The sequence below is a fragment of the Melopsittacus undulatus genome, chromosome 4 (genome assembly GCF_012275295.1).
Source record: "Melopsittacus undulatus isolate bMelUnd1 chromosome 4, bMelUnd1.mat.Z, whole genome shotgun sequence".
Classification (NCBI taxonomy): Eukaryota; Metazoa; Chordata; class Aves; order Psittaciformes; family Psittaculidae; genus Melopsittacus; species Melopsittacus undulatus.
This window is the reverse complement of record NC_047530.1, coordinates 88,160,352-88,213,674: the sequence shown is the minus strand read 5'-3', so window position 1 is coordinate 88,213,674 and position 53,323 is coordinate 88,160,352. Positions and strand designations below refer to the sequence as shown.

The following is a 53,323-nucleotide window of genomic DNA, read 5'->3' as shown; positions in this document are numbered from 1 at the left end:
AATGCTCACAACAGGATTAACAACCCCTTAAGAAATGTAATCTGGTCAGCCAAGTGCTTTTTAATGCATAGAGCTGGCTGCAGCTCATCCTCTCCTTAGGAGGGAGCCAGGACTGCCCAGGTGCTTTTCCTCTCATAGCAGCCCCAGCTGCCTCAACCCACAACAGCCTCCTCTTCATTTGCATCCTATGTAATTAATGGGAAATTAACACACAGAGCACACACCACCACTATGTTAGCCTTTCCCTGGCTGAGGTCTGTACTTCAAGATGCTCAAGGACAGACACCACGGCTGCTTTTGCTCTGGAGATTTGAACTCACAACATTTTTAGCTCCCTCTGTTGCACCAGGCTCTCTATTTCCTACTCATCCCTGCAAGCTTTCCTCCTGTCTGAGCAGGAGTTCCTCCTGGGAGCTGATGGGCCAGAGCCCTATTCAATGTGAGGGCTCAGCAGAGCTTTAAACAATGGTATTTATCTCTCCCTCTGTTGAGTCAAACTCTTGATTTGATATATCCTAGGAATATATTTACCCTTTTCAGATTCTTATTATGATGATCACAGGGTACATTTTTGATACCAATGTATTTAAAAAAAAATAAAAAGTTCCTTTTGATGTTTTGGGACTATTTGGTAAAAAGAAAAAACAAACACAACCAAACAACTGTCAGCCAACACACCCAGGACAGAGGATCTGCTGCTGGTCTGTACCTACAGAGTTAAAATATCACTGTGACAATACAGCATGTGGTCATATCCTTCAGGTGCCAGCATTACAGGCAGCTCTGCCAACGACTGAACCCACCCCCTCAGATGACTGCCATTCCCAGCACTGCCAAAATAAACATACATTTCCAAGTGACTGGGAAGATGGATAGATGCAGATAGGCTGGCACTGCTCCAAAAGCTTTGCATCAATAGTCCACCACCCTGAATTCTTCTGCTTGCAGCAGGCTGGCTAGCTTCATGTGCTGAGGATGTAGTTCAAACTGCTCTAGTGTTCAGGTTGTTTTTCCCTACTGTTCCTGGTTTGGGATCCTTCCTGGAAACATACTTTTCTTTAACATGGGTGAGAGCACAGACACAGATGTACAAGCAGGCATTGTCACAATTACATGCTTCAAGTTCCAGTAACATGGATCCTTCCCTCTACTGGGCTTTAAATAATGCCAAAATGTTACACCTACACCATCACCTGATGGGCAAATGTCAGGGTGCCCAAGAGCACTGCATTGTTCCTCAGCCTGGCTGTGGGTCTCACTGGCAACCTGCACACTACCTTGTACAAATCCCCATAATCAAGGCTTAGAGACCCTCTCTGAGCCTGCTGGAAGCTTTCCAGACACCTCCTCATCATATTCATGACAGACTAATGGTGTAATTAGGTTAAGGCCTGCACAGTCTTTCCAACCCCTTGAGATATAATGACTAAAAGCACTTTCCTGCAAGGTTCTTCTCCCCTCCATCTAAGTAAGGATAAAGTGAGTCTCAAGTGTATTTGAAGAGCCTTTGCAGCTCTGCAGCAAACCAGCTGAGATTCTATGGGTCCTGACACAGAAAGAGTACACCTAGCATGCTCCAACAGGGCTGGGATTTATCAGTACATGGATAAAATGAGTTTATGAGAAGCAGAATTTACCAAGGGTACTTCCAGCAGATTTCAGAAGAATACTGTTGTGAAGTAGCTGTAGCTTTACCAGTAGTATGAAAATTACTCCCACAGGAGATGACAATATGGATATACAAATAATGTATTCCGGTTTTTTTTGTTTAGTTGACAGACAGCAGCATTTCTCATCTCTTACTCAGAGCAGCCTTCTCTTCAGGTTGAAAGATCACATGTCCTAGAAGCAGATTAAATACTCTGTGTTCAAGAACAAAAACATTTAAAAATGTTGAAAGTTATCTCCTGGCCAGCTGTTGCAGCAAGAGGAATTATGTATAACTTTCAGTCTAAAATCCAAAGATAAAACGTTTCCTCCAGTTGGCCAGCCACATGATCCTCAGTCCTACTCTGCTTGCACATACAACAAACCTCCTTCTGCAGTCAAGAATGAAAAGCAAGTCCCTCCTCAGCACAACTGCATGCACAGTCTGTAGGGCATTTCCATGATGACACTTGCTGACAGTGGGATCATCAAACCCTTCAGTGAAGGAAAAAATATCATTATTTATCAGATGATCTTGTAGCACAAACTTTTCCTCCTCAACCGTGGAAGAGACATCTTTTTGTCAGTGTCTGGTATCTGCACAAAGCCAGCATGCTGCCTGCTTAACACATTGGCTCCTGGCCTCAAAACGCTAAATGTAAGCCTTTAGTTTGCTTTTCTCCACCCCTCACTAGAGCTTACAGTAAAACATAGCTAACTAGTACCTCCATGTAATTCTGTCTTCTTACTTCCTAGTTACATTTGCTTTACACTAGCTCATTTCCCTGTATCTTTGAGTATGAAGACTAGAAGCATGAAAGACATTAACTTGGGATCACACTATACTGGCAATAATGCACACAGAGAAAATTGAATATGAGCATGCAGATGTGCCTGAGAAAACCAGTTGTGATAAACAGAGCCATCCACCTTTACATCAAGCCCATATCAAAAGTGGCCTCTAGAGCTTTTGAAGAGGCATCACTGCTGTGAACAGGAATCAGGGCATGCCTAAGAAACAACTGTATCACAGCCTCCTGAAAAGAGCCAAAGAGCAGGTTTGCTCAGCAGCACCGATGGTGGGAGTCAGTTCATAGGGCTGAGGGCATGTTGGAGACTATCAGAAATCCCAAAGCAATCACAACAGGAATTTTTAATCACTGCACCACGCAAGTTGCGCAGTGATTAAAAAGGCACCACAGTGCTCCTTTTGGCATTCTGTATAACCTGCACAGAACTGTAATGGGAGCAAATAACACATTCTAGGGTACCAACCTAAAAGTCTTATTGAAGTTGCTGTTGATTCATCTATAAGCGTTTGCCGAGGTGAGCAGCTCCAGAGCCTTCAGCCCCGGAGCGAGGGGAAGCCCCGCATCCAGGAGCCTCGGGTCTGAGCGGGAAAAGCCACAGAGAACCTCGAGCCCTCGCCAGGACCCACCCAGCAGCCGGCAGCTCCGGTGAGCAGAGCAGGGACTCACGGAGAGCGGTGCCAGGAGGGACGGCCCCGCCCTGAGCGGGGAAAACCCACCCCGAGGAGGGAGTGCTTGGTTCAGGGCCAGGCCCCGCTCTGGGCGCTCTCCTCTGGCTGCCCCGGCGGTGACAGCATCGGCACCGGACAGAGCCGATGAGAGGGGAGGCTGCAGCGCAGAGCTCGGGGGGAGAAAGTGCCTGCACTGATCTCGTGAGGTGAGGGTGCGCAATGGGCAGGGCTGCGCTCGGTGCGCCCTGGTGCAGGTCCTGCTGCAGCAGGGGTCGAGCTGCGAGGCACTGTCAGTAGCTGAAAGGTGGCAGGGAGCTGGCAGGGAGCTGGACTGCTTGCTCCTGGCCCAAACCGTGCAGGGGCCACCATAGCACAGACAGAAAAGGAGGAGTGCAGTAACCCAGGGGGCTGGGAGCTAGCAACAAAAAATCCAACCAAAAAAGGAGGAAGAGGTGACTGTCCTGCTGTAATCGGCACTGGTGCAGGCTCACCTGCAGTACTGGATGCAGTTGTAGGCCCCACCGTTTAAGAACATGAAGGTCCTTGAATGCATCCAGGAGGGCAACAAAGCCGGTGGAGGGCTGGAAGGCATGTCCTGTGAGAGCGGCTGAGGACACTGGATTGACCCCACTGCTCTCTACAGCTCTTCCCAAGGAGGGGAAATGAAGAGGGAGGTGCTGATCTCACTGGGATCCTTTGCTAGGACATGTGGGAACAATTCAGAGCTGCACCTGGGGAGGTTTAGAGTAGACATGAGGAAGCATTTCTTTACCCAGAGGGTGGTCAAAACCAGGAACAGGCTTCCCAGAGAGGTGACCAATCAGTGTTTCAGAGGCATTCGGACAACACCCTTAACACATGTTTTAACTTTTGGCCAGCCCCAACATGGTCGAGCAGTTGGACTTTTGGATCATTGTAGGTTTCTTCCAACTTCCATTTTTTTCTCCCTACTTCCTCCTTTCCCTAACAGTACATGCTGAGGAGATACTGGATGACATTTCTTCCCAGCCCTGCACTAGCAGAAGGGATTGAATGGATATCATGTCCCATCATAGGCAGTGTCTCCGTCACTGTGGGAAGGAGGTTGTGCCTTCTGATGGGGGTGAAAGGTGTCAATTGTATCTGGATAGTTTGACCATCTGAACAGATTTGTGAAAAACATGTGAACTGGGTTTGGAAACTCTTCTGTGTGCATCTGGTTAATTTGGGTTTCCACAGGATAGGAAAAGACCACATCTCTGGCATCAGTGAGGCTTCAAGCCCTCAGCCTGAAGCAGGATGTGCTCCTGAACTAATTGGTTGCAAATCTTGTTTATGTGGGCAGTACCTGCTTATTTCCTTGTGATTTCCCTTTGTTCCCAGCCCCACCCCTCCCCAAATGCTGGTTTTTAAAATGCCTGAGGTGTTGCTTTTGGAGAAACAGAACAAAACACAAGAGCCTGAGAGCAACACCACTCCATCAGGAGTCCCTCTGGCACAATACTCTCTCTCCAGTGGCACCCCATATGTGTGTAAAGGAGACAATATGAAGAGTGCAGGTCTGCTTCTGTCAGGGTCCAGAGGGTATTCATAGGCCTCAGTGTCTAGGACCAGCCTCCCTCGGGACCTGCACTGCAAATGGTCCCTCAGACCTATGCTAGAGCTTGTCATGCAGAGGTTTATGCATAGCATATCATAGCTGTTCTGTTCTATTATGTTCTGTTCCATTCCATTCTCTTCTGTTCTATTTTGTTCCATTCCTTGTACTGACAGTGAGGTGTATAATGATGAGACCATTATTTACCTGAAATGCCAAGGAGTTTTCAGCACCAAAAACACTTTCAAAGACACAAATCAGAAAGGTTACAGGTGGAAAAATTATTTTATTTATAAATAAAGTTCTTTTATTTACTTTAGTTTAGCTTAGTTTAGTTAATTTTAGTCTAATTTACTTTAGTTTAGTTTATATTTTCTTTTTCTAAATCTCTCAGAGCTGATGCTCACAAGTGTTAACACGACATGCCTGTGTAGCCAGTAGCAGGCTGACACATCCTTCAGTTTAGCTTAAAAAATCATCCCTTGTGTCCTGACAAAGGAAAGCCAGGGCAGGAACTGTGCTGTGGTGGTGCAAGAGCAGTGCAAGAAGAACCCAGCAAGAATGGGCTGGGGAAGACCTGACAAGGGGTGTGCTCAATGCTACAGAAGACAGCCTGGCAAGTCCCGGGGCCACCCTGGGAGTGCAGAAGGCTGCCTCCCCCCGGGTGCGGGGCACGAGGGCCAGCAGCGTGGAGCATGAGCCGCTGCCTTTGGGCTACAATAACCCAAAGGAGCCCCATGAAAGGGCTGTGCTCGGCTGCAGAGGAGGCAAAAAACCCCGGGGACACTTGCTAGTCCACCTGGGGAGAAAAAAGCCATCCCCCCTCCCAGCTGCAGGACACGAGGGCCACCTTCATGGTGGTGCATGAGCACCAGGCAATAATCCAGAGCACCAGGACCAGAGGAGCCCTGACAAGTGGTCATGCTCAGTGCTCAGAGGAAGGCAAAAAAACCCTGGGACTGGTGCCAATGTGCCCCGGGGGAAAATTCCTTCCTGACCCCAGCGCTGGCAATCAGCTACTCCCTGAGCACATGAGCAAGACTTGCTCCTGGTCCACGGGCTGGTTATGCCTCTAAGGGGATGAGGGGACACTGGCACTGGCTTTTCTGCCTCCACCTGGAGCCATCTCAGGGGCTTCCAAGAATTGCAAAATGCTGCTGGCCTGATCAACCCTGGGGGCAAGAACTTTTCCTGTGCTTGGCCAGTGGGAGTTTCAAAGCTGGGCCATCTGTAGATCCTATTTCTTATGGCTACTGTCACGATCACCCCAGAAGATGAGGCCGGTGAGCTCCCTGAAGACTGATGATGAGCTGTGAGTGTGGCTCCTCCAGGAGCTGGAATTAAAGCAGAGAGCCTCCAGCAGCTTCGGGCAGTCTTCCCTGCTCTGCCCCTCCAAGTAATTCCACTGGTGCATCAAGGAATTCCTCTCAGGTCCCTTCAGGCTGCCATCTCTGTCCTGGTGGCAAAGCCTGGCAATCTGGCAGTGGAACATGGGAGGATGCTGCCTTATACTGCCGCAGAGTATTGTGATGCTGCCTTGGGAGGTGGTGGCACTATGACACAGGGATGAAGGGGCCCCTGCAGCCCTACAGCTGCCCCTTCACCCAGCATGCCTTGGAGAAAGGCCTTTGGAGTGCTGGCCCTTGAGGCAGTGCCTGTGCCCAGGAAGCCGTGGGGGATGTCCCTGCCCATGGTGGCCACACACTTGGCACCACTGCGTGGGGTCCCTGTAAACTAATCTGTATGTTCAGACTGTGTCAATAAAGGTATTTATACCACATGCAGTCATTTTACTGTGGTGACCCCAGAGGTGAAAGTGGTTTTGGTTCCCTCTGCATGAACTTTGCAGAAACGTAGAGAGCATACAGGATTTCCTCACCATTCCTTATCAATATACCAACTGGCATTTGCTACAGTGCTGCTTATGGTGAGGTCTTCTTCTGGGAAAGAAGAATTTATGAAATCTCTTCTGTTTGTTACACAGGGTGTTGTAGATATTTGCTTGTGTTAATGCTAGCATTCATGTGTCTAGCTTGGGGATTCACCTCAAACAGAGAATGAATATCTTAGGCCCACTGTAGGAGAAGATCATCTTAAGAACCTGAATGTGCTCAAGTCCATGGGACCTGATGAAATCTATCCGTGGGTCCTGAGGGAGCCGGCAAATGAAGTTGCAAAGCCACTGTCCATCATATTTGAAAAATCATGGCAGTCAGGTGAAGTTCCTAACTACTGGAAAAAGGGAAATATAGCCCCCGTTTTCAAGAAGGGGAAAATGCATGACCCAGGGAATTACAGACCAGTCAGTCTCACCTCTGTGCCTGGCAAAATCTTGGAGCAGATTCTCCTGGAAGGCATGCTGAGGAACATGAAAAACAACGAAGTGCTTGGTGACAGCCAGCATGGCTTCACTAAGGGGAAATCCTGTCTGACCAATTTGGTGGCCTTCTATGATGGGGCTATGGAACTGATGGATAGGGGCAAAGTATTTGATGTTGTCTGCCTGGACTTGTGCAAAGCATTTGACATTGTCCCACATGACATCCTGGTCTCTAAATTGGAGAGACATCAATTTGGTGTACGTACCATGCAGTGGATAAAGAACTGGCTGGATAGCTGCATGCAGAGTTGTGGTCAATAGCTCAGTGTCCAGTTGGAGATCTGTAATGAAGGACTTGGGGATGTTGGTTGATGAGAAACTTAACATGAGCCAGCAGTGTGCACTCACAGCCCAGAAAGCCAACCATATCCTGGCCTGCATCAAAAGGAATGTGACCAGCAGGTCAAAGGAGATGAGCCTGCCCCTCTACTCTGCTCTGGTGAGACCTCACTTGGAGTATTGTGTACAGTTCTGGTGTCCTCAACATAAAAAGGACATAGAACCGTTGGACCAAGTCCAGAGGAGGGCCACGAGAACGATCAGGGGACTGGAGCACCTTCCATATGAAGACAGGCTGAGAAAGGTGGGTCTGTTCAGCCTGGAGAAGGGAAGGCTGCGTGGAGACCTCATATCAACCCCCCAGTGTCTGAAGAGGGCCTACAATGATGTTGGAGAGGGGCTCTTCATTAGGAACTGTAGTGACAGGAGAAGGGGCAATGGGTTTAAACTTACAACAGGGGAAGTGTAGGTTAGATATATGGAAGAAATTCTTTACTGTTAGGGTGGTGAGGTACTGGAATGGGTTGCCCAGGGAAGCTGTGAATGCTCCATCCCTGGCAGTGTTCAAGACCAGGTTGGATGAAGCCTTGGGTGACATGTTCTAGTGTGAGGTGCTCCTGCCTATAGCAGGGGGGTTGGAACTAGATGATCATAAGGTCCTTTCCAATTCTAACTGTTCTATGAATCTAAGAAAAGTATCATGGAAGTTTCCCTTTTGAAAGCTGATGCATTCTAGAAAGCACAAAAGAAGTGCTCCCCAGGGGACCTGTCTTTTGCAGGCATTGTGAATATTTAAATAGAAAAAATAAAAAAACCCCCACACCCTAGTTTTTCCACTGCATCACATATTTCTCAAGCTTAAGTTCTAAATGAGAGATGAAATTCTAAAATAGAAAAATTACTAAAAGTTTAGGAACCATGACTTAAAACAACTCTTTATTCAAACAGTTCAGTCCAGAATTAGCTTTTTACAAAGCAAGAGCAAAAGTTTACACATACTCTCCCGGTCTCCTCACTCATCTGTGGAAGTCAGCCTTGAGTCTTTCCCCTTTCTGAGCAGCCAGGCTTAATCCCTGACAGTCAGCACAAAATTCACCCTCTGCTGACACAAGAAGCACGTGCTGTGGAGGAGGTCCTAAGATTTAGCAGATGAGGCCAGTCATGAGGGTGATCAAGCAGACATGTACCTAACAGACAATATACACTTGCTGGCAGACAACTGTACTACTTGGTTTCAAAATCCTGACTGCTCTGCACAGAAATAGCTGGGTCTCTCTTCTTCCTAAACAAAATCTTCCTAAACAAAACAGAACATCAGTATCTTTCTGGATCTTTTTCTTCACTGCCAAACTGAATACCAGAGAGCCAGTTTGTGAGTGACGCAAGGCACAAATTTTTCAGTGAACTGCCTCCTATAAATGCAGACTAAAATTCTTGGAGATGGAAGACTGTTATAAGCAATCTGCAGCTGCTGAGCAGTTAGTTTTCACAATTCTACCTTGTAGCCTGACAACCATTAAATGCTTCTTAAATGAAACAGCACATTACTTGTCCATAGCCCTTCAGTCATCAGCAAAACCAGGACCACAAAACATGCAGGCTGCCAGGTATGTGCTGCTCATCTGTCACACTGTCAGACTGCCTTCTCATCTTTCAAGATAAAACGCACTAGAGATACAGAAAACACAGTCTTTTATTTTTGAAAACTCATAATACTCGATTGCTTTTGTCTTTTTTTAATAAAAAAAAAAGATCTTAGCTGCAGTCTCTTTTGCTGTCACCATTACACTTAAAAAAACTCCTCAATACGCCGCTTTCTGGGGGGGCTCACTGAACACATTTCTCCTGTATCTTGCAAGGCACTGCCAGAGTCAAACTTGCAGCAAGCATCAGCTGCCTCCAAAAGCAAAGCTTCATCAGTGTCATCCTGGCTCTCAGAGAAAGTCCTCTGAAAGAGGTCATAGATGGTCTTCTGCTTTGGATCTGCCTGAGAAAGAAGAACAGACAGAATATGCATACACATTGTCATATAAAAACAAAGTAAGCAACAATCAGAGGGCACTACCCGCACATGTGCGTACATATCATATGATACATATACATACGCACACACATAAATCTCAGACACATATACATGCTATGGAGGCTATCATGTCTCCTTGAATGCAGCATGCTGGTTTGGGAACTCTGTGGAGTGTCCAAGTCTAGGCATGGATTCTGGGAGGAATTGAAGAATCTGGTCTGTGACATTAAAGGCACAACAGGTGTTAAGGTCAGCCTGCCAATCACCTGCCTATCTAGATGTACACAAGCTGAAGCCCATCCAGTCTCTCCTAGGGACAATCAATATTCTTTCAGCTCAATTACCTTAGGGAAGTAATTAGTGGATTCAGCTGTTCTGGAGAAATCAGTTTCTGAAAGACCAGCTTCCCCCAGCACTTTAATTTTCTCTTCAATCATTGGCCTAGGAAAGACAAACAGGTATTACTGAAAGGAAGAAAATATCATGCAAGGATATTATGTCATTTACTGTCGGTAGATGAAAAAGATAACAGGGGTATAAAGATGGCTTTTCTACCAAAGCTTGTTAGTTCCTTAACCTATCCTGCTATTGTTTATGATGTCTTGGGGTATCAAGTCAATCCTATCTAAGTAAGTGTCAATCCTATCTAAACAAGTATCAATCCAATTGAAATAAACAGGAAGAAGAAGCTATAAATATTTGGAGAACACACGTCTGATGGGAAAACCAGTTGACTGAGGAAACACCAATGGTGTAAAGTCAGAACATGAATATGCACCTAACCAATAGCCTGCATATTCAGTCTCCAAGGTAGGCAATGATAAATCTCCATCAGCATATTCATCAGCACTTCTAGAGTATCTCCCAATGTACTGCAGGAGGAAGAATCCGTCACTGCCCTAAAAAGTCCCAACCACACCACCTGTGGACTGCACACTTCAAAAGAAGCAAAGACTACAGCACACAATTAATGCATTTACCAAACAGCCTCATCATCTTGTTCTTTTTCTTGCCTTTAAAAAGGACACCACTGTCCTCCTTTGAGGAGCCACATTTCCTTCCCATTTAGCATTACTGACTGCACAGACAGCATTTCACAAATAAAGGCAGAATTACTGTCATTAACTTTCAATGAAACATGGGTGATGCATCAGTTTCCAGATCCCTGCATTGTAGAGTTATAATTATTTGCCATCATGATATTCTGGGAACTGCACAAGTTCACTAAGTTCATTCATTCCTTTAAATAAGGTAATAAAGATGTAATTTTGCATTTCAAATGAACCAGCTGGTGGACAATTTATTTTCATCATTTGCAGGTCACTTCCCTTGCAGCATTAAGGATTTCTCAGATTCTCCCATCCCCCAGGATGTCAGATTCCCCAGCCTTAAGGACCAGTGTCCACTGATAGCTCTCAATGCAGCCAAAAAGGCTCAAGATCATAACCTTCCAGAGGCAGGTCAGCAGCAGTTTTTTAGTTCATCCAAAGGGCTCACTAAAAAGCAAGAGAAAAGCTATTGTGCAGTCCTCCTTCACAGTTCACTTTCCAAGTACTCAGCAGCCAGACTGCTCCTCAGACCTGACCTACAACACGCAACCACCTCCAGTACATTGACTTTGCTTGAAAGTACTTGGCACTTTACAGTACCCCACCACAAATGTTCCAAGCTGTGCCTAAGACAACTCCTTCTCCTTATACAGAGGTTGTGAAGGTTTTTAGATACACCAGCTCTCCCAGAATTTCTCCCAAAAGCTCCTTCTTTGTCAGGTAACTACTTCTATTCCTCCTGCTTGTCATACCCACTTAGCTATGTCCACTGTGGTCACTACCTCACAGCAGCCCTGACTGGCAGTTTTGCTCCTCCCCACACAGGCTGTGGAAATCAGAACTAACATTAACATTTGATGGATGGACCACTCGGTGGATAAAGAACTGGCTGGATGGCTGCAGGCAGAGTTGTGGTCAATGGCTCAATATCCAACTGGAGACCAGTAATGAGTGGTGCCCTTCAGGGGTCAGTGCTGGGACCGATCTTGTTCAACATCTGTTGGTGACATGAACAATGGAATTGAGTGTGCCCTCAGCAAGTTTGCTAATGACACCAAGCTGTGTGGTTTGGTTGATACGCTGGAGGGAAGGAATGCCATCCAGAGGGACAGGAGGGACCTTGACGTGCTTGAGAGGTGGCCAATGCCAACCTCATGAAGTTCAACCAAGCCAAGTGTAAGGTCCTACACCTGGGTTGGGGCAATCCCAGGCACAGCTGCAGGTTGGGCAGAGAAAAGATTCAGAGCAGTACTGTGGAGAAGGACTTGGAGGTGCTGGTTGATGAGAAAATGAACACAAGCTGGCTTCAGTGTGCACTCATAGCCCAGAAAGCCAACCATATCCTGGGCTGCATCAAAAGGAGCTTGACCAGCAGGTCAAAGGAGGTGATCCTGCCCCTCTGCTCTGCTCTTATGAGACCCCACTTGGAGTACTGTGTACAGATCTAGTCCTCAACATAAGAAGGATATGGAGCTGCTGGAGAAGGGTCATGAGGATGATAAAGGGGCTCAAGCACCTCCCATATGAAGACAGGCTGAGAAAGTTGGGGCTGTTCAGCCTGGAGAAGGCTGCGCGGAGACCTCATAGTGGCCTTCCAGTATCTGAAGGGGGCCTACAGGGATGCTGGTGAGGGACTCTTCATTAGGGACTGTAGTGGTAGGACAAGGGGTAAACGGGTTTAAACTTAAATGGGGGCAGTTTGGGTCAGACATAAGGGAGAAGTCCTTTACTGTGAGGATGATGAGGCAGTGGCACAGGTTGCCCAAAAAGTGGCAAGTGCTCCATCCCTGGCAGTGTTCAAGGCCAGGTTGGACAGAGCCTTGGGTGACATGATTTAGTGTGTGGTGTCCCTGCCCATGGCAGGTGGGGTTGGAACTAGATGATCTTAAGGTCCTCTCCAACCTTAACTATTCTAGGATTCTATTATTAAGCACCTCACATCATCATGTGACAAACAGTGAAAACAGGTGGCAAGAGAACCAAAGTATCTTTCTCACTTCCTACCATAAGTAATCATCTGCTGTGCCTTTAGCCACCAGGTAGTGAATGTTAACAGAGCTGGTCTGTCCAATTCGATGTGCCCGATCTTCTGCTTGGATCAAAACCTTTATGTAAAGACATGACAAAGAAAATAAAGGGTGAACTCAAACATCTAAGAAACAGTGTAAGCACCAGAGAACAGGGAGATCTCATTTCTCATGCTTAGCATCTATTTCTCATTTGGATCATCTTAACACCCACATCCTCAAACACTGATTAAGCCAAGTAATCTGGTGCATCAGGTTCCCTAAAACCACTGAGCATTTTTCAGTAGCATTAATGATGGACCCTTTCAGGTCCTGGCTGGGCGAGCAACTGAGAGCTCTGTTAAATTAAGAAACAGGAGCATGTTTCCCTTTCACACCATATTCTGCAGGCAGCAAGCTGTGTAAGTAGCCTCACTGGTTCAAGCCCTGGCATCTAGGGGTGAACAGACAAGTAGCCATCAGAGAAAGAAGGAGAGAAACCCTAGAGAAACTTCCCTGCCTATTACGTCTTTTCCTTAGCACCAATGTTTCTGCTGTCCAGGGAGCATCCAACCCCTGTTCCCTCCAGGATGCGTACCCCTGGGTTCCAGAAGAGCTCTGCAAACACCACCAGGTCTGCAGCAGACAATGTCAGGCCCATGTTTGCAGCAGTGAGGGACAGGACAGCCACCACCTGCTCCTCTGACAACTGGAACTTCTGGCACAGAGACTGTCGCTCAGCTGAAGGTGTGGAGCCATCAATGCGAATGTATTCAACATGCTGTGAAAAGACAGAAGAGACTTTTTAGAAGCAGTGTGTCCCCTTTCCTGCATCCTCCTTCCATATTTTAGTGGATTCTGTTTTCCTTCCCCACAACAGAACCAGGATAGTAAAAAGGCACCATTTGTCTTTTTGAAACCTTTCCTTATCTTCAAGGCAGAGGCACTGTAGCTCAGCATATAACATACCTCCCCTCTGTTCACGATGCATGACTTGCTCTTAATGTCCGCTGCTATCCCACCAGTTCTGAGCAACAGGAAGGACAGCAACAAGGTGGCAACTCAAGTACAGTGGAAATGCAACTGGCTTAGTACAAAGCTGAATAGTGGTGATATTACAGCTGCTACAACCTCCCCAACCTTCTCTCTTTGGTTGTCCATCCTCCTTGCTTTACTGGAGGATGCAGCCACAGAGGCAGCACTGCTACAGTAGTCTGTGGTTTGGAATATTAACTTAAACCATCCTTTACACTGCCCCAGCATGACCCAGAACTCTTCAGAGGCATTCCCTGAAGTCCCACATGAACAATTAACCAAATACTTTTAAAGTCAGAGAGATGACTGGCAGGTCTAACAAGTCTCCCTGCAGTATCCCAGTTCAAAAATGTAACAGCACCACAGATATAAAGGGAGGCAGCCATAGCCATTATATTCTCCCTCTCTGAGGAAAGCCTGGAGGACAAACCAGAGATGGCCACACAGGGTAACACTCCAAGAATTCACAAGCTCCAGGGCGGACAGTGAGATTAAAGAACATTAAATACAACAAAAGCTATTCAGCTAATACAAAGTGCATCCTGTGAGGCATCCACCCTGACAGCCCAGCTCCCTCAGTGAAGGTCATATTCAGAAACTCAGCAAGTAGAAATGATTTCTGCCACTAACTTTCATAAACTATCTGACTGGACATAACTCTTTAACAGCTTTGAAGCTGGAGTAGTGATAAGGTTAAAATGACTCAGTCTATTACTTACTTTCTTCTCCAGCTCTGCAACTATTGCATCCAGCACTATCTTGTGATGAGCAAACACCAGGAATTTATTATTGCCACTTTCCAGTAAGTCCAGGACGTATTCTCTATATGAGAAAGGAAAAAACAAAACAAAACCAGAACTCTAAAATTATGTGCTGAGAGAATACAGGCTTTGCTCACAACTATACAGTTCATCTATACAGAGAAACTAGGAAATAGGCTAGCATAAAAAAGTTGCAGTAAAATGCAAGTAGCAAGTCAGGTCTCTTACAGATTAAAAAAAGACACTACAGGATAATCCACTCATTTTTCCTCATTGCAGCTGGACAGCTGCCTACATTTATCTATGGATATCACTGAGAATCAATTTATTATATCTCACTTGAAACAACATCCAGACCAATCAACTGGAAGTCATCTATATGTATTTGATACCTCATTCACCCTCCTGTATTTCTAACTTTTCACAATCACAGTATGTTAAGATTATAATTCCTGTGCTCACTTAAGACTGTTTCTATTTTAGGAGAAAAGGGCTCTAAATGCACAGATCAGAGTATCCTAAAAGTAGCTTTTATCATAAGGGCTCACACTAAGAACTTACTATGGCTTAGCAACCTAAACACAAAAGTTATTTCTAGGAATTACCCATATGCACATAGACTAATGACCAGTGAAAGGTAACAACACCCTTTTAAACATTTAAACAGTGTTAATAAAATGCAGACACCTGGCGTTTGCCATGGACTAACAGCAAAGCCACAAAACCCATTCCTATGTAGTAATCTATGCTATGTCAGCTGGAGCCTGAAAATCACCAATAAGCCTATAGAGATGATACAACTTCCATTTTTAATTTGGAATAGCAAAGTTGTTGTGAAGATCAGGAATTCCAAGTTCTTTGTTAAATATAAATACATCACAGCTTAGGTCAGCAAGCAATTGTCAGAAAACACCTAGCAGCATTTCAAGCCCTGTATTAAGGTGTATCAGTGCCTTGCACATAGCTCCCAGGGTTCATGATGTTCAGATTCCAGTTACATGACAATATCATTTAACAAGAAAAGCTGGGAGAGAAGCAGGATTGCTGGCTTTTAAAACAAATATCAAAGTGAACATTCAGTGTAGCAAGCAGATGCCAACACATCACAACTATTTTATACCCCATTCTCCATATTCTATTTAACAAATGTCTAGTTGTTTTGATGGAAGCCATGGAAATCACTATCAACAAGGGTATAACATGGAAGGTGATGAGGATCATAGGACACTACAATTAGCTAGATGGTACTGTACTTCAGCAGCTTCTAATAAGCAGTATTTTAAATGCTACTAAGCCTCAAAAAAATGGACTAGTCCCTAACAGAGAGACAAGTAAACAGCACTTCATGGTTTTATATTCAGTTCACACTTGGAACTGAAATAAAAGGAAGTCTTCTAACTGTTCACTAACATAAAAGGAAGAAACTGTTCTACAGAAATGAGCACTGGGACTCTGAAGTGCAGTTCTGTGCTGAACAGGCAAATTCCGCAGCAAGGTCTGAGACTGTGAAATCACCCAGTGCACATCAGCTGATCCTTACATTCAGAGATCTGCAAACAAAGTTAAGAAACTCCTTACAGTCCCGGCAGAAAAGCTAAGGATGAAGGGCACAGAAAGTCATAGAAGGAAATTATTCCTAGGGAAAACAGAGCTAAAAACACACTTATGATAAAAAACTTTTGTTGCTGAGGTCCCATGTGAACCCTGTGGAAAAGCAAAGAACTTCAGTGGGGTCTGTAACATCCTGACAGCATACTACAGCTGAAGCTCAGTCCACCTCATAAACCTTCTGGCTCAGGGTTTCTGCTGAAGTAGGACTGCAGCATGTTTTCTCAGATTCTGCTTCTCAAATTGATATTTCTAATTCCATTACTCCCCTTGTTCTTCAAATTGCAATGGGGTCTGGACCAGGGAACTTGATCGAAACTGCAAACATCAAGCAATTTTAGATAGTTCAAATGACAGTTTAGATTCATATCTGGAATGAAATCAGAAGACTTATTCCACCTAGGAATGCCGAGAGAAGAGAATGTTTAATGCATTGTAATTAAAATCAATTTTTTTCTACACTAGCTTAAGGCTATGCTTCGTGTCCCTGCACTGTTATCTCTACGGCACCATTTTCCTGTTCTCAGCAAAAACCACATTTTACTAGGCAAGAACGAAGCAATGACATGCAGCTTACATGACTGAATGGATTTTAGCTTCTGCCGTGCTGCTGTAGAAGATGAGAAGTGCTTCCTTCTCCTGTTGTTTCTGTAGAAAGATAAATAAATGTGAGCTTTAGAAATGCCTTTTCTCTTTCTTGCTCACAGATCTGGGATGTCTGCTGCTGCCAACAAACACTTTGCTAGGAGGAAAAATCAGCCTAAAAAAGCACAACAAAAGGGGACTGGATGGGGGAGCCTACTCGCTACTGTGTATGGCAGATACTCACACACTCCTACTTCTGACACCTCCTTTCCTGCCTCCTACTCAACTCCTCCAAGTTGGATGACAAGCATATCAAACATGTAGTTTTAGTTGAGAAAGCATTTCCAAACTCAAACAGCAAGGAAAAACTCCTAAGTTCTTACAGAACTGTACTGGCAACCTAGAAGCCTAGAATATTTGCCATCCATACAAGGAAAACAGAGCGGGGAGTAGAAAGGCAAAAATATACTGCACATTTTTGGCTACTGCTGTGCTCACAACACAGCTTCAACAGGGCTGTGTCTGTAGGGTGAATGGGATTACAAGGCATGACATAGAAGTACAAAGGCAGGAGGTACAAAAGACAGATAGAAAGGAAATGAGAGGGGAAAAAAAGAGAAAATGGTATTTAATACAAAAAGGGACAAAGTAAACCACTTAAAACAGAAAAAAAAAGCTGAGCTGTTTTGATTGTGTTATACATTCATTTAAAACTGTGCCTTCACAGCCTTCTGCTGTGCCTTCACATGAGATGCGGCTCTGACCTTCCTTGCAAGTCAGGGTAATTTTTTTCCACTGATGCTTTAAATAAGGTACCTGAAACACTAATGGCTCATCATGAAAATAGCTTCCAGCTTACACTTTTGTATCCTTTGGTCATCATCTTTGCTTCAGCTGCCAAGACAGCTTTGGTCTTTGCACTCATCTTTTCGGGAGCTACCACAACCATTTTGCGTTGCTTTGCTGGAAGCTGGGAAAGCACATCTGATTTCAGACGTCGGATCATGATGGACTCTTCCAGCAAAATTTTCAGTTCAGTTAAATTGGATGATCCAGAGTAGTCCCAACCCCACGGCATCTGGTAAACATCAAAGCAGTTATCAGTATCAAACTTACAAGAGACTGGTCTGCAGGTGATCCAAGAGTTGAATAAACTTCCATGAAAACCGAACAAGGCAGGTCGGTAGGGGAGATTTGACAAAAATGGCAAGAAGGTTGAACTGTACTAACTAATCCACCCAACATGAGAAGGTAATTTATAAACTTCCCTTTTTTTTAATCTACAAATGCTTGGGAGGTGCAGGAAAGAGGACTATGCAAGAAAGGCAGGGATCCCTCCCACAACTCTGTGCCCTGATATTCATCCTCACACAACAAGGTGTTTCTGCTCTCCCCTTACAGCTTTCAACAGGCTGACAGAACTCTGCAGTTCTGTGCACATTCATCTCACCTTTAAGCCGACACATGCACACAAAATTTTCTCTAACAGCATGAGGACAAACATCCTTAACCCAAATGCCTTCACACAGATGTAACACTTGTCTGACATGCCTGGTAAATGCTAGGTCAAAACTGCCTGTTTTCCACTGTGACCTGTCTCTTGACTTGCTTCCTGACATACTGTTTCTGCCATTACCACATCTGGCTGAGACTCAAGCAAATCATAAATAAACTGTGGCCCAAAACAACACTCCAAGTATTGTCTCTTCAAAGTACCATCACTTCAAAGCTCCTCTGAAATCCTTCACTTACTCCTCCTTGAAGCACTCGCAACTGAACCTGCCCTAACCTCCAAAAACCTGTGCGCCAACAATATATATCTGTTCTATTAGTCTCAGCTCATCACTTCTCCTCCTAGTAACCCCAGAGCCTATCATGTTCTTTTCTGGAAAAGAACAACTAAGCTGACAAACATTGGCATCAAAATTGGTACATTCCCAAAAGAAATACCTGTAACCAACTTTTTTTTTGGAGAGACCAGTAAGGTTTTTATGCTGAAGGATAGAGAGACACCTTCATAATGGAAGTTTTCACAAATGAGTGTATGAGATATAGCTATGGTAATACTGTAAACTAAGGCAGGGAAGAGGCCAGATCTTCCTCACACCTCTAATTCCAAGTCTTACTGTCAGTGTCACCAAAAGAAAGAAGCCAAAAAATGCAATCTCTGGTCTTGGAGTAACAACCCAAAGCAACCTGATATACCCTCCTGAAATGCATACAATGGACATGTGTGAAGCCTCAGCGCCAATCCCTCTGATCTGCTGCTACACTCTTAAGTCACATTAATGGCACGGCTAAAACAGATTTAGCCTTAAAAATCTATGTATCACTTATTTGCTTTCTCCAAGAGAAACCTGCAGCAACGCAGAAATGGGAGTAAAATAGGAAAACACTCCAAAGTATTCACTGCACCCTCCATCCTCCTGTAGACCGCATGAGACAAAAATAAAATCATACCAGCCATGAGCTTAGTCATGTTACTGACTGCATTAAGAGATGGTGCTTTGATGGAACATGGATGAGAACACGCTATGAGAGAGAAAGAGGAGGAATCAAACAGCATATAGTCAATTAAGACCTCCTTGTTATCTGGAAGTAAACATTCCTACTTCAGGTTGAGACATAATGGGACAATCTGCAATTCCATTCCATATTGTACTGACATGAAACATTAACTGACTTCAGATTCTAGCATGGCCATCATTAAAACTCGTTTGACTTAACCCATTCCTACATAATTACAGTACCATCCAATTATCTATAGTCAGCTCATTAAAGCAGGAAACAAGTCAAACCCTAGACAACTTGGATCCTGTAGAGTTAAAACTTTGGCTCTGACAACAGCACAGTGGTATAATAAGCCCACCTGGATCCAACCCAATGTTGCCTTCCTAAAAAAGGCAACATGGTTATTACTGCTCCACTTCCCTGAAACCAGGAGTGCAATGCAAATATATCCCTCTGGTCTGTAAAAAGCTGGTTCAAATTTAGCTGGGTCTATTAGCTTTAGGCACGCTGCAGGAAAGCTGACAGTGCTGAGCCCCAGTCTTTGTGCCCCTTTTCTGCATTTCTTCAGGCTGTGTGTGTGACCCAGCAGAAGAGATGTACAGGACCAAGAACAACTCACCTGGTGCTGCACCAAGCCTCATAAGCCTTCTGCTCAATGCACTGGTAGCTAAGAAGCAGGGATCAACATTGACCAGGCTGAGCAAGACCTGCTTCAGGTCCTGGACATCTCCTCAGGCTACCTCATTCTCCTCATGCAGCCCATGCTTTTCCACTTCTATAGAACACAGAAAACTGTATGTTCTGTGTTCCAATACACAGAATATATGTATTACTTACTTCCAAGCAAGTTAATACATACATTTGTGTTCATGTAGCACAGTTTATTTCAGTTCATAATACCATCATAACAGAAAGAACAGGTATAAATCAAAAGCCAATATACTGCCATATTAAAAAGCATATACAAGCAGAATCCCTGAAATATGTTCAGATTACTGTCTTTTATGGTGACTGTTGCCGGAACAATTTTCAAACAAGGAAACATGCCAGTTCTGTGCTGCCCCTAATTAGTGATAAAAATTATTATTATTGGAATTATTAAAGTATAGTTTAGTCTATCTTATTGTAGAAAATTACAGAAAAGAAGGCCATGTATTTTGCTGAAACACATCTGGCTTTGATCCATAGCATTCCAGAACAAATGCTTTCATCTGTGATTTTGTTACCAAAGTATCACGGCATCTTACATGAGTCAGTAAACCTATTACAGTGTTAGTAGAAGCTGCCAAACTCTTACAAATTCAGAGCATGCACTCAGATAGAAATTATTTAATATTTGCCAACATCACCCAGTTTGAAAAATGAATTCACAGCATGTAGTTTCAGAAACAGACTTGAGATATTTTGTAAATAATCGGGTGACATTTCACTTGCTGCATTTTCAAGAGTACAGATGCTAGGAGGTTGAATTACAAAATTATAAACTTTTTTCCCTTTTTTCATCACATCTGCCAGATATTTGCAATTTTCTGTCATAAAATCTATTCTCTTTAAACAGAAACTAGTCAAGCTTAATTTTAAATTGAATGGTTCAAGTTTCTCAATTTTTCTTTGATCTTGTAATGCAATCAGATTTATTAGTAATACCAAAACATTTTTATGTAGCATCTTTCATCCTGACAGTTCTCCCAAAGCCAAGCAAAGCCTCTCTGGTTATGTGCAAGTCCATTTCCACACATAATACTGCCATTTTCAGGACAGAAAGAACCTATATAAGTTATAACAACAGAAGTACCACAACAGTTATTCAGAGAGGATGTAACTCTTAACACAATCTCAGTTTAGAGTTGCAGAAAGGAACACGAGGGACATACTATCGCCATGAGGGAACAACTACAGTCATCAAAACACCTTTTAATTTACTTACTGCTGAATGGATCTAAGGCAACCCAATATTCAGCAGTACCATTTTTAACTCTAATACTATCCACATCTCTATTTCCAACAGTCCCATTTCTTCTCTAAATAACTAAATTCTTTCTAGGTTTACTCTATCGTTTACTGACATTAACTGTAGCAAAATGTCCCAGGGGAGGACTGAGACCAGTAATGTTCAACTGCCTAGCAGTGACAGGTCAGAGAACAAAATCGTACTAGAAACCCTGCAGAGGTTTGAAGGGAAGCTGATACAGACTGTGCCCTCCATGTTGAGTTTCACTGTAGGTTCAAAACTCATTTACCCAGAATACACTGTTACAACCTGGATCATGTAAAACAGTTTTATTTCTTCCTTCCAATTCAACATTTTACCTGAGGTCTATATGCCTTGCAACTGAAGCAACAATTGGTCATGCAGAACTTTACCCTCAAAGGGTTTATGAAACTCCAAACCTATTTAGATTCATATGTTGTAACTCAACTTTCCTTTTTACTGCAGAAAACCAACAAGATTAAGCTACATGTCTTAATTTCCCTCTAGGAAGCATTCTGGCCACTGCTGAAACAGAAATCCTTCAACAAAGATAATGAAGCTTAGCAGAAGACATAGCACTCTCCCTCCATACGATTCCTACTATGGATGGAGTAAGCTTATCCTGTCAGGAAAATAATCGCTTTGGTAACTTGAATCTTCCAGAACTCAAGCTCTGTATCTGTGATTCTGCGTGCTAACAGCCTTACTTTAATCAGCCTTACTTTAATGGCACCAGCATACGAATAACAAAGCCAATGAATTGCTCATCTACCTTGCATATTTGGTCATATGTAGAAGAGCACTACACTGGCTAGGAAAGTTAAAAGTGGGCATTCAGATGTAGGAAAAAGGTGACTTCAGAACTTTATATGAGACTGCAATACAAATCTTCTTGAGAAAACCTGGCATATGTTAGTTTCCCCAAACAGGGGAAAGAAAACAAGCACAAAACTCCTACAAATAGCTATAATAATTTTTATACCATATAATGATGTTCAGTTCTTCTGCATATATTTTTGAGCACTGAAATAGTCATTCCAGCCACTCTGCTAAAAATTATTGCCTAGTCTTACAGACAATGAGGCACAAGTGAAATGGATTATTTGAGAACAAAGCAAAGTAAGCAAGTTCATGTATCATGGGTCCATGTTCAGACTGCCAAGCCTGGGGTAACAGTTGGACTTGATGATCTTAAAAGCCTTTTCCAATCTAGTTGACTCTATGATTCTGTGCCACATGCTAAGTGCTACATACTTGTCCTGGAGGAGCTGAAGGGCAAGCCAGATTAGAGGGCTCTTGCTCCAAATCAGAACTCAGGGGAGCTTTGGTTCCCATTTTTGTCTGTGCAACCAGCACAGAAGATCCCAGAGCTTTCAAGTACAACAGGCTACAGCAAGAGCTCTTCTCTTAACAGTGTGTGTTTTAACACATGCAGCAGCCCTAGAGATGGAAAATCCAAGCACAGGTAAGATGCCTGTACACTGGGAGCAAGACAGACACCTGCCATTGTGACTGCAAATGGTGGCTTCCTGAGAAGACAAGAACTTGCAGTGAATGGATTCAACGACTCTGCTGAAATTACTGCTGAGCAGCTGGCAGTGATAGAAGTTAACTTATTGTCAAGATACTGTGACTGAGGATCACATCTATTTCCTGAATTAGAAGATGGCAGAATACAAGGATGGACTACAAGTCTTCATTTCTGACTTACCTGGAGGTATAAAATCCCAAGTAACCAAGGTCTTAGTTGAACAGTCACAAAAGCAGACCACACTTTGGGGTGTAGGGGCAAGTTCTCATTAGAACAGGCTCCTTCCTCTAGCTACGGCTTATTTATTTATTAAAGCTATCTACTTCTGTGGCTTTCAGGCCAGATTTTGACAAGAAGCATGACTGCCCCCATGTCTCAGGAGCAAATGTAACAAAATGTTACTCTGCAGTGAGACTTTCTGAAAAAAAAAAGATGTAACATGAGACAGAAGGAAAAAGCCTCCACATTTTGAAAAAAATAAGATGATGTTTGCTGAAGTACCTTCTTGGCATCACAATAGCGTAGTCCAAAGGATTGGAACTGTGGGAAAAAGGCTGGCTGGACAGCTGCAATCTGTGTGTAGAGCTCTGCAGGCCGTGACATGGCAGGGGTTCCTGAAAGCAAGATCACTCTCCTGGCAGCCTGGGAAAACAAAATAGAATATTGTCATCATACAGCTTACAATATCAGCAGAACCTGCAAAGCAGTCATCCCCAGTCCTGAAAGAAAGTCCCACAGCCATGGTCCAAGCACTCTAAATGGAGGAGTGCTTCACCATCCACAGATACTTGCAGCCTTCACTGCCTGAAGACACTTAAGGACAGTGCTTAAAACTTCTAGGAAGCAAGAAAAAAGCATACTGTTTTTGATTCATTCTCCACATGCTGTAAGGGAAGGAGACATCAATTATTACATTACTTCCTGAATTGGCACTTACCCACTAGGCATGTTAATAGCTTATGCCTGGCTCATGATTTCATTTGTCATCAGATGTCACAGGAAAGTGACACACCCTTTCAGGTACATCCTCACCTCCAAAATAAATTCTTTTGTAATAAACCTGCCACAGCAAGCCACAAATAGATTGTCTTCCTCAAAAAAGCAGAAAAGATCCAGAGAAGTAGGATTTTTTCTTATTTTTAGTTCTTTTTCCTTTTAAAATTCTATTAGCAAGGAGAGAAAGGTGCTGCCTGAAGCAAGACCAGAAGATGCCAATCTGACAGCCATGGTGAGTCTAGGCACAGCTGGCTGGATGCTAGAACATGAGTTCATAAACACGAATCATGTAAGAAGATTGTAAAACATGTGTTACAGGGGACACAACAAGGGGGTGGGAAACTTGTATCTAAAGTATGTGCTTCCAAAAAGATTATGCCATAGACATAAAAGCCTTTCTACCCTCATACCTCCATTATTATCTAATTCTGTTCTTGGATGATAGCTATGAATCTTTACTGCTGTAAATTCACATACAGTAGTTAAATTACATATGCCTTGTAATTTCCTGCATGGTTTAATGCAGGTTCATTAAAATAACAAAGAGATTCTTGAGTGACATCTGTACCAACAGCTTATTCACATTTAAATGAAAAAGAAAATTACATTCTTTTATCATTTCACTGAGATCTACCAGTCAACCCAAATCTATTCAGCTGATTCATCCACTCACCAACCAAACCTGGTAGAAAAGAGTTCACAGATCAGCTACAGGAAATTAACTTCAGAACTATCAGATATTTATATATAGGTTGTAGTCAAACTGGGACTTGCTTTCTCCCAATAAATTCCCATAAACATTTAAGACAATTCCCACAAGCATTTAAAAAAGCAGGATATTTATTGAACTTACTAAAAGGAGAGGTCAAACCTTTAGATATATCAGAATATAAGAGTTAGTTTGCACAAGACAGAGGAGTCCTAAAGACCAGTGATACCAGATCCCATGAGGAAACACAGTGATAAAACAGAAATGAGGTCGGTTTTAGAAATGAAGGCAACAGTGGAGGCAGCTGAGCAGAACCTAGACAATATGTGATCCCTTGTAGAAGTCTTTGAGGAGTAAACTGACACCATCCTGAGAAACCTGTTGAAACACAAGAGAAGCTAGTCCCACATGTGCAAGAAACCTCCAAATTAAACTTTTTCTTCCTAGGCTAATAGAAAACTACTGCTAGGAAAAAGACAACAAGAAGGTCATGCAACTACAGCTAGCTCATTTAAAAATAACTCTGGATTAAGCTAAAACATGAAACATTCACTCAAACAGACCAGGGACACATCAAATGCAACATAAACCCAACTGTGTTAAAAGGGTTTATGCCATTCTCAAGACTCCTCCTCTCTGGAGGGTGTTCCCTAGGAACTACATGAGACAAGGTTGGAACACTAAACCCCCAGTAGTCAAAACAATTCGACTACTTCTCCAATCCCTAGATAGGTACCCGAAGACAGAATGATGAAGTTACATGTTACTTGAATACTAAACTTGTCCAGCTGCAGCTTCGCAGTGCACGACTTATTTCTGAACAGAAAGAGCATCTAACCACTGCAAGCACCTACCAAGGGCTGTGATACATCTTCTACAATTAACCATTTTAAGCAAATTGAGAAGCAAAAAATAGCAAGAAAAACCAAATCAACAAAACCCAAAAAACATTAGCTCTACAAGAACCATGAAGAACTTAAAGAAATTAGTTCCAAAAAATTGTGTGGAACACAGGTGATACAATTCTTTATCCCAAGGGTCCCTTTAAGTTTTAAAATCCATGCCAGAAGGAGCCCAAGAAAGAAGTAAAAAAAAAAAATCTTAGGAAGACAAGCTTCCAAGTGTTGAAGGGTTACTTAAAGTCTGGATGAAAGACACAGCTTTGATTCACATTTCCTTTTCTAGTGGCAACTCATTTTGAATAGATGCCAATAAAGATTTGCTCCCGCAGAGAAGTCTCTGCTGATCACTGCTTAATTCTTGTTTCCTGCTGGAGCTTCTGTGCTGTCAAGAGTAAGAGCTTATCCTCTTTCTTGGGAGGTCTATAAGAATAATATGGAACAGCAGTACAGAAAAATAAGATTGCAGGGACCAGAAAGGACTTTCTAGCAAAACCAGATCTGTAATCAATTGATACATATTTCCGCATAAGAGAACTAACATTAGGTGCTCATTAGCATTTAGGCATGAAATTAAATCTTCCCTAGAAGCACTCCTCTCTCATGGGTCTCTGTGACTGTTCTTAGAGCTACTTTCTTGTGAAAAAGGAAACTTTCTTGTGTTTAAGGGAACTCTGACACTGGCTTGACTAGTGGAGACCTAGTCTATAGCTCATTTACTAAGTTACATTAAGACAGTTGTGGCTTTTTAGCATTACACTTGCACACACAACAAATCAGCAAGAATTAATTCTACAGCTGTGACATATACAAAAGTTATTTTTGAAAGTCAAAGAGTCCAAAACCCTGAACCCAACTGATTTGAAGCTCCTACGTTGGAGATATTCAAGGCCTTATAGGGGGGATTGGACTAGATGATCTTTTGAGGTCTCTTCCAACCCTTGGGATTCTGGGATTCTGTGAAGCGGAGTAGGTGAAGAGGAGGGGTTATGCCACAAAAAATAATTGAGCATGCAAAGAGCCTTGTTAACTTACAATGGCTGTCCTGTGTTAAATGACTTCCATAGCATGAGCTCTGCCATATGCTAACAGACTGACATACTCTTTTACATAAGTGTGGTTGATTCTGGCTGTACAGTTACTTGTGTCCCCAGTTTTTGCTTACCCTGTCATTCTGAACTGCTTAGCATAAGGATCACCTTATCCAGTGAAATAAAATAATCTGACAGTGACTATAATATAATAATCACCTGATGAAATAGAAGATTTGACAAAGGGAAAGTGTTGCAGCTGTTTCAGGGAGTCTGTTTCCGTATTTGGGTGAGACAGAAAGAGCTCTATATTTCATAAGATGATCCTACAGTGGTTATTCACAAAAATATAACTGCCTTTCCCTATTCTTAAGTGAATATCTTAGAGAATGTGTGTCCACTGGTGACAAACAGCTATGACTGAAGCAAAAAAAAAAAAAAAAAAAAAGGGAAATTGGAACATAACAGCAGAAGCGAAGACATAGCCTTGAGGCTTCTCCAGTTTCAAGATGAAGTTCCTTTTCCCAGCAGATGACAAGAAGCAAAGGCTTACTTATCCAATTACTTATCCAATCCATATGGATTTGTAATGCCTAAAGACACCTTCTATTTATTTCCCACTGGAAAGGGAGATTTTTGTGGTCCCTCCTCACATTCTACCTTCAGCAGTGATCCATTTCCCTCTATTATTTGTGTTTCTTTATTAGAAGAAGTACAAAGAATACTGGACTCCAGACGCAAAATGTATTTGGGCTGCCATAATAGAAATAAAGACCTTTAATCCTGCAAACATGAGGATATGCATCATGTTATTAACCTGAACAGCAGCTCAATGGCAACAATCATATTAGTAATATTACCTAAATATTGTGGAACAAGGCCCATAAAGAGCACAATATGACTAAGACCATTTTATGCCGCTGAAATCTTCGATACTACTTTTTATTTCTCAGTTTACAACCCAGCTCTTCACCAAGAACTTACTGACATGCTTCCAAGAAACTTAACCATGTTCCACTGGGACCTTCCCCAGTTTCTGCTGTGTTGCAGTACCCCATGCAATTACAGAAGAAGAAAGATGATGCAGCACTTTGGCTGGTTGAAGGATGTAGAATCCTTTTCACTCCAGTCCCCAAGAGATCCCACCACTGATTCTTCATCCATTCTTCTTCATCCATGCCCCTGTGGCTTTGTTGTTTTATGGATGCTGGTAGCAAATATACTACCTCTCCTAAGCTCATTTCTCTGGGCCAGTATAATCTTGGAAGGCAAAAATAAAATGTTTACAAAAGGCGTAGCACCATGATATTTTCTGCCTCTGAGATGCATGGTGGAGGTGAAGGGAACAACTAGTATTGTCACTACACCCAGGAGAACTTAGTCCTAGTCATGACAGTAAAGAAAACAGCAAGGTGACAAGTAGGTCCTATTACTGATTGCCACAGCTCTGTATTAGGGGCAGGTACAAGCCAGGCATGATCAGGGCTTTAGGCAACTCAACCAAAGCCCAACCAAAGCCAGTAGCATGAGCTTCTCACTTTGAAGTGTGAAAACAAGACAAAAGGACCACTTTGAATACAGGAGCTTCTAGCTCTCTTAAATACCATCAGAGATGCTGAAGCTGGGGAGAGATCTCACACAGCTGCCAGCACAAACTGGCCTGTGTGAATGCTGGCTGAGCTTGAAAGCAGGATTTTTGCCACATGCCAAAAAATCAAAGGACTCTTTTCTACTATGGCTTTCAATCCATCCACCTCCATAATTTTGCAGGGATGCACACAGACTGTGTACAAACTCTGCCACCTGGTTCCATGTAGGTGGATGAAGTATTCTCCCCCTTGTACAAGTCTGCACACCCACAAGTTTTCACATTCATTGGGAATGTGAGGGGAATAAGAAATGAGGCCTAAACATTTTATTGCTGTTAATTCAGCTCACCCTATCTTACTGTTTCTGTAACTATTAGTTCCTCTCAATTTTTTGACCAAGAACAATAAATTGGGCACTGCATGTCTATATACTTACTCCAAACCAATGACAACCTATGGCAAGCTACCAGTATTGATAATGGTTACTGCATACATCCAGCCACTGTAAAAGTGCACTAAAAAAGTCTTTCTGGTCACATTTCCCACTGCCCAAAGCCAAACTCTCCTAGATCTCTGTCAGGGTAGCAGCTATGTCGCAAAAGACCGAATACTACACACACCAAATACTGCGTGCACACACACACACAGTTTGTACGTTTTTTCAATATTAGAAATATGTCTACAAGTTCCCAACTGAAAAACTTACGCCACAAACTTAATGCATGGTTCTCCTTAATAATTTCATACTGGACTTGCTCCATAATATATGCAAGGAAGAAGAAAAAGATGAAGTATTTACTGAGTGGCTAAAAATACCACTTCACTTTGAAAACCAGTAAGTGTCAGATATTAAAATTAAAATGAAGCTTTAAATGCTGTAACCATAGGTTGAGTGTTTCAGACGTGGAGATTCAGCTTGGCTAACAAGGCAGATTCAAAATTAATTTTCAAGGTAAGTCATCTTTATTATTAATGTATTGATTTAATCTGATTATTGTGCAGTTCTGCCTAAACACAACAAATTTTATATGTTACTTATTATTCAAATGGAGAAGTCACAGGAGCAGATTCTATCAAGATGAAAAAATTCATTAAGTATGGATGGAAGTGACAGAAACATTTCAGGGTCAGAAAAAATTTAGCTTGGATCTGTCCAGTGTCATAATGGACTCAACTGTCTGTAGCATGTAAGGAGCAAGGATCTCATTTCTTAGGTGTTTTTTTCCTTCTCTGGCTCCAAAATTCAGGCCAAACCTAAGCTTTCATGTTTAGGATGTTGGGAACTTTGTTGGAAATACAAATAGTTATGTCAATTTCAGAAAGTTTGAAGTAGTATAATGCTAGCAACAGTTAGAAATGGCAATGCTTGTGACAATGCTCAGAAGGTAGACAATGCACGAGTTGGCTTCAGCAGCTTTGGTTACAGCACTGGCATGGCTGCATACTGTCACCTTAAGCTAGACACTGAGGTGCTAGAAGCAGCATACCAATCAAGGAGTGACCTATGGATACATGTTTTCTTGGTCTCTTCCAAGAGCCCCAGTACTGATCTAATCCTTTTAACCTAAAGAAGACAAAAGCAAGAATATTCTCCCCTAGCAGCATGTTTCCATGTTTATCAATGTTTTCTATTTAATAATCTCAAAGTGCCATGTAAAATACTGAAAATACTCAATTTTTACTGCATTGACTATTTACTAAAAAGATGACACAGTACAGTTGTTAAATCCAGTATTCAAATGATGAAAATGCCTCATATTTTGGCAGTCATTCAAATACGAAAGCACTGCTGTGACGTGCTGTGCCAATAGTGAACACAGCATCACTCACTAGTACTTGAAGATAAAGCTGCCAAAGGGACTAGTTTTAAAGGAAAACACCTGTGTTGGAAAACAAGGAGGGCAAAGGAGTAGCTATTACAGCAAATACTCACTTTAGAAGTTATAGTCAGCAAGCAGAATAAAGTTTACCTCAACATCTACCTTGAACTACCTGGTGCTGTATGCTGTTTACAGGTGAGATAATGCATGACATGAACACAAAAATCTTATGCTTTCAGAACACTGAAATTCAGTTTCAGAAACACCAGTTCTCAATTCTTTAAGCCCAGTGATGTGGCAGCATAGAATCATAGAATAGTTTGGGTTGGAAAGGACTGTAAGATCATCTAGTTCCACGCCCCTGCCAAGGACAGGGACACCTCACACTAAACCATATCACCCAAGGTTTCATCCAACCTGGTCTTGAACACTGCCAGGGATGGAGCATTCACTGCCTCCCTGGGCAACCCATTCCAGTACCTCACCACCCTAACAGGAAAGAATTTCTTCCTTATATCCAGTCTAAACCTCTGCTGTTTAAGTTTCAACCCATTACCCCTTGTCCTATCACTACAGTCCCTGATGAAAAGTCCCGCTCCAGCATCTTTATAGGCCCCCTTCAGATACTGGAAGGCTGCTATGAGGTCTCCATGCAGCCTTCTCTTCTCCAAGCTGAACAGCCCCAACTTTCTCAGCCTGTCTTCATATGGGAGGTGCTCCAGTCCCCTGATCATCCTCGTGGCCCTCCTCTGGACTTGTTCCAAGAGTTCCATGTCCTTTTTAGGTTGAGGACACCAGAACTGCACACAATACTCCAAGTGAGGTCTCATGAGAGCAGAGTAGAGGAGCAGGATCACCTCCTTCGACCTGCAGATTACGGTTCTTTTGATGCAACCCAGAATACGGTTGGCTTTCTGGGCTGTAAGCGTACACTGAAGCCGGCTCATGTTCAGTTTCTCATTGGCCAACACTCCCAAGTCCTTCTCCACAGGGCTGCTCTGAATCTCTTCTCTGCCCAACCTGTAGCTGTGCCTGGGATTGCTCCGACCCAGGTGTAGGACCTTGCACTTGGCAAGGCTAAACTTCATAAGGTTGGCATCAGCCCACCTCACAATCATGTTAAGGTCCCTCTGAATGGCATTCCTTCCCTCTAGCATATCAACAGAACCACACAGCTTGGTGTCATTGACAAACTTGCTGAGGGCACACTCAATCCCACTGTCCACGTCAGCAACAAAGATGTTAAACAAGACCCGTCCCAACACCAATCCCTGAGGGACACCACTTGTTACTGGTCTCCAGCCAGACACTGAACTGTTGACCACAACTCTTTGACTGCCACCATCCAGCCAGTTCTTTATCCACCAAGTGGTCCACCTATCAAATTGATGTCTCTCCAATTTAGAGACAAGGATGTCATGTGGGACAGTGTCAAACGCTTTGCACAAGTCCAGGTAGATGACGTCAACTGCTCCACCCCTGTCCATCACTTTTGTAGCCCTGTCATAGAAGGCCACCAAATTGGTCAGGCAGGATTTCCCCTTAGTGAAGCCATGCTGGCTGTCACCAAGCACTTTGTTGTTTTTCATGTGCCCTAGCATGCCTTCCAGGAGAATCTGCTCCCAGATTTTGCCAGGCACAGAGGTGAGACTGACTGGTCTGTAATTCCCTGGGTCATCCATTTTCCCTTTCTTGAAAATGGGGGTTATATTTCCCTTTTTCCAGTCATCAGGAACTTCACCTGACTGCCATGATTTTTCAAATATGATGGCCAGTGGCTTTGCAATTTCATTCACCAGCTCCTTCAGGACCCGCGGATGGATTTCATCAGGTCACATGGACTTGAGCATATTCAGGTTCTTAAGATGGTCTCGAACCAGATCCTCTCGTACAGTGGGCCCAAGGTTTAGATTTTCACAGTCCCTGCGTCCGCCTTCCAAGACTTGGGTGCTGCGGTCAGAGCCTTTGCAGTGAAGCCCGAGGCAAAGAAGTCATTCAAACCTCAGCCTTCTCCAAATCCTGTGTAGCCAGTTCTCCCGAAAGCTTCCAGAGGGGGCCTATGCTGTCCCTAGTCTTTAGCCGCTACATACCTATAAAATCCCTTCCTGTTATCCTTAACATCCCTAGCCAAGTTTAGCTCCAGTTGGGCCTTGGCTTTCCTAACTTAGTCCCTAATTCCCGGACAACATCCCTGTATTCATCCCAGTCCACCTGTCCTTGCTTCCAAAACTGTAACTTCTCAGTAAGTGCATAAAGGAAATTAACCTCTGCCTAACAGCTGCCATTTTTCATTTTCATATCTTTTAGCCTGAAAACAATTTTGACAAGCTGATCCTTACAAAGCTACTAGTAGGAAAGGATGAGACCACTTTTTGAGCATTTTGTAAAGAGATGAATTTTCCCCCTTGAGGAATTTCCTCCAATGAGGTTATTTTCCACCATTTTCAGATATACACTCTAATTATTGTAATTCAAACTACTCATAAAATTGGACCTCCTACTTAAGTTTCCAAACATTACAAGCCTGAAGTGATATGAAAGCCAAGAGAAGAGTCAGGCCTTTAAAGGGAACAATGAAGCTATTCAAGGACAACCACCTTCAGCTTGCCATTAAGAATCTTTCATATAAAAGTAGGTTGCAATAAAGCCATCAGAGATCAAATCTCTTTATACACACTTGCTGATAATTGCTGAAGAGGAATTGCATTTACCTTGGTCTAATGTACATGTTCTAATACTCTGTAGTATCTAGAAACTACTGGTAACTTTAATCTGCTAAAGGCTACAAGGGAGACACTGATTCTTTGATCCCAGGACAACAAGTAGACATGAAAATCTAGATTTCTCCTGTTACTGCATAATTGAATATTGACTCCTTCCTGTGGGCCACTTGTCTTGCTAACCCCACATTTTGCCATTTCCTACTAGCTCTATACATTTAACCAGCAGGAGTGGTCCTGAACCCCAGCCACACAAATTCACTGAATGCTTGCAGGAACAGAGCAAAGACGTAAACCAAACCCAAGGAACAAACCTGTGTAATGTCACTTTGATATATAGCAGCAATTTGTGCTTTGAGAAGTAACTGATAGTAATTATTAAACAAGCTACATTGACACTACTATTCTTTCTGCTCTCCCTGAACACATCCAGGAAGTTTTCACATCCAGTAAGATATTCCCTTTTTCCCATCACCATAAAACTCATCGGCGGCAGTACTTCTGAGGTTCTTTTGTTAGGTTTTACTATCAAACATTTGTATGGAAACAAGTGACTAAGCCAGAGACAAATTTTGCTCTGTGATCTACATTACAGGGATTTCCACTTGTGCAACAGAACTCATCTGCTGGCTCCTAAACCTGGTAAATGGAGCAACACTGCTTTGGGAGCCTGACCTTAGCTGTTGGAGGTTTAGCACCCAGAATACGCACCTTGAGTAGAGGCATGGCAGCCCGGCATCGTGCAGTTTTTATGTTCTTTAAGAAATGAGATTCATCCTGAAACAAAACAAGCATGAAAGTGAAGACAGTTCTGAGCCATAGTCCAACTGCAGGCTACCGGAGAAATTCCCAGTATTCTCTGGTATCTAATATTTCAAGCTTATCATCCCAGAGGATATTTCAAGCACTGGGATAGCCATATCAAATCCTAAATGAAAAGACAGCATGGGGAATAGCAGGCTTTCCTACATTCAAACCCACACTGGCAAGCAAACAGCACAGAAATCAAACCTTAAGGCTATGAATCTCAAATGACCAGATACAAGTGAGCAGAGGAGGCTGGAGAGGGAAGGAGAAACAGGAACATTATTTCTACCACCAATACTCATTTGTCTCTGTGTGTTCTTTAAATGCAGAAAATATAGGAGGCTTATACAGTGCCAATTCCCTAAATAAGGGGTTAACGAAAATTATGAGAGGGGAAAAAAAAAGAAATTTAATTAGGATCCAACTGTTCTGCTGATAGGGCTCACCAGGTGGATAACAACCTCCTGCTTGAGATATCACCCCCAGACAGACTTCATTTCTACTGCTGTAGCAAAGCAGAACTTAGACACAAAAAGTAGTCGGTGACCTCTAAGGGTACATTTTCATCTTTACACTTGTGGATGAGCATGTGACCATGCATGAAAAGACAACACAACTGGTTAGCCTCTCAGGCACTGCCTTCTCCCTCCTGATTAACAAATAAGCTACATTAATGTTCCCAGACATCAAAAGAAGACTGTGAGAAAAAGCAGGGAAGCTCAGCACTCAGTAAGACTACTCTCATCTGTAAAAGTATATACAGGTCCAAATTTGACTGCATAAACACACAGAAAGGACATCTGCCATCTCACAGTTTCAGGGCACTAGTCCTAGAGCCCAAGTCCTTCAGTCCCAGCACCAACATGTGAAAGTAACAATTCACATTTCCACCCTGACAGAATGGCTTGTCAGGGAGTGGGCAGGGGAAAAAATAAAAATGGAGGGGGGCGGGAATCAATTCCCCCATAAGTAGTTTGATCTCCAGAGAACTCCATCTATTCCCACATTCCCTTCTGATGATGAGAAACAAAAGGATTATTACATTCTAATTGTCATGATCTTAGGGACAGGTGCATATGTATGCTGAAAACTAGACTGAGAACATCAAACACTCACAGTAAGCTACAAATATGCTTCTGCTCTCTATCGGTCCAAGCTGAATTTGAAACACTAGATGTTTTGAATTTCTAAGTAACAAATCTAGAAAAATGCACTTTATCATGGCTCTGTAAAAGGCTAAATAATGGATTTAAAAGTAATTTACAAAAGAAATTATACAAATGATCAAAGAAGGCTTAATGCATATTTTCAGTGGAACACAAGCAAAGGGAGGGTTTTTTATGCTTTATCCACATACTTGATGTTGAGATGTTATCTGGTTTACTGGATAAACACTAACACCACCCTAAAATCCAATCACCTTAAAAGATACAATTCCAAGAATCCTGTATTGAAGCACCACATTAAATACCGTTCTTTCCAGCAGAGGACATGCCCAATCATAATGTAATCAGAGGGGCACCATAAAAAGTAAGAGAAAACACAGCTCCAGAAATCATAAATTAATAACTCTACTGGTTACCTCAAAAGGTTTCAGGGAAACCTCCTACTTCTACTCATGAAGCTATGATCACAGCCCCAATTATGAGTCAGTTTCAGTCTTAAATAAGGCCTGCTTTACACTTCCCCATTGTACAACACAAAGGTCACCCCATCTGCAGCATACAATTAACTTCAAAATTTTAGTGTACCACTTACAATAATAACTACTTGGAAAGTTCTCTGAAGTTGCTTGTCCATCTTGCTGAGGAGGTCAAAGCTGACAATATTGATCAAGCCTGCTGTTAGGTTGTCTTTGCCAGTCACTATGACATTGGTACTACCTGGACTCAAGGACGGAAGCCACCTGTGAAATGCCTGGAGGAAGAGGAAAGCAATTAATTGTGTTTTGGTGCTTATGTTCTCTGTCAGGATCCCAAAGCATTCCACAAAGCATTCTTAGAAATGCTTAGAACATGGAGCCACCCCACCCACCATTAGACATCAACTTGGAGCGCAGTAAGGATAAACAGTCTCTCCAAGGAGACAACCCTACTAGTGGGAAGAACAAAACTATAAGGCCAAATCTATCTTCCATAGCTAGGAAGGCTCAAACATGCCCTATTCTTCCCTCTTACTGAAAACCAAAATCTGATCTGTAATAGGAGTTTGCATAACCTCCTGACAATGTTACCTGTTTTGCTCAGAGCCAGAGACAGCGACAACTACTAACAGGGAAATTCAGTTTTCCCACTAAACAGCAAACTCAGGCTGTGAAGCACAAACTTTTAAGTGGTAAACACCTCTCACTATAGCAATGTTTACTCCACAGTGAGGATGAAGTACAACTCATCCAGATCGACAAAAAATCATCCACTACCTCTCCTTAAAGCATCTATAAAAAATACCCCAAGCAAACAAACAAAATTAAAAGGTCAAATTGACAACACACCAGCTGCTCTATGATAGCAGCTGAAATACATGTATCATTCAAATCAACCTCTTGAAATGCTCCAAACACCAGAGCAAGATATCCTCCCCCAAACCCATCTGTTAGCTACTGAGCAACCACCATTTCCCTTGTTATTGTGTCCCAAATGACACCAGCCTCTCTGCATCATTTGAGTTCTGCTGATGTTGCTCTGCAGAGAAAGGCTAGGGCTTCAGCAATCAGGATCTGCTTCCCTTTAGGAAAAAGGTATCCAAGTGGTGATGAGAAATGGCATCTCTGCCTCTAGGCCCTTCACTTGTGAAAGTCCCCCAAGTATCATTCTTCTCTTCTGTTCAATAACCACATGCAGCAGCCAGAGGAGTTAAAAGTGAGCTTCTCACATTTCTCAGTATGTGAGAAACTAACAATTAACTATTCTTCACCACTTACGGCAAGCACCACAACAAAAAATGGGCCAACAAGTGGACAAAGTTAAATCCCAACCAAAAACTATGTGACTAACACTAAGACAAAACTTAAAAGACAAATGTGGCAGCAACACGAAAGTATATGAAAGCTTTTAGCTGTACTGCCCTCTCCTTTTATGAAGGCACATGGCTAGTTCACACCATAAAAGTGACCCTGTATTTATTACTTCATGTTGACCTCTGCCCACAAGAACTGCTTTGAAATTGCTCTGAAGATTAATTATTCAAGTTCCACTGCCAAACTCTGAATGTGCATGGCTGCAGTACTTCTCATCCGGAGTACTTGACATTGTCCTGCCAGCTTCCTATAGCACTTTGAACATAAAGGCTCCCAGTGGCCTGAGCCCAGAAAGCCAAAATAAAATGCTAACAACTCTGAGATCAAGACAATTTCTGGCAATTCAGCTCCAGAGACACCACAAAACCTTCTACTATTATGGTAAAACACAGGTATACAACAATGGACAGAGTAGACAATAATGAACTCCACCTTCTTCCACTGTCTGTGACACACATTAGTTAGACTTGCATCTTTCACATTCACACAACGCAACAACACAACTCATTCTAAAGCAAACGTCCTAACAAAACATCTCCTACAACAGCCTCCTGGGAGTAGGTGAAGGAAGCATGCCCAGTACTTCAGGAAACCAGGGCCCAGATTGTTACCAGTAGGTATTCCACAGAAGCCTTGAATTTACATGTTGACCCAGAGGTCTACAAGCCTTTGAAATATCAAACATGATAAGCATCACTTCTTTGTTCAGAAAACAATTTTCTTTTCCTGTTGCCCAACATTTGGTTGCACTACTGGACATAAAACCAAACACTAAGATGTTCTAACAACCTGCTACAGCACAAAACCAGCAAATCCCTAGCAATACACTTCTCATCAATGCAACATTCCAAGGAAAGCTAAACTCCCACCCCCTCTTGCTCAGGCATGAAATTACTGACCTAAAATCTTGGCTCACCTTTTTCTCCCATAGTGAACATCTCACTAGCCTATGGCAACCCAACAGTCTCAGTGTAAAAGTCATTATAATAATTTATTTCAAGATATATTTCCCAACTATGCAAGCTTTCTTGGGCTTCTGATCAATACTAATAAAGGACTCAGAGGGGTCAGCAGCACACAGTGGATAAGCCAAAAGATATTATGACACTTAATGATGATAATGGAGCCTCTTCAACAAAGAGGAGAATCCCAGCATCTGGGCTTCTGTTCCAGCCAAGGGACTGGCAAATACTACTATGAAGGACTTGAATACAACAGAGAATTGCTTGAATGCAATTACTGTCTTTGGCACTGATGAGTAGAACACCTCATTAGAGCCAGCTGACTTGCGTGAGCTAAGTTAACAGAGGATCAGGGAGATACTTTCTCTAGATGTCCCTGTTTCCAACAGATCATCTGGACCACAAAATCGGCCAATAAAAACAAATACGCGTATACAATACAGTCAGTGCCATGCAATTCCCCTCTCCCTGCCTTAACACACATCTTTTTAAAATTTTAACTTATACAGAGTACAACACAGCACAACCATCACACATGCCCTCTAGCAGCCACCTGCGCACACTCAAGCTCACGGTACCTCTGCCCATGTAAACCTCACAGAAGATGGAGTCACCACCAGCAAGGGCCATTCCTTCTGGTAATACGCAGCAATGCAGATCGCCTGGAGAGTCTTGCCCAAGCCCATGTCATCCGCAATAAGTAAACGACCGTTTCTTAAAATTGCAAAACTGGGGAAAAGAGAGAGGGGAATTAACTAAGAGTTAAGAACTGGATTACTATGTGTCATGGCAGCCAACATGAGCACAACTCATCACCAAGCTTATAACATGGATCACCTGGAAGTGATCTGGGTTCTTCAGTAAACCTGGAGCTCTTCCCTTAGTCTTAACACAAGTGAGCAATTCTCACAAACCTCTCAAACTTGAAAGCTCCTCAACAGTGGCTCAACCCAATCTTTAGAGACTTTGATTTCATGAGCAGTCATCTCAAGATCTACAGTTATTTAAAGGGCATTCTTTCCACGATATTACTCATATTCTGTCCCAGAGCTCATCCTGGCTGAGCTAAGAAAATATTAATAACAATGCCCTTTTAACACTAATAAGTACAGGCTTTTGTGGACTGCACCTTGAAGTCAACAACTAATGACCATATGTGATGGGGACAGGGCCATTTAAAAGTTTATCTCTACATACAATTAGCCACTTTAAATCTTCCAGTGCCTGGGTCCCATTTGCTGGCACTTTCCCATGTGCAGTTATTATTAAAAAAAAAAAAACAAGAGATGCACTTGGAAAAAAAAGAAACACAAAAACCAACCAAAAAACGATGACCTTAAAACATAAAAAAATCATATGACAATTAGGCACACACTGAATCACCAGAGGGAGATCAGAAATGTATCATTTGAAAAATTTTATGAGACTAACAAAATGACTCATGATGAAGAATTCTAGGTAGAAACAGAATAGATGTGTCACTCAAAATAAATCCACAACACCCCAATAAAACAAACCATACCACGCCAAATAACCAAGAGCCCTGAGCAACAGAGCATAACAGTCCAAGACTCTGAGGTAATGCTGAACCCTCCATAAAAGAGAATTTAGTCTGGGTACCAATGAAGAGTACATAATTCTAGGCAAGGACTAGCTCTTAATAGCATGCAAAAAGGACATACTTCACACCTTCCCGTTGAAAGGGCATGAGGCTCTTCACAATTTTGGAGTCCACTACTGAAAGGTCAGCATCAGGAACATCTGTCTGTGATGTAGTTCTCTGTATTTGAGCAGCAAAGGCCTGTATCACTGCCTCTGGCAGTGGCTCCACTTCTACTGACACAAGGCTCTGTAATACTTCCACTGCAAAGAACAAAGCATTTTATTATCAGAAAGGGGCAACATATGCACAACTTACATTATGGATGTTAGGGAACACCCTCAGCCTCATTAACAATATTATTTCCTACCCTGAAACAGCTCAAGAAAGTACTGCATCACGCACAGGTGTTGACCTAGCCTCTTCCCTAAAGTCTTTTTCAGAGTCACATGATGAATCACATCTCCTCCCCATATATTTAGATTTGGTTATAAAAAAAACCCAAACCCTGAGTCTGATGCCATCATTCAGAGATGACTGCTACTAATACAGCTGGAGCTGGATTATTCACACTGAGTGCAGCTTAGGGCACACTATACTCATAAATAAAAGTATTGATTTGAACAAAAGAGCTGCTGAAACCTAGAAGGCAGGGGCATCTTTATCCTGAACTTGGGATTATGCATGAAACACCTATGAGGTCTCCACTGTCTCTGAGTGATCAGGAGTGACCCGAGACACAGTTACCTAAAGAATATCATACAACATCAGCTTTGAAACTCTCTTCTCAAATTCACACAGGTTTGGCTCTGTCTCCACTTTATGACCCCTCTTTTACTACATTTGGATAAGAAAACAGAAAGCACCTCAAGACTCAGAGAAACTAGTTCTGTAACACCATCAGCAGCACTGACAACCATCCTTCAGGGACAGAGCAACAACAGCAACTCCCTGCTGAGTTATTATCCACTGCTGTTCTCTTGGACTGGAGTAGCTTGCAAGCCAGAACCAGCCCACAGGCAGTCACTTGAGCTCCTCACCAGCATTGTTGTTTCAGCCATGGAGCCTCTCAGTTTTATCTACAGCATGAAGCCTTCCCAATCAAACTAAAGAGATCCCCAGCCTCCATTATGCAAAGACCTTGGGCCTTCATCTTTTCAACCCATGCATCACAACAAGCAGAGCATCAGAGTAACTCTCCTAGACAACTTTATTTCAGTCCCCTCCTGCCACCTATATCCCATCCCAGAAAGATAGAAGTGTTTCTTTTTAATCCAACAACAAATTTTTATGAAAACAAATACCAGTTTAAAACATGCAGTGATTTGGGATGAGGAAAACAGGTTTAACAATCAATCTTTGACCACTGACTGAGAAATAAGAGACACCCCTACACTAGGAACCCAAATACATGTGCAAAGATCCTTTACTGCAGGAAGCAACTCTTTTTTTTTAGTGGTTGGTTTGTGTATGAAGTCAGAAAGACATAAAACAACTATTTGCAAAAATAACTGAAACAAAAATTCACTATACCAGCTGTAAATGCACCTCCAGAATCCAGTTAAGTATTTTTATTTCAGCTATCTCCAAGAGGAAAGCAGCAGGATGGACCCCTGCCATATGAAAGGGGAAAGCAATTCCAAGAAATATCCATATGAAAAGATTTCAATTTGTGGTTGGGCAACAACCAAACTTTTTAAACTCTCCAGTTTAATTTATACTTCCTCAACAGCAGGAATTCTCTCCACCCGAAGTGCAGCACAAGCTTGTTATTACACTCACAGACCGAGCTATGTGTTAGCATAATTGCTACAATTTGCTCACTGATAATTCTGTTGCTATTGTTCTGTACATGAGCTGGGAGAGTGATTAAGATGTATCTGCCACCAGCATGATTCATCCCACAGACATTTTTTACTGAAGTGACCTTTACATAAAGATGACTGAGCAACTAGGCAGAGACATTAACCTCCGCAAACAGTTACCAGCCAACAGATCTCTCTGCTGGAAATGGCAACCAGCCTTTAAAATTTTTTTTATTTTGATGTAGGTAAACAAACAGGCACAAAGCAAATGCTGTTCCTCAAAAAGGCATGTGCCAGAAGCCTCAAATGCCCTCACAAATTACACCCTGCAAAAAGATTTAAGACTTTTTTCCTTTCCTCGTATCTGTAGGATTCTGAATACTTCACATGGTGTATATGTATACAACTGCCAGCCACCATGGCTGAGAGAGTGACAGACTGGGAGATGATGGTTTGGTTCATACTGCCTACCACATGCTACAGGATCAGGCTTTACGGACATACAAAAGGCACTTATAGCAAATTGCGAGAGATCAGCAGCTCTGATGAAATCAGGGTCTGTCAGCATCCCAATCCTGGAGTTTCACAATAGCCACAACCAAAACACACTCACATGTTTTCAAGATCTGGCATTCCTACAAGGCCCTGCATTACATGCATCATAGGAGCATGCAGATATTCAATTATTAGATGCACTTCAGTATCGTGTGGACGCAGGAGCTCATGCTAGAGGAGAACTCTGAGCAACAGCATTTCAGCTCTGCAACACTTAGAAAGTGCGATGTGTGGAGCACCTTTCTTAGTATCTGCCTGAAGCTTACCCCAATCAAATTCTACAGCCACACAGCTTCACACAACAGCAAACACAGCAGGTCAACTGGGTTGATGTATAATATATATAAATTATATACATGTATAATATAAAAGAGCAAAGTGCTTGGTGACAGCCAGCATAGCTTTACTAGGGGAAAATCCTGCCTGACCAATTTGGTGGCCTTCTATGATGGGGCTACAAAAGTGATGGACAGGGGTGGAGCAGCTGACATCATCTACCTGGACTTGTGCAAAGCGTTCGACACTGTCCCACATGACATCCTTGTCTCTAAATAGGAGTGTCATCAATTTGATAGGTGGACCACTCGGCGGATAAAGAACTGGCTGGATGGTCGCACTCAAAGAGTTGTGGTCAACGGTTCAATGTCCGGCTGGAGATCAGTAACAAGTGGTGTCCCTCAGGGATCGGTGTTGGGACTGGTCTTGTTTAATATCTTTGACGCTGATATGGTGTCGTGGTTTAAACCAAAATCCGCACAGTTCGCTCACTCACTCCCCCCCTTGCTCCCCCAGGTCCCAGAGAGTTAGGAAGGAGAATCCAAAGAATGTAGCCCCCATGGATGGAGATAAGAACGGTTTAATAGCTAAGGGATAACATAAATCACTACTGCCACTACTACTACAAATAATAATGATACAGCAAACAACAAGTGAAGAGAATACAACACCTCACCAGCCACCGACCCATAACTCACTCCACCCTGCCCAGCAAAGCACCGCGTGCTACCTCCTCCATCTCCCCCCAGAGCTCCACCCTTCCAGCTTCCTCTCCCAGTTGCATCCTGGGCATCACGTGCTATGGTATGGAATACATCATTGGCTAGCCTGGGTCAGGTGTCCTGTCTCTCCTTCCTCCTGGCCTCCCCTACTCCCTGGCAGAGCACGTGCTCAGAAAAGGCCCTGAACAAAAGCACCCTCAAAACATGCTCGCTATCAAGCAACTGTTCCCAGCCCAGAAGTCAAAACACAGCACTGCACCAGCTACAAGAAGGAGAAAAATGACTGCTACAGCTGAACCCATGACACATGGACAATGGAATTGAGTGTGTCCTCAGCAAGTCTGCCGATGACACCAAGCTGGGTGGTTCAGTTGATACGCTAGAGGGAAGGAATGCCATTCAGAGGGACCTTGACACACTTGTGAGGTGGGCTGATGCCAACCTCATGAAGTTTAACCATGCCAACTGCAAGGTCCTACACCTGGGTCGGAGCAATCCCAGGCACAGCTACAGGTTGGGCAAAAAGGAAATTCATGGTAGTCCTGCGGAGAAGGACTTGGGGGTGTTAGTCAATGAGAAAATGAACATGAGCCAACAGTGAGCACTCACAGCCCAGAAAGCCAGCCCAAAGTATTCTGGGTTGCATCAAAAGAAGCGTGACCAGCAGGTCAAAGGAGGTGATCCTGCCCCTCTACTCTGCTCTCGTGAGACCTCACTTGGAGTATTGTGTGCGGTTCTGGTGTCCTCAGCATAAAAAGGACATGGTACTGTTAGAACAAGTCCAGAGGAGGCCACAAGGATGATCAGGTGACTGGAGCACCTCCCATATGAAGACAGGCTGAGAAAGTTGGGGCTGTTGAGCCTGGAGAAGTGAAGGCTGCATGGAGACCTCATAGCAGCCTTCCAGTATCTGAAGGGGGCCTACAGGGATGCTGGGGAGGGACTCTTCATTAGGGACTGTAGTGACAGGACAAGGGGTAATGGGTTGAAACTTAACCAGCAGAGGTTTAGACTGGATATAAGGAAGAAATTCTTTACTGTTAGGGTGGTGAGGTACTGGAATGGGTTGCCCAGGGAGGTAGTGAATGCTCCATTCCTGACAGTGTTCAAGACCAGGTTGGATGAAGCCTTGGGTGATATGGTTTAGTGTGAGGTGTCCCTGCCCATGGCAGGGGGGTTGGAACTAGATGATCTTGAGGTCCTTTCCAATCCTAACTATTATATGATTCTATGAATTATAATACTTAAGACTTCCATAATGCTATTCATTTCAAAGCACTCCATAAATGTAACTAAACATAAACTAAGCAGATGTGCTAGAAGCATGCTACTGAGACTGGATTATTCCTCAAAGTGGCATCCATTATCAAAAAACCAAAACCAAAACCCAACCAAACAAAAAAAACAACAAAACACAGCTCTTCATATTAGATCAGTGAGTCAGTTTCACCAGCATTACATAGATGCATAAAGGCAGGAGTCTAATGGTCAACTTCCATCAAGAAATGAACATTGTAGCAACACTATGTGCTTAGATCCAGGTGCAGGGGAAAATAAAATGCTCTTCTAAGATTTTTTTGCTAAGTTTTCTTTTAAGCATCCATCAACCACCTTCAAATAAATTTGGATTTCTATGAAATGTGAAATTTGAAATATGAAATTCTGCTTCAAGATGAAGGCCTCTGCTTCAAGCAGATCTGCACACTTCTGCAAGAGAAACAAGCAGCTCTTCTTACTTTCCTCAGAATCAACTCAGCTATGGAAGCAATCTGAATTCCAACCTGCCTTGTACAGCAAATAAAAACATAGCAGTTGTGTGCTGCCTGCAAAGCCATTACTACCAGCTGTAACACAGGAGGCTGAACAAAATCAGCCAGATAGCAACTAGACTTGCAACTGTGGATGAGCTGGTTGTTACAGAAATCATTTGACTTGAAAATCTAGCACTCTGACCTGAAACACAAAATGTGCTGTGAAATGAAATGAAATAGCACAATACCATGCAAACTGCTTAAAGAACTGGAAGTAAAACAGCCTGATATGTGTTTGTTTTCTATGCAAGTGGTACCTGTGCCAGTTTATGAACTGATATACCCACAAAAGGGAGTAATGCGGGCTGGCACTTGAGGGTAAGGACAGTGCAGCTAAAAGGAGTAAGACAGAATTTCTGTAAGGACAGGAAGGCTTGGCAGCCACCACAATGACCTCTTCAAATTTGGCAAATGGGAACAGAGGAATCCATTTTCCTGCACCTCGTTAGATCAAGTAGAGCTGCTGTATAAGTAATAAAAATAACTTTGTGACAGTAAATACATCCATGAGCTCTAAAAAACAGCACAGGAATTCAGTGCAGAATCTGACAAAAGAGAGACATCTTCCCAATGGTTCCCTAAAGGACTGCCATAAATAACACACATTTATAAAACTGTGAGTCTGGACAAACAGTGTAACTATCTGACAAAACAGGAAGACACCTGCTTCACAGTTCATTAGCAAATTATCTCCCCACAGTGAAAAGGCTTAGCCTGAGAAATTAAGTTAGGATTAATTTGCCTCCCCAGAAAATAGCCCTAGCCAGGAAAATGCAGCTACTCACTTAGTCTGGGATAGTCCTCCAGCAGGAAATTCCACTTTTTGGTGTTGCTATCTGCAATAGTTACAAACACTGTCATAAGTCTTTTTTAAAACACTGAATTCTCTGTCCCTAAGAACATGGCTATCCATCTATATCCTCTGCATTTCAGAACTGCTTTAAAAGAATTTTTACTTATCCAGCAATCAATTATCCTCTGTTTACTTTTACATTAAGCAGTTTGAAATACAATTAAAAGTATGAGCACACATCTAGAAGTGGTGGTATCACCCTAATGAACCTTTGCAAAAACCCACCTGCCCTAGGATTCTGGCAACCACTTTCTTTTCACTGCAAAAAAGGATGAAGAATGTGTGTGAAGGTTCTTATTTGTCAACCAACAAACTTTAGCTTCCGTCAGTAACACCACTGCTTTCAATTTTACCTCTGTATCTTACAAAGGATGTGCTCAGGATGGTACAGAGGAAATTCATCAATTCATCAATAACCAAAATATAACTTGAAGACTTGTCTGGTAGGTTTATCCCTGGGCAGCACCTGCCTACAACTTCTAGGGAAGGCAGAGTGAATTCAGTCAGCTAAAGACACAATGAGCCAGCTGGAGCCCTGCCCAAACAAGAACCCCAGGGTTTGTTCCCCATGCTTTTACTGACCTGCTGTGACACTGCACATGTCATCTCATTACTCTGTGCTTCAATTCCCACATTACAAGTGGAAAAAAATTTATTTCCCATTGAAATCTGAATGCCAACAGAAGCACTCTACAGTTCCACTTGCCCCAAAAATATCAGTAAAGCTGCTGGTAAACTTGATCTGCTCAGGCAGTCGCAGTCATTATACATCACAGAAAAAAGAAATATAGGAATGTCAAACTGCACTTGATGATAAAGACAAGAACTTATGCATGGTCTTCATACTGCTGGCAAATTATCAGCACATCCAACTTCAACAGTATATATAATTGTGCTGAGTCCTGAAGTATCACTTTGGCCCAGAAGAGTACATGTTCTGCCATGGAGTGCAGAACACAGATATAGCACTATGCCATAACTATGGGAGCTCAAAATCTTCACCAAAGCATAGCCTCTTATGTTCTTTTAGAGGGATGTACTCTTATAATTTCTTCTCTGAAGTGTTCACAGGATTCCAAAAGCAGCCCAAACAATGTAATTAGAATAAAGCAGAAACAACAGAGACTCACCATAATTTCTGGAACCCATCTGTTTGAACACTCCAATTACTTCTGCAGAATACCCAATATCAACCTCAAACCGCAAGCGAGAGATCAGCACACACTTCCCTTTGACACAGGCTGAGGGTTTCTTCCAGTTCTTATACATCTTTGAGAGGGATTTCACATCAATCCTATTGCCAGCAAAACAAGAGCCTGATGCCAAGCCAACTGCATTTACTCCTTCCAGTGGTGCCAGAATTACTGACGGAAGTTGATTTACTGCTTCCACTAGGGAGAAAAACACGAGATACAGAGAAAAGATTTAATAACAAAGAACACTGATGAACTAAAGATGCACAGGATGGTTTGGGAAGGTAAAGGCCAGGAGGATGACAAACAAATCATGTATCTTCAAGTTTAAAAGGCATGATGATTCCCTGCTTTCACTCACAGGGCTAAGGACTAGAGGGAGTGATGGCCTGGAGGAGCAGGTTGATGGAATTTTCCAGAGAGAATACAGCAGGGGCAGAAGGCATATATGACAGTAGGTGAACAAGGGCCTGTTCAGCACTGTCACTGTATTAGGCTCCCTATTGGCAATTCCAAAATGTCATTTATTAGGGCAGGGGAAGCAATCTGCAGATTTACATGAGCAGTAAATTATACACAGCCACACAGCATTTTCACTTATGATGTCACAGGGATAAGGGCATGGTGATCAATAGTACATGCCTTAAAAGATGGAAGGTTACTTCTGCAAACAGCAAAGGAGAAAGATCTAAAAGTATTTGCCTCCTGTCTCATGTCAGTGTCTGATATGCAACCTCATCTAGGAGGACTGCTGTATGGTCACTGTCCTTTAGGAAGGATATCAGGAAGGAATCTAGTCCAAACTCCTAAACCTCCCTTGTTAAAATTTAAGTCCATAACCCTGTATTCTACTGTGTCTTAGAGTTAGACTTTTACTTCCCCCCAGTCATCTGCCCTCCAATCTTACTGCTGACTAGCAACCACCTCTGTCATGATGCTGGGGCATGGGGAGAGAGGGGACACAGCATTTTACAGCTGTTAGCCCGAAACCACAGCTATCCACACTAGTAAACATTCCACTTCTCCCTGTGTTCTTCTGCCAATCTACAGACATATGCTTATTATTATTATTATTATTGCAGCCAAACTGTGATAGTTAAGAATCTTTTTTTTTCTTCTATTTTTACAGCATCAAATAATGAAATTCATCCCCAAGACTCCAACTCATAGGTACTACAGTAAAACAAAGATTCATGAACATCTCTAGTCCATTAGACTCAAAAGCAAGGGACCCCTAAGCACATGTATTTGTAGAGAGAAGCAATCTTCCCTATCAGGTAGCTTTTTAGCATAAAACCAGTTCTTTCAACATTAAGCTGCACATCATGATCCACTCTGCTTCTTTTTAAACAGTCCAGCTTACTGATACGCAACAAAAACATACAAAATCTAAGTTCAGCAGGTAAGATTTGAAAAGGGAAAAAAAGGAAGAAATAAATTCAGACACTTTCTTCCTAAACAGAAATAAATAAATAAACCATTTGGACTTAACTTTATTTACATTTAACTTTATTTAAAAATAATAACTGACTTCCAGAAAAAACTCAAACATTTGAGATTTATACTCCAAAGAAAAAATTTAAGAAATCAAAGTGAAACTAACTTTTAAAGTAGAGGACTAGGAAGCCACCAATTTATACTTTCTACTCCCACTGCATCAAGTAAAAGATTTTAGATGTGATGTAGCATTACACAGTTAGATATCACCTCTACAACAAATACTGAAATTGTAAAAAAAAACCAACAAAAAACAAACCATAAAAAAACAGATCCAAATAAAAAAACAAAACAAAACCAAACTTTTTTTTACTCTTTTATTTCAACATCATTTTCTAAGTTTGACTACATGTTTAATTATTTATAGGACAAAAAAATGAATGTAGTACAGGATAACACTATTCAGAAGAACAAAACTAACAGTAGGAACCTTTAAAATAATTGTTTTTACACTTACAGGTCTTCAAACCAAGGCCCTTTTAAGTCAGTTCCCTTTTTTCAGGGCATTTTTCTCCTGATATCATTGCTCAATGATGATCAGATACTGTCTTCACTTGTCAACGTGAACTTTCCAGAAAGAACTTATATTTGATAGCTTTAAGGAAAACCCCTGATTTCTAAAAAACATCCTCTTCTCCTGCAAGCTCCTTGTTGCAGTGACTTTGCTCTCATCTGTACGTGATACACTTCAAGCAAATCAGCAGCACTTAAATTATAAATGTGTGGCAACCCACACGGGAAGCTAAAATACCAGCACTCAACTGTGGGTTTTTCAAAGTGCTCAACTCAGGCCTAATTCTGTTCCCACTGAAATCAATAGTGATTTATCACTCACTTCAATACAATATGCTTTTGAAAAACTCACCTGAAATGTTTGCCTCTATCATCTCTCAATCTTTCCAGAACAAAATGACAGGAGAGAAAGACCATACTTGGTATGCCAAAAAAAGGCAAATCCATTTTCAAGCTCACTCAAAGCCCTAAGAAATTACTCTTTTTCCTTTTCTGACACCCAAATTAACAAGAAAATATGTCTGTTCTGTGGTTTGTTTGGGGTTTTTGTTGTTTGTGGGTTTTTTTTTAAAGAGCTGTTTAGAAAGACAATACAGGAATAGGCCTAGAAATTTAGCATCAGCAAGTAGAACACAGTTCTCAATACAGATTCATATGAAGTATTTGCACAGTAGGTATTTTTCCTACTATCAGACTTGTTGGACACTGGAAAATTCAGCAACATCAGAAAAAGTTAAATGTATGCTTGGTATTTATATTATGTGAAAAATTAAGTTATTTGTAATCAACTACAAAGTATCAGAAAAATGTTATGAGCTACATGCCTAAGAGATAGGCATTATGTTTGAGTAGCACTGGTTTTGTTACTCCAGACAATAACAAAACTAAATAATAATTATGGAAGACAGTGGAAGGGGATCAAGATTTGGATTCCTTTTTATCATTTACTTACTGAAACTGCTGTAATCTTTCAGGCTGAAATCCCATTTTTTCATATCAGGATCTAAAATAGGGCAGAATACAAATCATGTGGAGCAGGAAAAACATGGTGGTGTAAAACACTCATGCAAGGTAAGACAGAATTCAAGCTACTTATGCAAGCTTTTTTTTTACACACATCTGAAAAACAGTATGCTCAAGTTTACAGATACATGACACAAAAAAAAGCAATAGGGAATATCAATACTAAACCAAGAAGAATCAACAGCCATTCACATGGAGCAGCAACACATGGGAGAAACAGAAGTGGAATATAACAAAGGCAGCGAGAAAAGACCAGAAGCAAGCCAAAAGGTGGAGATTCCACTGCTCTCAGTAACCCAGTTAATAGAATCACCTCATCAACTCTGAACTACAGCTGTAGTGACCCATTTTCTCATACCAATTTAAGATAACTTCTTTCACTCCCAAAGGCTCCAAGCAGCTACTGTCACTACACTTCTTACAGCACTGTTCATAAAGCAGGGCCTCTAACATCTAGGCTAAATCCAAGCCCAAGCTACATATGCCCAGAATATCTTTCCTATTTCAGCTGTCTTTACTTTTCCAATCCTCATTTAATACGACATATTTTACCCCAGCAATAGCTACACTTCTAAGAGCATATAGAAACTACAGTTCCAGCAGATGCTGAACGTCAGATAACAGCAACCAACCAATTCTTACCATAGTTTTTGCTTGGTATCTTCTTAAACACTGCAATAAGTTCAGCATTATACCCTATTTCAATCTGAAATCGGTCTTCCCCATATTTCACGCATTTTCCTCTTGTAACGCTATTTCCTTTCTTGCAAGAGACAGCTTCAAAGGTAGAGCTTGTACAGCTGGTCAGCTTCTGCATCCTACCTCCTTCCCCTTCTCTTTCCTTTGGTCTCCTTGTGCTTAACAGCATTTCTGTATCACTCGGGTTGGCACTGCTTGGTGGTGTAACATATTTTATGGCAGATTTTTTCTGACTCTGTAAATCTTTACTACCATCAGGGTGCCCATTATCAATTAATCTGGGATGAGATGATTCCATAGAGGTTTTGAAAGCTGGGTAGCACTTGGACTGCTGGAATGTACCAGGATTAATTAAAGCCTGTTGTCCATGTTCCTGACCATCAGCATTCATGTAATGTTTATGGGAATAACTCAGAGAATTTGTGATCGTTGTAGGCTTAATGCCACTTGCTTGTTCCGAGTTCTCTGAACAATTCTTTTGTTGCTCTCCATGTGAACCAGCCATCTGTTGGTTTGCAGTGTAATGATTATAATCTTTCTGAAGACAGCTATTCTGCTCCACGGGACTGTTCGGATTCTGTTTGTGCTGGCTAATGAATCTGACATGATTGTTCTCTTCCTTCCAGCTTCCCTGATGGCCTGGACTCTGTTCTTTCACCTGAGGTCCAGCGAACCCCACGTGCCCACCTCTGTGGGCTGCCAACCTCTCTGCTCTCCTAGCCAAAGCCAACTGGCGGTTCTCTTCAATTCTTCTCTTTTGTTCCTCTGTAAGGCCTGATGACATCTTCAACAATTCAAACAATAAATCTGAATCAAAACTGCATCAGGAATTAATCACAGTCACATGTGTCTGTAAAAGACAGTAAAAAGAGACAGGCAGTTTCAATTGTGTTCCCCACAAACATGGTTATTGTATTGATAACTAAGTATTATTAACGACTATTACTGTAACTGATCCTACACAAAAACCCAATAGTACAGCAAAGCTGTAAGACCAATGCTGAGCCATTATCAGCAAGCAAATGCTGACAGCCACTGCTGGGGCTTTGCATGTCAGCTCCACATAGATAAAACATACAGAAAAAGGAGAAAATCCCTATTCTGCTACAGTTCTGAGCATGCTTCTCTGCAAATCCCAGCAGAACTGGTAAAATAGCCAAGGCACAGGAACACCCTGCACTGCAGGACCAGCCCTGCAAAGAGATGAAAGCAAAGCAATACATTTCTGTACAGCCTTGTGTGGAAGTGTTTCATATTTCTGGTACCTAAAAGCAAAGATGGGGAAACCCCTACCTTTCCTAATCACCTTCCAGTTCGTGGACATCTCACAATGTGTAGCAGATATATACTGAACCCCAAAGTGCAGAATCAGCTGCTGCCTTGAGAAAGGGCCACCCACAGACCAAAGTCACGCCGATAATAGCGAGGACCTGGCTCCCACCACCTCTCCCGGGTGCTGGCCTCACTCCATCTACTCCCTGCTCCGTGCCCCAAGCGGCTGCCCACCTTGCAGCACTGAAACCTATTTTCCTCATCACCCTATAAGAAGTGAGGCTCACCCCTTGCCCCGCTCCTTTCCCAGGCACCCGGCTCTCCTATCCAAAACTGCACTGAGGTCCCGGCCGCCTCCCCGCAGGCTGGGGCCCCCCACCATCCTCAAGCACCGCCGCTAGCACTGAGGCCAGGTTCCACGCCTGCTCCCTCCTGTCTCCCCGGAGCTCCACTACAGCCCGCGCTGGGCCCAGCCCCGGCCGGACCGCTCCCGCCCGCCAAAAGCCCGCGCACCCACCGGCTGGCAACGGCCAGGACCGCAGCCACAGGGTTCGCAGCCGCACAAACTACAACTCCCAGCAGAGCCCGCATTCCCGCCCGGCGGCGTCAAGCAGCCGCAGAGTGCGGCATGCAGGGAACCAAGGAGCTGCGCGCGGCGCGCTGGGCCCGCTGGGAAATGTAGTCTTCCCCTCCAGGCGCCATCTTAGGGTCTCTGGGAGCCCTCCCGCCACACTGTCGTCGAGGTTCGGCTCAAGCACACACGTTGTATGCAGGGGCCCTGTTGTCGGCCCCGGGCTGAGGTTCTGCCCTAGGCAGCACCCTGAGCTGCACGGGTAGGGCTGCGCTCCCTCACCAGCGGCTTCTGGTGTAGGGGGCATGATATGCCAGTGTGCATGGCTTTTAGATGGGTGACTATGAATAGGGAATAAAAAATGGCGGTAATGTATGAGAAAGGATGAAAACGCTGTTGTGAGCCGTAAGGAGAGAATCCACCCCAGAGTGTTAAGAGCAGTGGCTGACGTTTATGCAAGGCTGCTGTCTGTAATGTTTGAATTGTGATGGAGATGAAGGGGTGACCTTCATGACCATAAAAGGGCAAATGTCAGTGCTGTCTTCAAGGAGGGCACAAAAAGGACAGAGAAAAATACAGGGGAAAGTATTAGATCAGTTCTTCCTAGAAATTATCCTAAACCAAACAAAGCAGGTGAGAAGGAAAAGGCTGGCAGATCATGCCAGACTAACCTAACCACCTTCTAGAACAAAACAGCATTCCTGTCTACACAGGGAGCCAGTGGATGTTGTTTACCTGGATTTAAGCAAAGCGTTCAGCCCTGTTTCCCACAACCTCCTCCTGGATGAACTGGCCAGATAAGGACTAGAGGGGTGATCTGTGAGGTGGGTAGGAAATTGGCTCACAGGCTACATACAGAAGGCAGTGGTCAATGGGTTTTAATAAAGCTGGCAGCCTGTCACAAGTGGGGTCCTTCAGAGGCCAATACTGGGGCCCCATGCTTCTCAACGAGTTACACTGGAAGAAGTTTCATCATGATATAAGAAAGGAATTGTTTACATTGAGAACAATCAATCACTGGAAAGACCTCCCCAGGCACATGGTGTTGTCCTCATCACTGAAGGTTTACAAGGTACAATTGGATAGGGTGCTAGATAGCTTATGTAGGATCCCTTTCCCACAAAAGGCTGGACCAGATGATCTTTCAAGGTCCCTTCCAACACGGGCTGTTCTGTGGTTCAGTAAATACCTTCATAATAAGGTAATTAACTAATATTTGCTTCAAAGTTCTGAATAAAAGAGTCTCCCAGGGTTTTAATTATATGTGGGGCTTGATTATACACATCAAGCTGCCCTTCCTGGATGGTCATGATTCCCATGTGCAAGACCAGAGCAATACCTGGGGAGAAAGCAGAGAAGTCCTTGGGAGAACCATAATACCCTCCCATGTCTGACACACTGCCCTGCCCAGTGGCAGGTCTGGAGCTGCCACCCTGTCCCCAGATGGCATTTTCTCCCCCTGACAGGCCCTTTGGCTGAGGACACCAATGTCAGCTGGCTGTTTCACAGTTTATTCACTTTTCTCTCTGATGGTTAATTAGAAAAGGTTATCCTTAAATTGCTTCCTGATTAAGCAGCAGTGACTGCCGTTAGTCAGGAACTCATCAGCCTGAGAAAAACAAGGCAGGCAGCAAGAACGGGTGCAACTTGACACACAGCAAAACCCTGGGAGTGCTGTTACTCACCTGGGAATTGCACAGCCAGGAGCACACCATATGCACACTGGTGCTGGCAAACACACTATTTATAAGGAAAACCATGGGGCTCAGCAGAGGCCAGGCCCAGGGTTTTGTCCCAGCTTCTCTCAAGAAAAAAGTTGAACCTTTTTCCAGATGGAGGCTCCCTCACTGCACACGGGGTTTGCTAGGAAGGGATGCTCAGCCCATGACGTCCCTTCAGATCGTCTGCCATTGCCCTTTCTTCCACTGCAAGCCAGCAGAC

The 53,323-nt window shown here is 42.9% G+C and overlaps 1 protein-coding gene across 2 annotated transcripts; it reads right to left on the bottom strand.

Annotated features, from left to right (window-relative positions):
- Positions 1–9,037: 9,037 nt before the first annotated feature.
- Positions 9,038–51,384, bottom strand: SMARCAL1 (SNF2 related chromatin remodeling annealing helicase 1). 2 transcript variants are annotated; one of them, XM_005153831.3, is made up of 17 exons: positions 51,329–51,384; positions 49,483–50,389; positions 48,770–48,820; positions 45,745–46,005; positions 44,547–44,597; positions 38,675–38,855; positions 37,571–37,721; positions 34,773–34,931; positions 32,919–32,984; positions 22,945–23,085; positions 17,289–17,507; positions 16,422–16,492; positions 14,195–14,297; positions 13,039–13,221; positions 12,439–12,539; positions 9,730–9,826; positions 9,038–9,349 (listed from the first exon to the last, which is right to left on the bottom strand). In XM_005153831.3, the coding sequence occupies exons 2-17, from the start codon at positions 50,321–50,323 to the stop codon at positions 9,152–9,154; spliced, it is 2,874 nt and encodes a 957-aa protein (XP_005153888.1). In that variant the 5' UTR covers positions 50,324–50,389; positions 51,329–51,384; the 3' UTR covers positions 9,038–9,151. The 2 variants fall into 2 exon arrangements, with proteins under 2 accessions (XP_005153888.1, XP_030909261.1); XM_031053401.2 differs by lacking the exon at positions 44,547–44,597.
- Positions 51,385–53,323: the final 1,939 nt, after the last annotated feature.

Excerpts from the sequence above, each read along its gene's own strand:
- SMARCAL1 (XM_005153831.3), bottom strand. The coding sequence starts at position 50,323 with ATGTCATCAGGCCTTACAGAGGAACAAAAGAGAAGAATTGAAGAGAAC. Across the intron at positions 17,508-22,944 it reads GCTATTGTGATGCCAAGAAG|ATGCCGTGGGGTTGGGACTA; the intron begins GTACTTCAGCAA and ends GATGTTTACCAG. Across the intron at positions 14,298-16,421 it reads GCTAAAATCCATTCAGTCAT|AGAATACGTCCTGGACTTAC; the intron begins GTAAGCTGCATG and ends TTTCTCATATAG.